General features: G+C 43.7%; 2 protein-coding genes across 6 annotated transcripts; one reads left to right on the forward strand and one right to left on the reverse strand.

Annotated features, from left to right (window-relative positions):
• The first annotated feature begins 1,655 nt into the window (after nt 1-1,655).
• vg (transcription factor vestigial) lies at nt 1,656-37,262 on the forward strand. 5 transcript variants are annotated; one of them, XR_011236758.1, is made up of 7 exons: nt 1,656-2,035; nt 11,462-11,642; nt 15,050-15,389; nt 16,539-16,659; nt 17,227-17,438; nt 34,415-34,646; nt 34,728-37,262. XR_011236758.1 is itself a non-coding variant. In XM_069498604.1 (6 exons), the coding sequence occupies exons 2-6, from the start codon at nt 11,559-11,561 to the stop codon at nt 34,462-34,464; spliced, it is 807 nt and encodes a 268-aa protein (XP_069354705.1). In that variant the 5' UTR covers nt 1,656-2,039; nt 11,462-11,558; the 3' UTR covers nt 34,465-37,262. The 5 variants fall into 5 exon arrangements, 4 of the variants coding, with proteins under 4 accessions (XP_069354705.1, XP_069354704.1, XP_069354706.1 ...); XM_069498604.1 differs by having other exon boundaries at nt 1,656-2,039; nt 34,415-37,262; XM_069498603.1 differs by having other exon boundaries at nt 34,415-37,262.
• Nucleotides 37,263-53,993: 16,731 nt separating this feature from the next.
• LOC138402379 (uncharacterized) lies at nt 53,994-57,535 on the reverse strand. Its single transcript, XM_069498665.1, has 4 exons — nt 56,654-57,535; nt 55,416-56,488; nt 54,619-54,746; nt 53,994-54,002 (listed from the first exon to the last, which is right to left on the reverse strand). Exons 2-4 carry the CDS (start codon nt 56,482-56,484, stop codon nt 53,994-53,996), a joined length of 1,206 nt encoding a protein of 401 aa, XP_069354766.1. The 5' UTR covers nt 56,485-56,488; nt 56,654-57,535.
• Between the last annotated feature and the right edge of the window lie 14,554 nt (nt 57,536-72,089).

Genomic DNA, 72,089 nt, shown 5'->3' on the forward strand with positions numbered 1-72,089 from the left:
TATCACTCTCACAATCCACTACGGTTACATTACTAAAAAGAGACTTACGCCACATGATAGTTAAACCTCCATAGGGACGTCCACGCAATATCCCAGCTGAGGAGTCCACGGATGACTTCGAGAATGATGCGAAATTATCATCTATCTGATGTACAAAGTTGAGGTCGTGCTGGAGAAGCCACGTCTCCTGAAGAGCGATAATATCAGCGGTTTTACAAATTTTTCTCACAGCATCTATGGAACGCTTAATGCTTTTACAATTAAACGAAACCATACGGATTAAGTTAGTTTGTAGGTTATTAGACTGTACTGACATTAACGATCGTAATTAGTGGCGGTCTTCGTATATCGCTCTTTGTACCGTCTATACACCAACCCAGCAGGCCAAAACTTCCCATCCAAAAATATTTCAAGTTTTCGGGTAGGTATCGTGACTTTAAAAGAATTAAAGGATGTTTCGTTTCTCTAATTATTTACTGTAAATAAATTTAGCTGCATCTATCTGGTCATTTAAATAAAAGTTCCTTAATTTATTTTTTATCGTAATTTCGCTTGTAGGATTATTCCATTCACGGAGAGGAGGTGGGAGATCGTTCCAAACCTTTGCTGCAGCAAAACGAAAACAGCCCCTGAACCCTGCCTTTTTATGAGCAGGTACAGCAAGTTTTCTTTTATGTTGCACTCGAGTTGTGCCTCTGCGTAGTCTTTCATATACCTAAATTCGGCGGTCGCTTATTAAATATTACTCTGTGAATCATCATTGCCAAGTGTAAGTTCCTACGTGATTTCATACGGAGGATTTTATGACTGTTGATTACAGGTGTAATATGGTTTCTTCTCGGAACGTCAAAACAGAATCTAGTGCACGCATTTTGTATGCGTTACACAGCTTTTTCAGTTTTTTTGAGCAGTCTAGGTCCATAAATAGCATCGCAGTAGTTAAAGGCAGACAAAATAAGTGACTCCACGAGTATCCGACGAACTCCCTCCGTCAAAAAACGTCTCACACCGTATAGTACTTTTAGCTTATAGAAAGCATTTCTTATCTTAATGTTAAGATGTTCAATAAATCTTAGGTCTTCATCCATGTATAGCCCTAAGTTTTTGCGATAGCCACATTCTCAATGGGTTCGCCATTCAATGGTAGAAGTAGATATGGTAGGGTAGGTACACGCACGGCGACTGTCAGGCGACTCTCAGAACGCTCGTGGAGAGTGGAGTGGAGACACACGGGGAAAGGAACCAAACCGAATCAACGGCTCTGCGTCTCGCAGGTTTCGATTTACGGCGGCTCACCCGGCGGTGGGCAGATATCGAGAGGCGAAGTACGCAATAATTACAGAGGGTGTCCACTGTCCACCGAGACCTCCACCACCACCACCTCTGACTCCGTGTAGCCCTTTACCATAAGTTAGCCATCGACCTACTCCGTGGTGTTGGCCGATATACCTACCATACCCGAAAGCATACATACCTGTAGGTAGGAGTCGCCAGTTCGTGGTACTATAGTACGCGGACATTATTCCGTAGCGTGGAGGCGGTGTGCGGGGTGCGGGGCGCGGGCGGCGGGCGGCGGTGGGCGGGGCGGCCAATGGCGCGCGCGGCGCGCGGCGGCGGCGCGGCAGTCTCGCTCGGCGCGCCGCCTCGGACGCATGCCGCGCGTGCCGCGACTCGCGAGTGACCCGTGCTGTGCGTAGTGCCCTCTGTGGAATACTCGATACTGTTTATAATTAACAGGTACCTGCGCAGTGAACTAACTCGGATCCCGACTACTTGAAGTAGGGACCTAAACTACCTAATTGATGATAGAACACTTAAGTACGTAAATACCATTTAAAGTTTCCCTTACCTACATAGATAATATCATCGTGGGTTCGAAAATTGATACCGATGAGCTGATACCTAGGCACTAGGCACTAGGCAGTGGGCAAGTGAAGTGTAGGTCCGCGAGTGAGCGACGCGACGGTCGTGCGTCAGGCTAGGCCAGGGCCAGGGCTAGGCCTAGGGCGGACGCGGACGGTCCACTTACCTAAAGGTAGGTACATATCTGGATTATACTCTGACACTGAAGTGTGCAAACTATCGGACGTGACCTAACCTTGGGACAGACTGGATTCTGGCTGAATGAACTAGGTGAACTATATAATACATTGTGTACAGCAGGCGGGGGTAGCGTGACGCGACGGCAGCCAGCGGTAGGTCGCGCAGCTGGGTAGGTACCTACTTAAGTACCTAGGTAGGTACCTAGTTACCTCCTTTGTTCGTAAATGACGACTCAAGTCACCCCTACATGGCTGCCGGCTCCGATATCAGAGCTCGATGGCTCTCGATCACTGTGGCCTTATTTATTATTTATACAGAAGGGGGAAATCCTCTTGGACACCCACCGGACTTTTACCGGCTAAACCCCCTTCTGTCTCCCTGTGTGCCGCGTGCCGTGTGCCGTGTGCTGCGTGCCGCGTGCCTCGATTGATCTCGTTTTGTCTTCGTGTTTCCTCGTCCTCCGTCGTCTGTAGTAGAGATTATTTTGTCCAAAAAGCTTGCAACGAGCATCCATTTCCACACGTGGTCCTGCTCTATCGTATTGTGCACTAAACCACTCATATTGACAACTTGACTGTCTGTCGGCAGTTGTGCATTATCGATTTGGTCGTAATCTCCTGAGAAGCATTGCGTCACACGGCAGCGGGCAGGCGGCAGGCGGCAGGCGGCAGGCGGCAGGCGGCAGGCGGCAGGCGGCAGGTCGCGCGGCACCACAGATATACCAGATATGCAACTGGCGTGGCCCCCTCAGTCCCTCTCGCTCAAGCAGAGGTACTTACTTGTGAAATGTTATTAGTTACGTTCGTCGCTTCGGCTATTGTAGGTATACTGTACCGGGTGTTAAAAAAAATTTAATTATATGATAGAAATGAAACGGCGAAAATAGCACACGGTAGGATTTTAATAATATAAAAATGTTGGTACAGAAAACTACCGCGGCTTAGCTCATAGGTCGGCACACAACATTTGTAGGGTCGTGGTGTTACGTTGACTTCGGCCTTTGCCCTAGCGGCAGTGATGTGTACTCCCCTCGTGTTGTCGGCCTCGTAGTTGGTGTGAGGCCGGCAGTTCGGCGTCAGCGGATGTTGCCGTGGGCACCCGACGGTGCAGACCACGCTTTCAAATCCAAACGTAGCTCCTGGAATTGATAACCAATGTGGGTTATTCTCTGGTCATATGAATTTCCGTTCTGAAATCGAACCCGGGCCCGTGTCGAGCACAGAAGGTAGGTACTTGACATGGTAGAATTGCCGGTGTGGCGATATCAAAATAATGAATTGGCAAATACACTAAGTAAATTGTTAATACAACGGTTCAAATTAACTACTAGGGCTATGATTGTTAAAATAAAATAATTAGAATTAAAATTAACTAAGTAGGAAACTGGCGGTTGCAAAGAATGTATCGAAAGTTATTACGTTATTAGTTTATCTACTTGTTTTAGGTACCATTCAAAACTTACCCTTTTACGGGAGCACTTTTAGATTAATTACGTTTTATTTATAAAGAAAAATCAATTTTATTTTAAATTACGGAACAATGTAAATAGACAAAAACTTCGGCTCGCCACCAGAGCGAGCTCTCAACCGAGAAAAAGTCCAAAGGCCTCTTTCAAGGGCTTCTTTTGACAGCTAGCGTTTGGAAATGGGTATTGCCATTTCGCAACACCTAGGTACTTTTAATAAGAATGCAAATTAATAAAAAAAATATACTTAATTACGTTTAAAAATAAGATTTATAATAAAAGATAGGATAAAATAATAATATACCTAAGTAATAAATTCATGTAACGCTTCGTTACAATACTGCGACCCACCATTGCACAATAGGTAACTTCAAAAACAAAAAACAACAAAACGAATCAATTATTTACAAAAAGTGGCGTATTGCAGGGACGTTTAGCGTTCGGGATGTGGGCTATGGGCTATTACATACTCGTGCTTGTTTTTACCTTTCCCCAAGCCTTTCCCGAACTCGTGCGTTCTCTTTCCCAACTGTCAAAATAATGTCTATTAAAAAGAAAAACCAACCATGAAGTTTTTACTAAAAAAAATCATAGAAGGTTTTATGATTCATGCAAATATGGCGTCATTCTTATGGCGTCCCGCTAGGTAGCATACTTGGCCCGACTCTCTTTCTTGTCTTTATCAACGACCTCTGCAACCTTCAAATTCCAAATGCCTCCTTCGCCGATGACACAGCAGCACTGGACTGGACTCGAAGGAGCCGCTCAACTTGGTTTCGACTCTGTCCACGACTGGCTACTTTCTCATTCTTTAACTCTCAACATTACCAAAACCAAATTCATGACCTACTCAATACGTACTAATACTCAGCCTACAACTCCTTTAACCATCAAAGTTCACTCCAATGTTTGCTCCAATAGGCTAAATACCAACTGTCATTGGGGCCGATTCTCTTGTACACAATCTCTAAACTAAACTAAATTAACAGGTCTAAATTTAGTGCCATCCTTTTTCACAAGCAACATTATGAAAGGGATAGCAATAGATTTAGACGAGCCATTTTAGTTTAGTTTAGAGATTGTGTACAATGGAATTAGCCACATTGTGACTCCATAGCTTCTACTGATAAAATTAAATATCTTGGTATTGTGCTGGATCAAAATTTAAAGTTTAAAGACCATGTCGATTTACTCACTAGCAGGGTGCGAAAATTAATTTTTATTTTCAAAAATCTACGAAGCATTGCAAATTCTACTGTGATCCGTAGTGTGTACCTATTATGCTCGATGCCAATCAATAATTCTATAGGTACCTACCTACTGCATCACATGTTGGGGTGGTACTGCTAAAACTACTTTAAAGCCCCTTGAAATTGCTCAGCGGGCTATACTCGTACTAAAGGTGGCAACTATCCTCTTTCCTACTACCTCACTGTTCCTAATGAAATATACTATTACAATACTTGAGTCAACATAACCTCACTTCACGTTGTTTGCCAAAATCTCACGTACAAATACATTTTGGCAAACAAAAAAAAGTGGCCACGGTGATAAGGACAAAACATAATCATTTTGTCACGTTGTACGGTCGTACCTAATAAGAGCTTAAATGCATTTAACTATCTCGCTCTAACAGTAAGTGTCGCAATAGGGCTAAGTACTTCTAGGTATTTATTCTGAGCTCGGCTGAGCTCGGCTGAGCTGACACACACTGTCTCGTGGTCCACTGTTGCAGGTTGGCGATGAGCTGGTACATCCATCGGCCTTTAGTCCATTTGTTCCATTCCCGTTGCCGTCGCGCGAGCGTTAGCTCCTCAGACGTTGCCGTCGCGCGAGCGTTTAGCTCCTCAGACGTTGCCGTCGCGCGAGCGTTAGCTCCTCAGACGTTGCCGTCGCGCGAGCGTTTAGCTCCTCAGACGTTGCCGTCGCGCGAGCGTTTAGCTCCTCAGACGTTGCCGTCGCGCGAGCGTTAGCTCCTCAGACGTTGCCGTCGCGCGAGCGTTTAGCTCCTCAGACGTTGCCGTCGCGCGAGCGTTAGCTCCTCAGACGTTGCCGTCGCGCGAGCGTTAGCTCCTCAGACGTTGCCGTCGCGCGAGCGTTTAGCTCCTCAGACGTTGCCGTCGCGCGAGCGTTAGCTCCTCAGACGTTGCCGTCGCGCGAGCGTTTAGCTCCTCAGACGTTGCCGTCGCGCGAGCGTTAGCTCCTCAGACGTTGCCGTCGCGCGAGCGTTTAGCTCCTCAGACGTTGCCGTCGCGCGAGCGTTTAGCTCCTCAGACGTTGCCGTCGTGCGAGCGTTAGCTCCTCAGACGTTGCCGTCGCGCGAGCGTTAGCTCCTCAGACGTTGCCGTCGCGCGAGCGTTTAGCTCCTCAGACGTTGCCGTCGCGCGAGCGTTAGCTCCTCAGACGTTGCCGTCGCGCGAGCGTTTAGCTCCTCAGACGTTACCGTCGTGCGAGCGTTAGCTCCTCAGACGTTGCCGTCGCGCGAGCGTTAGCTCCTCAGACGTTGCCGTCGCGCGAGCGTTTAGCTCCTCAGACGTTGCCGTCGTGCGAGCGTTAGCTCCTCAGACGTTGCCGTCGCGCGAGCGTTAGCTCCTCAGACGTTGCCGTCGCGCGAGCGTTTAGCTCCTCAGACGTTGCCGTCGCGCGAGCGTTAGCTCCTCAGACGTTGCCGTCGCGCGAGCGTTAGCTCCTCAGACGTTGCCGTCGCGCGAGCGTTTAGCTCCTCAGACGTTACCGTCGTGCGAGCGTTAGCTCCTCAGACGTTGCCGTCGCGCGAGCGTTAGCTCCTCAGACGTTGCCGTCGCGCGAGCGTTAGCTCCTCAGACGTTGCCGTCGCGCGAGCGTTAGCGCCTCAGACATTTCCGTCGCGCGAGCGTTAGCTCCTCAGACGTTGCCGTCGCGCGAGCGTTAGCTCCTCAGACGTTGCCGTCGCGCGAGCGTTAGCTCCTCAGACGTTGCCGTCGCGCGAGCGTTAGCTCCTCAGACGTTGCCGTCGCGCGAGCGTTAGCGCCTCAGACATTTCCGTCGCGCGAGCGTTAGCTCCTCAGACGTTGCCGTCGCGCGAGCGTTAGCGCCTCAGACATTTCCGTCGCGCGAGCGTTAGCTCCTCAGACGTTGCCGTCGCGCGAGCGTTAGCTCCTCAGACGTTGCCGTCGCGCGAGCGTTAGCTCCTCAGACGTTGCCGTCGCGCGAGCGTTAGCTCCTCAGACGTTGCCGTCGCGCGAGCGTTCGCTCCTCAGACGTTGCCGTCGCGCGAGCGTTAGCTCCTCAGACGTTGCCGTCGCGCGAGCGTTAGCTCCTCAGACGTTGCCGTCGCGCGAGCGTTAGCTCCTCAGACGTTGCCGTCGCGCGAGCGTTAGCTCCTCAGACGTTGCCGTCGCGCGAGCGTTAGCTCCTCAGACGTTGCCGTCGCGCGAGCGTTAGCTCCTCAGACGTTGCCGTCGCGCGAGCGTTAGCTCCTCAGACGTTGCCGTCGCGCGAGCGTTAGCTCCTCAGACGTTGCCGTCGCGCGAGCGTTAGCTCCTCAGACGTTGCCGTCGCGCGAGCGTTAGCTCCTCAGACGTTGCCGTCGCGCGAGCGTTAGCTCCTCAGACGTTGTCGTCGCGCGAGCGTTAGCTCCTCAGACGTTGCCGTCGCGCGAGCGTTAGCTCCTCAGACGTTGCCGTCGCGCGAGCGTTAGCTCCTCAGACGTTGCCGTCGCGCGAGCGTTAGCTCCTCAGACGTTGCCGTCGCGCGAGCGTTAGCTCCTCAGACGTTGCCGTCGCGCGACCGTTAGCTCCTCAGACGTTGTCGTCGCGCGAGCGTTAGCTCCTCAGACGTTGCCGTCGCGCGAGCGTTAGCTCCTCAGACGTTGCCGTCGCGCGAGCGTTAGCTCCTCTACCTACCTACCTACTGTAACAATCATGGACTCCCATACTAATGGTCTCCCATACTAATAAAGCAATAGGAAAATTTGTTGTAAAGAGTACAAAAATATTAGGTTAAAGTTTATAAAAATCAGTTTAGTAGATTATAATAATGCTGTACTAACACATAAAAACATAAAATGACTATTTTAGAAGGTCAAATTTACAAAACGTTATAAACACTCGTATAACGAGGAAAACTGCAGTTGGGAAGGTAGTACATGGGAACGACCCAGCGGTCGATGCCTAAATGCCAAATGAGTTGTCGCGGGTGTTGACGGACCACCGGCGCGGCGGTGCTTGCATACATTGAGTGCTAAGTGCAAGGGAACGTGCACAGAGGGAACACGTTCTTATCTGTAGGGCCACGCATGTGTCTGAAACTAGAATTGAATTGACTAGAGACACAGATAGGTCTGTTGATCTCTATGTTAAACAGATATTGCTTAAGTGCAAGGGAACGTGCACAGAGGGAACACGTTCTTATCTGTAGGGCTACGCATGTGTCTGAAACTAGAATTGAATTGACTAGAGACACAGATAGGTCTGTTGATCTCTATGTAAAACTAATATTGCTTGGAGTTCTGCACTCTTCTGATGGCTTTTATAAATACAAATACATAAACCAACTTTAGCGTTTGAAGACACTCATGCGAGAGAGGGTCGGAGCGCTCTGGTGTTTGTACATCCTGCCTAAAGGAAATCCTAGCGCCTCAGTGCTCTGAGAATCTTTGCTAAAGTGATTTCGAACGTGAAATATTTTATTGCTTACATGTATAATACAAATACATCTACAAACTAAAATTGTGTTAGAATAGTTATATATCCTTCTGAATGGCAATAATATATTAATACAAATGCATACACGACAAACTCGAAGGATTGGGGTCTGGCCTGCGAATTTAGCTCGTTTCGGAGATACCGTAGTGCTGCCGCTCATCCTTGCGATCTTCTAAAGATCAACTGTGGGAATGCACCACGATAAAAATGCAACTCATGTTCATATTCATGATCATTATCATTATCGTAATCGTCTATTCTCGATCGAACATAAGCGGGACGCACCGCTTTAAATAGTATGCTTGCATACGTTGCGCTATACAAAAAATGATGACGTGTTGTGGGGGGGGAACTACTGTTCGTTGGTATTTCATGAGATAAATTGCTCTCTCAATAACTTGAGAAATCAAGAACAAACGATGGGATACTAAGGGAAGGTAGAAGTTCACCGTTGATGGCGTGGCGGAGCGATCAACCATCATTTATCTTTTAATCTTTTCACCCATAAGGTAAATGATGCCAATACACAAAGCTCTTCTCCTGCTTCACCGGAGAACAGCTTGCACACGTCTAATAAATTCGGGTTTTAACTAATGTGTTCATCTCGTTGATTGCGGCATGATTCTATCTTGTTGTCCATACAAACTAAAGGAAGAATTATTTATTTAGATTCATGCTTAATAAGACTCAATACGTGAACCAACGAATTATTGATTAGACAAATCCAATACACGAACGCACGTTTCAAAATAATATGCTAGTTTTCAATGTGCAAACACATACTTTCAAAGCCCGAACGCGGTAGACAGTTGAATTTCAATACGCGAACAACCGGATGATTGATTAGACAAATCCAATACACGAACGCACGTTTCAAAATAATGTGTTAGTTTTCAATATGTGAACACCCATTTCCTTTGCTCAAACCCCGTAAAGTCATTTGTCTGATGAACTCATTACTTCTGATACTCTAAAAGTTCTTGGTTTATTATGGGCACAACACTGCCAAAAGATCCTTCTGCTAGATGATGCACGTGCCACTTTAAAAATAAATTAGGAGTAACATTTCTAGGTAGTTCAGTAAGTGAGGTAGGGCAGGGCTTTCTTAGGTAGGACCACAGGTTAGTTACACTACCTACCGGCGGATGGGCGTTAAGTTTGCCAAAACCAGCGCTGCATCCGTGGATATGGTTGTATATGCAGAGCAAACCCATAACGCCAACACATTTGAGGACTTGTTCTTTAGGGTTCCGTACCTATCTCAAAAGGAAAAACGGAACCCTTATAGGATCACTTCATTGTCTGTCTGTCTGTCAAGAAATTGAGAGGGTATAGTTTATTAGGTAGGTATTACTTCCCGTTGACCTAGAATCATGAAATTTGGCAGGTAGATACCTAGGTCTTATAGGTAACACACGTAGGTACCTCCACGGTACTGGCGCCTCTTGTATCGAACATCTAGAATAGAATAGAATAGAAGTCCATTTATTGGTTGATCCAACACACGATAAACACAAACACAAATATTTACAAAAAAAAAACATTCCTTAAAATCTAATTCAAACAAATAGGTACCTACCTAGTGTCTAGGATGTGTCGTGCCAAGGAGAAGGCCCGAACTCGGCTGAACGTTGCGGTTACACAACGCTGGTTCTCTGTTCGAGCCCATACGAGGGACTAGTGTCTAGGATGTGTCGTGCCAAGGAGAAGGCCCGAACTCGGCTGAACGTTGCGGTTACACAACGCTGGTTCTCTGTTCGAGCCCATACGAGGGACTAGTGTCTAGGATGTGTCGTGCCAAGGAGAAGGCCCGAACTCGGCTGAACGTTGCGGTTACACAACGCTGGTTCTCTGTTCGAGCCCATACGAGGGACTAGTGTCTAGGATGTGTCGTGCCAAGGAGAAGGCCCGAACTCGGCTGAACGTTGCGGTTACACAACGCTGGTTCTCTGTTCGAGCCCATACGAGGGACTAGTGTCTAGGATGTGTCGTGCCAAGGAGCGCGCGTTCAAATAATCCCCACGTTTTACCGAAAAGGCAAGGACCGTTAACTGTTATACAGTAATTTCATTTCGACAATATTAGTGTGTCACAAAGCTTAATTCTAAGGTCAAACACTTTTAAGTCTATAGAAACAGTTCCGAGCAAGCTCAGCTGCGTGGTTTTCGAAGCGAAGGTTTTCATCCATGCGTAGGCCAAGATTTTGAGTTTCATTGACATGTTCTATATCTACTCCGTCAATGCATAATTTTGGCTGGTGGGCAAGAATTGTACTAACTTGCTTCTTTGTACCTACCCATCTAGCGTTTTCCTCGCTTTAGTGAGATGAAAAGTTGTGTGTTTCGCACGGGTGCAAATTTATTTGCGCTCGAGTCTTTGAATTCCTCGCTACGCTCAGGATTCTATCTTTGAACCACTCGTTTCGCTCGTGGCTCTTCAACCTTAGAATCCTTCGCTGGCTCGGAATTCAATACAAACTCTCGGGACAAAATAACATCTTTGCACCCTTGCATAACAAATAACTATTGTTGGAGAAGCTGTTTTTAGTTTTACTATGGTTGTGTGACTCATTTTAGAATGGTGTTCAAAAGATTATAATTAAAACATTTTAATTTTACATATTTTACTTATTTAATACCATGGGGCATCTATCTTCCTTGGCATTTTCATGGCGGTGCGGGGCATCTATCCCTTCAAGAAGGCTTCTAAGGCCCAAAAAATGCGTGTGCAAAAACTCACTTTCTGCAAAAGCAGTAATAATTAGGTATCTACTACATAGCTCTTACTGATAGGAATTATTCTAATTAAATTCATATTTTTTAAATTAGAACGCTATTTTAAAAAGTGGGGTATCTATCCGTACTTCACCCTATAGTGCTCGACAGGTCGAGATGGCAATCGGGATATGAAAGGGAGGGGGGGGGGCACTGATTGCCAAGTACTTAAGTAGGTACTTAATAGATTTTATTGTTAGAATTGTTAGTTACTGTTTCTGTTACCTTATTTTTGTAGTTCTCGTGAATTCACAACTTATCCCTTTTATTGCCAGATTTAAAGGACTTAAATCGTTTTTGGGGGGCGGGATGTTTAATCGTCTTTTGCAATTTTGTAGTAGGTACGTTTAGTTATCGCTACAGATCCTAGATGGCGCTGCCTGCATTTGACTTACGATATCTCACCATGTGTATCTATACAATACGTAATACAAACTTACTTGGTATCGAAATCCGATACAGTTCAGTAATGTGGTCGTGTTTTATTTTTACAGTAACTGAGTGTACTGCTGGGCGGGCGCGGCGGCGGCGGCGCGGCGCCATGGGGCGCGCGCGGCGGCGGGCGGCGCGGCGGTGAGCTGCCCCGAGGTGATGTACGGCGCCTACTACCCCTACCTCTACGGCCGCGGCGCCGCGCGCTCCTTCCACCACGCGCCGCACTTCCAGTACGACCGAGTGAGTACCACACACTGAGTGTACTGCGGGGCGGCGCGGCGCCATGGGGCGGTGAGCTGCCCCGAGGTGATGTACGGCACCTACTACCCCTACCTGTACGGCCGCTCCTTCCACCACGCGCCGCACTTCCAGTACGACCGAGTGAGTACCACACACTGAGTGTACTGCGGGGCGGCGCGGCGCCATGGGGCGGTGAGCTGCCCCGAGGTGATGTACGGCGCCTACTACCCCTACCTGTACGGCCGCTCCTTCCACCACGCGCCGCACTTCCAGTACGACCGAGTGAGTACCACACACTGAGTGTACTGCGGGGCGGCGCGGCGCCATGGGGCGGTGAGCTGCCCCGAGGTGATGTACGGCGCCTACTACCCCTACCTGTACGGCCGCTCCTTCCACCACGCGCCGCACTTCCAGTACGACCGAGTGAGTACCACACACGGCCTACTTAGTTCTCGCACTAATCCTAGAGATTACTTCCTACAAACAAACTTACAAACTTAACCTCTTTATAATATTATAGTATAGACTAGTTGATGCCCGCGACTTCGTCCGCGTGGATTTAGGTTTTAAAAATCCCGCGGAAAGTGAAGTTTTTTTTTTTTTTTTTTTTATTGGTTTGCCAACAGATAGTACACATATTATAAAATAACAATAACAATTCACAGAGAAAAAATTTAGAGTGTACACCCAATTACTGGCAAACCGGCATGCATTTTAAAAGCTTGCAAGTGCGGGATTACCAGTTAACTTAAAGCTAAAAATACAAATATGAAAAAATAAAAAATAAAAACACTGCAATTTACAATAGTACTAAATATTAAATACTAAATATTACATAAAACAAGAAAAATAAGAAAAATTACGAAGAAGCATATGAGTTTATAATGCTGCATCAATAATACTGATGCAGCATTTTTTGTACTGCTGCAAGGAGAGTAAATGAGGATCTATTATCATATTTTTCGCAGTTTTAAAAAGATTATTATGTTCGCGACATATTTTAATCAAGACATTGTTTTCTCCTAAGTTTGTTCTGCATCCCCTTATAATATAAGGCTTGTACGTAGAAAATCGCGAATTTTTACGGGGCACAGAAAAAAATTATTTTGCGTAAAATGTTTGGGCAGTCAATATCACAATTTAAAATTTTGAACAGAAGTACCTGATCGGACCCAGCGTCGGTTTTCAAGTGACATTATTTTAAAATAGCTCAGTCTTTGTTTGTAAGATGTTAATTCTGCTTTTTTATTCTGATGTACCGTTAACAGAAAAAGGAATCGTTTTTGAACCCTTTCTATTCTTAATATGGGGTCTTAATAGGATGGATTCCAAATGCTGGAGCCATATTCTAGTAAGCTGCGAATTAAGGCAGTTTCCGGATAAAAGTAGCCTAAGTACTAGTATGTCACTCCCCAGGTCTTTAGCTAAAAGATGGAAACAATCAACAATCAACAATGATTGAAGGACAAACTAACAAACCAATAAACCCACAAACTTTCGCATTTATAATACGGGTACCTACTGATTCTGTTTCATTACCTACATAACGAAATTAAAAAGTTAAACAATAACAACAACTCTATTTCAGTTTAGGACACAGCTACGAACCTGTAGCTTCACTAAGTAGTTTCTAAATCCCTAAATCGGTCTTATCGGCCACGAGTGCCATGAGTGCCATGACAGACAGAGGGCCATCGAGAATCGACATTAGGTCTGTCTTTGTTCGAGTACATACGGTTGAAATGCATGGAAAGCCGTACGTATTAGTTAAGTATTTGTGATCTTTTTGTCTTCATGCTCTGTTTTTTGTTGTGTTTTTTTTTTTGTTTTGTTTATGTACGTTTGTCTGGTGTTGTTCTGTTTTGTACTGTGCGCTATGGTCCCAAATAAAAGGTTATTTATTTATTTTTTTATTTATACGGAACACTAAAATGTTAATAATAAAAATAAATCCCAAGAATTAGATTTTTGCCGCCCGGCCGTCAGCTGACCGCTGGCAGTGTCAAGTGACGCCGGTACTCGGCAGTCGGCAGTCGGCCGTCGGCAGCGGCACCGGTGTCGGATTGCGCAACTGGCACTGTCGGCCGTCAGCTGACCGCTGGCAGTGTCAAGTGACGCCGGTACTCGGCAGTCGGCTGCGGCACCGGTGTCGGATTGCGCAACTGGCACTGTCGGCCGTCAGCTGACCGCTGGCAGTGTCAAGTGACGCCGGTACTCGGCAGTCGGCAGTCGGCCGTCGGCAGCGGCACCGGTGTCGGATTGCGCAACTGGCACTGTCGGCCGTCAGCTGACCGCTGGCAGTGTCAAGTGACGCCGGTACTCGGCAGTCGGCTGCGGCACCGGTGTCGGATTGCGCAACTGGCACTGTCGGCCGTCAGCTGACCGCTGGCAGTGTCAAGTGACGCCGGTACTCGGCAGTCGGCAGTCGGCCGTCGGCAGCGGCACCGGTGTCGGATTGCGCAACTGGCACTGTCGGCCGTCAGCTGACCGCTGGCAGTGTCAAGTGACGCCGGTACTCGGCAGTCGGCAGTCGGCCGTCGGCAGCGGCACCGGTGTCGGATTGCGCAACTGGCACTGTCGGCCGTCAGCTGACCGCTGGCAGTGTCAAGTGACGCCGGTACTCGGCAGTCGGCTGCGGCACCGGTGTCGGATTGCGCAACTGGCACTGTCGGCCGTCAGCTGACCGCTGGCAGTGTCAAGTGACGCCGGTACTCGGCAGTCGGCAGTCGGCCGTCGGCAGCGGCACCGGTGTCGGATTGCGCAACTGGCACTGTCGGCCGTCAGCTGACCGCTGGCAGTGTCAAGTGACGCCGGTACTCGGCAGTCGGCTGCGGCACCGGTGTCGGATTGCGCAACTGGCACTGTCGGCCGTCAGCTGACCGCTGGCAGAGTCAAGTGACGCCGGTACTCGGCAGTCGGCAGTCGGCCGTCGGCAGCGGCACCGGTGTCGGATTGCGCAACTGGCACTGTCGGCCGTCAGCTGACCGCTGGCAGTGTCAAGTGACGCCGGTACTCGGCAGTCGGCAGTCGGCCGTCGGCAGCGGCACCGGTGTCGGATTGCGCAACTGGCACTGTCGGCCGTCAGCTGACCGCTGGCAGTGTCAAGTGACGCCGGTACTCGGCAGTCGGCTGCGGCACCGGTGTCGGATTGCGCAACTGGCACTGGCTGACGGCAGTTCGATGGACGCGGGTGACCCAGCAGCCCGCACCCGTCTCGTTCCTATGACTACATACAAGTAGTTGTGGGTTGCGAGAGGTGTGCGGCGAGCGTGGACGCCGCCTGTCCTTCCCCGGGATGCGAGCTATCTCCGTACCTACAAACGGATGGACCGTGGAAAGCTAGCATAGGTACAGACAGACAGACACAGTGTGGATGGTATAGGTATACAGCGTGGAATGTGTTGCAGCTGAACGTGCAGAGCTCCGGCAATGCGGGCGCCGAGTACGCGCTGTCGGGCGCGTCGGGCTCCGCGTCGTCGGGCGCGCAGTCGCCGGGCTCGCCGCCGCACGCACACGCGCACCACGCGCACGCGCACCACGCGCACCACGCCGCGCCGCGCTTGCGCGCCAAGCGCGAGGACGGGCGCGCCAGCGCCGACGCCTCCTCCGAGTCGGAGGGCGAGTGCGGCGGCGCGCGCGCGCAGTACGTCAGCGCCAACTGCGTGGTGTTCACGCACTACGCGGGCGACGTGGCCGCCGTCGTGGACGAGCACTTCGCGCGTGCGCTGCAGCTCGACAAGCCCAAAGGTACGTCGTAGCGGAGCCCTGGTACCATATCCGCTGTTCAGTGCTCAGCGCGAGGACGGCGCGGACGGCGAGTGCGCCGGCGCGCGCGCGCAGTACGTCAGCGCCAACTGCGTGGTGTTCACGCACTACGCGCGCGACGTGGCCGCCGTCGTGGACGAGCACTTCGCGCGCGCGCTGCAGCTCGACAAGCCCAAAGGTACACACAGCAAAACCATTCGGTTACCAGAGCATACTAATGCGCGTGTCATATCAGGATAAAAATATATCCAAAATTATTATGCTAAAATTGACCCAATCATAAACTTGGAGTCTACAATAAATATTTGTAGTAATAATTTAAACAGAATCAAGATATATTTCATGCATCGATATAAATGACATCGAGATATGCCCAAGCGAACAAAAATTTTCACGGTTTTGGAACCAAATAAATCAGCGCCACCTCTTTAGATATCTACTAATTTTGAATCCAGACGTAACTGAGGTTGCATCAATGCTAAATAAACATTTTAGGACCAATGAGTCGGTGTCATTTTGCTTGTTCAATGGCCCTGTCCTTACGAAGTAAGTCAATGCTTTAATGCTTTAAATGTTATTCGCTCGATATGTGGACGAAAATTCAAACCGAGTCTACAATAACACCAAGGTCTCTCATACTATAAACTTAACTTATTTATTTTATAGACACAGTCTAACGGATTTTGTTCTGGTGAATTAATGTGGACACACTTTTCAATATTTAAGGACATACCATTTGTACTGAACTTTAAATGGAGAGAGATTATACCTACCTTGAAACATAATATTAATATCTATGCTACTTTTTATCCTTTAAAAATCCATGGTTCCCTCGTGATTTTTTAAACATACCTAGGTATACCTATCCACGCGGATAAAGTTGCGGGCATCATCTAGTTCATGATTTATTTATTTATTTAAACATCTTTATTGCTGAATACTATAAAAAAGAATAAAAGTACAGGAAAGACTTAAAACAAAGGTTGACCTTATCACTACAGCGATCTCTTCCAGGCAAGGCTACTTGAGAGCTTATAGAACTGTAATGTAATCGGTCATCGATCGTGTGTCTGTTTATGCGCGAGGTTGGTTCTGCAGCAACGAGGCTGTAGTGAGCCGGTGTTGTTGCAGAGGGCGTGCCGATGTCGTCGCGCAACCTGCCCGCGTCGTTCTTCAACGCGGCGGCGGCGGGCCCCTCGTGCGCCGGCCTCGACCTCTACGACTACGACCCCTGGCACCAGCACTACGCGGGGTGAGTGATCCCATGCGATGCGACCCATCACCCATGCGGTGAACTCCATTCACAAAAACAAAGTTTCATTCTACAAACAACGTTTCGCTAAATTAGGACTCATTTAATCATCGTTATAAAACTTCTGGTTTTACAAATAATACCCGTGACGAAACAAGGGGATGGCAGAGTCGGTAAGACAGCGCCATCCCCTTCGTGGCTATATCTTTTTAAAGCACCCAGAAAAAAGTTCCCCGCTGTTTGTTAATTGCATATTTGTCAAATGATCTTTTGTAAAATGATATGTTTTCGGAATACGATGTTTGTGATCTGATTCGTTTTGAAACTTTTTTGATGAAATGATCATTTGTTATTGTAGTCACGGCTAAAGGAAACGTGTCAAACATTGTGAGTTGACATAAAAATGATAAAGGAGAACAATCTGCAAAAACTAATTTGTCTATACCAATGTTACCCGCTTCCACTGTACAGACTATAAACATTTCGGCGCAGTGTCTCAGCTGCTCGAGTGTGGGGCATTCGTGCGAGTAGTGTCGGGCGTGTGTAATGTTGTGTGTGGTACGGCAGGTACGGGCACGCGGCGCACCGGCACGCGGCGGAGTACCACGCGGCGGCTGCGCACCACAACATGGCGGCGGCGGGCTACGGCGGGCTGCTGCTGGGCCGCGGCTCGCTGCACGCGCAGTACAAGCCCGTGGAGTGGCCCGCGCACGCGCACGCGCACGCCTCGCACCTCGACCCCGCCGCCTGCTCGCCCTACTCCTACCCGGCGCCGCCAGGTCAGTGCCGTCGGCTGTCTACCGGCCTAGCGAATTGATTACCTCTCATATACATACGTAGGTACGTAAGTATTAGGATTAAAGTTATTGTTCGCGACAGGTCGATATGGCAAAGTCCTAGTAAGTAGTACCTAGTAGTTAAATTTATCAGGATACATTTAACTTTAATAAACGGTACCTTTCCAAAAAGCATTAATTAACCCCTACACAAAAAAGGCCTGAAAAACAATAGACCCAACAATAGACCAAAGACCCATTGCCCTTTTACCAACCTTTGCAAAAACATACGAAAAAGTGATACATTATAGAATATTATCCTTCTTAAATTTTAACAATATATACTGTTAGCTTATCGAAGTTATTTCAATTAATTAGACAATATTTGACTCATCTGATCTGTGGCAGGGGAGACATCTTGAATCGATTTGTATAAATACGGGTGTTTGAAGGTTTTTAAGCCAGTCTCGTTCCGACTGGAGACTCGACGACTATTAAATACTTTTTGTGTTTAGGTCGCTATTTTGATTATGTGGTTGCAATAGCAATTGTGCCCTAATCAAGTTAATATTTGTGCCTTTTGGGGTGGGTTCGTGGGGCGAGGATGCTAGATCCCTTTTAAGGACCTGTCATCCCGTCTCGCGGAATCCACGGGGGACCGGGGGGCTGGCAATTACCTCGGTCAGCATATTAGTCTGGCCATTCAACGAGGTAACACTGCCAGCGTTCTGGGCACCCTGCCTCGTTGCGGTGGTTTAGATGATATTTTCGATGTGTAATTTTTACGTTCAATTGTTTAGATTCTTTTTATTAATTATTATTAATTCAATCATTTAATCTACGATAAAGTCTTACAAAACCAAAAGTTAATATTGCAGTTAGGTTATTATAAATATTAAAACTCTCGATAAGCCTCTACGCGTTGTGATCTATAGTGCAAGTTTTAAATGAGGGAACATTTTTATAACTTACAAAATTAGTTCAATTTAACCTTCTTTTCTGACTTACGCTTAAAATACTAAATGAAAATCAGTATAGTTATGGAAAAAACAAAAATACAATTTTGGCAGTTTTTAAAATATAAAAAATGGTGTGGGATAATCTTAATAATAAAAAGCTTTTGACTGTGTTGTTCATAAAATTTTACTGACACAATTAGAGCAATAATATGGTGTAAAACGATCTGCCCAAAAATTTATGCAATCATACTTAGAAAATAGTGAACAGGCAACTTTAATTGATATTATGTACGATACAAAACAAAACCATCGTAAAAAATACGTTAAATATACTAGTACAATGGCTATCATCGATCAATTTAAAAGTCAATTTAGAGAAAACAAACATGATTAAATTTTTAAAATATAAACAAACTCCTTTGAATGTAGAAGTTACGCACGGCGTTAGTAAGATAGGACGCTTACTATATATTATGTATACCCTCTCTTAACATACGGACATAGATTAATATTGGTCTCGCTCCGTTCATACGGAGTTATATTCTGGGGGAACTCGGTAAATGTACAGCCCACCTTTATAGTTTCTACCTACTACAGAAAAAATGTTTAAGAATTATATGTAACATAAAATATGATCAATCTGTTAAAAATGCATTTATAGAAAAAAAGTATCTCACCTTGTAGGTATTTATATTTTGGAACTATGCATATTTATTAGAAACAACACTGAGTATTTTGTTGGAAATTACACAAAAAGAGACCATTTGCGTATAAAGTATAAATACAACATAATTGTACCGCAAAATAAAAGCTACACTTTCTCAAAAAGCGCATTTGCATTTGGTGTAAAAAAAATCATTTACTACTCAATATTAAAAAATCAGAAGGCACTAAGTATGGTTAAAAATAAATTAAGAAATTGGTTAATTAGTACCTAAGGCATTTTATAATGTTAAAGAGTATTTTTGTGAAAATTATTGATGTAAGTATAGTATGCGATTAGATAGTGTTTTTAGTTTAGTAAGCAAAATATTTAAACATTGTAATATATATAAATATTTTGTAGTATTGCACCGCGCACGCCACAAAGTGGCAAACTGTTAGAACATGTAGGTACCTACACAGTTAATGCAATAAAATTAATTTTATTCTATTCTATAGCGAGGTGATATCACATACCGGGTAATCGATATTCGATATATAATTTTTTGGTCCGCAACAAAATGAGAGTAGGTACCTTCTTAAAATTATGACCACCATTTAAAGTAGACCTGATATTTTATTCGTCACAAGTCACAATAGAAATCAAAATGAACCTATACTAACATCGCCATATACCTAACTAGTACCTACCAACATTTGTGAAAGTGATTAGTTGGGGTCAGGGGTGCCGTTGTGGAGTTCCAAAAAATATTAGGTATAGGTACCTACCTATTCGGTAATACATACTTACCTAAATTACATTATTTTTAATTTTTAGTGTACAAACATAGTTAGGTATTGAAGTCGGTTTAGGTATATTTTTATATATGTCGGGGAACAAGAGGATGGCCGATAGTTATTATTGATCTTTGCCGACATCAGAAGGTAGTAATTAATAAGTACGTACTTTAATCCATGTTCTGTACAAATAGTTCTCAGTACTGCAAACAACTTATCGGATCAGTCAGGATACTTTCCCTAAATTAATCAGGCCACTTGTATCTGAACTAACTATATTCTTTTGTTATCAAATGACATGAGTGTAGTACCTTCAATTACAATCATTGTAATACTCACTTATCACACGTGAAAACCACTAGCGTAATGTAACGTAGGTAAACCTAACCTAACCCTACCTAGGTCGCCTCCCATCACCCCTCACCTCACTCTAACCTAATCTCAATATCATCATCATCATCATCAACGCATCATCATCATCATCGTCATCGTCATCATCGCATCATCATCATCGCATTACCATCGCATCATGTGATTAGGGCACAATTGCTATTGCAACCTCTCAATCAAATCACTAGCCATTTTTTTATCTGAAAATCTAAAGACAGTCTACTACTGGTTCGGAATGCCACAGCCTACTACTGCGAGAAGAGCCAGCAAGAAACTCGCGTGACGACTAACTCAATCACTAATCTCAACATAATGAACACTCTTTAAAGAATCATCACTCTTGATCTAAATCTGATCATATTATTACCCAAGGTCAGTCACTAAACACAATCTGATAACTCAGTCATCATTTTAACTCATGAATTACTCTATTATTAAACAGTAATCGATACTCCATATTCGTTAAACACTTATCACGAGAATATTATTAATAGTGCTTTGCAGACAAAGTCACCGGATGGCACTAGATGTTACGATTTAACACAATGTACATAAGCATCGAACAATTACTGTTCTAACTATATCACAATCACCGAATTAAATATCACGATTAAGAAACTACCTACCTATCTCAAATAATAATAATTAGCTAAGCTATAATCTGATACTTAATTAATTTAACACGAGAGAGAATTGTGCACAACAACAAAATGCGTGCGTGTCAAAATCCAACTCTGACAACTAAAATAAAGATGGCTAGCTTCCGTAGAGTAAAGCTTCCTTCATACGTTTCTTTTCACGGAGTCTACAGACAGTAAGAACTCTTTCAATATCGACCCTCCAATATATATTTCTTTTAAATATCTGAAACCCTTTTGTTCTTCGTAGCATAGCACCCGACGCGGCGGCTATTGAGCATCGCGTACGTCGTCAGATCTCAAAAACATGATAGTTTGTTTTTGTTTCGGAAGGGCTCCTAAATAGTGTAGATGGAAATACGGCGATAGTGCGACAAAAACGAGCGTAGTAAAGGTAGGTAGGTAGGTAGGTAGGTAGGTAGGTAGGTAGGTAGGTAGGTAGGTAGGTAGGTGGCGGTCGTTTAGCGTTGTTTTATGGCTGTGCTCATTGTTTGTATTGCCATTGACTGATCACATTCTTCCGCGGCCGCCGCCTCAAAGCGCTGCAGCTCCGCGCGATCAAACGCCGCACTAAATATACGGGGGCAGGGTTCATCTCTAGCACATTCCTGCGCGGCGCGGATACTTGAGGCGACTATGCTGCAGAGTGCAGACTAAACAACGCTCGGCCGTGCTGCAGCTGCGCGCGATCAGGCGCAGGGGTCACCTGTAGCGCGGCAGACGGAGGGGTGCGGGGGTGAGGCGGATGGAGGGGTGCGGGGGTGAGGCGGACGCGACGCGCACGATTGACGGTCACTGTTTACAATAATTAGCGGCGGCGCCTTTGACGATCACGCTCTCTATCTGCGAACAAAACAACGTCTCGTGATCGCGCGTCGCCCCCCTCCCCCTCCCTGCACGCCAGGGGTCGAGGGACTGTCCGCACCAAACCGACACACTGCATGATGCAGATGTGACAAAGGTTGGTTTTGATTTGGACGACACTGTGTGGGACTGCACCACACCGCACACTGCACTCTGCAGTCGCAGCGGCTCGGCGCTCGCAGTTTCCACCAGCCGCGGTATAGTCCGTTCTTCCTGACATACCTGAGACAATCCGTAAGTAGGTAGGTATGTCAACTCACGAGTTTGACTTGTCTGCGAAATATCATTTATATATTTTTATATATATATTTTATATTTTTATTTAGACAAAAAAAAAGCGAATAATTCACACCAACTTCCAGACCAAAGCACTAGACAAAAAGCCGCGACTGGTGTTGGCAGTTTGCAGCCCAAATAGACCGTAGTCTGTGCTAGGGCTGACAAAGTTCATCGACCTCATTCATACTAATATTATATTATATTATATACTATACTATATTTATACTATACTATATATATATTCATACATTACTAAAACTATACTTTATTTGGTGCAACAGTGTTAATGCATACGGAGTTTAGATATATAATTTAAATAGATAGGATAAGTTGTAATAAGTTAAAGCATTCGTTTCAACAGATCTTGTCATAAAGACGTTTAAAATTTTCAAAAGAGGTTTCTAGGAGAAATTTCTTTATATAGAATTTAAGTTTTTTCTTTAAGGATGGGCGCTGGGCACATAAAATCAGATTAGATACCTCCAGCGGAAGGTTATTGAATAGTTTTGGTGCCGCAGCTGTAAAATGTCTACTCGAGAATCCAGACGTTCGTCGGGGAACTGAACATCTTAGTTGCCTTTGCCTACGGTGACTGGGAGTTTGCTCGATTGTGAAGTTGTCTATATATTTTGCCATATACATTGTTATTTGCCAAATGAATATTTTTCTTGGGGTTAGTACTTTACTTAGCTTAAATAATTCTTCCGTAGGAAATCGTCGGTTCTTTTTTAAGATAATTTTGAGATTAAGTTTTTGAGCCTTATTTAGTTTGTCTAGTAAAGTTGATCCACATGAGCCCCAGGCTATAATGCCATATAATATTAACGACTGAGTTAAACAGCAGTAAACTCTTAACAGTAGGTTAACACTCATAATGTTTCTTAAATTATTGTATATATAGCTCAAGCTTCGGACTTTTTTAGTCAGCATGTCTACGTGCTTATCCCACCTCAGATGTTGATCAACAATAATACCGAGATAAGTTGTGCTATTAGTACATGATAATATTTTGCAGTTTGCACAGTCAGACTTATTCAAACAAGAGTGCACTCTAATCTTCGGAGTCTCGGTCGGAAGACCGGCACTGGTGGGAGAGAAACACATACATAAAGTTTTATCATCATTTAAGGTTAGCAGATTATTGTCATACCACCCCTTAGCTAGACGAAGGCCATGTTCGGCTTTTTGGATGGTACTTTCCCACGTCGAGGCTGAAAATAACAAAACAGTGTCATCTGCAAAACATAGAGATTTTGAGTCTGTCTGATTGTCTGTCAATAGCGAACAAAAGTCATTAAGATAGATATTGAACAAGATAGGGCCTAATACGCTCCCCTGAGGGACACCAAATATTATTTCTGAATTGTTTTCAGCGCTAACTTTATTATCAACTCGTACAAATTGTTTCCGATTTTTAAGATAACTACTGAACCAGTTTAGTGCATTTCCAGTGAATCCGTACCTCTCTAATTTTGTTAGCAGTAACTGATGTGAAATGGTATCAAAAGCTTTGGCAAGATCTATGAACACAGCAATTGTTTTATTTTTATTTTCATGGTTCAGTACAATTTGCTTTGTTAATTCAGCTATTGCATCACCGGTTCCCATGTTATCTCTAAACCCATATTGATTATTATATAAAATATCAGTAGTATATGCAATAATCCTGGTTTTCATTATTTTTTCAATAATTTTTGCAGTAGTTGGCAAAAGAGAAATGGGACGATAGTTTGACATTATGTTAGTTGGCCCTTTCTTATGTAGTGGCATAATTATAGCCGTTTTTAAGGTCTGTGGGAATATTCCTGCTTTAAAGCTTAAATTAATAATACATGATAGTGGAGCAGCAATTTCGCGATTCAGTAATTTTAATATTTTAGCGGTAATGCCATCGTGTCCACAAGAATCCGTGTTTTTTAGAGTCCCTATGAATTTACTCACCTCAGCTTGATTTGTAGGCTTTAAGTAAAATACTTTATCTACAAGGGAGAAATTAATTTTGTTGCATAGGGTTTCCTCTGTGACGCCTACAGTATTCAGATGCTTTTGGGCAAGGTCATGTCCTACTGAGCAGAAAAAATTATTAAAAGTATTAGTTATCTTGTTTGGTTCTGATGAAAAATTTAGAATTTGATTATTTATTAACATTTCTCTAATAGACAACTTCTGTTCAGTTTTTCTATTAGAGGCTTCATTTAGAATTTCCCATATCTTTTTAGAGTCCCCTGAGTGTTTAATAATTTTCTTTCTGAAATATTTTTCTCTTGTTTCTTTTATTATTCGATTACATATATTTCTATATTTTAAGTAATTGGCTTTATTGACAGATTGGTTAGGAATTTTTTTAAATAGATTATAAAGTTTGTTTCTTTTTTTTATACACGTAAGAAGTCCATCCGTAATCCAAGGTTTCAATTTAACTCTAGAGTGAGGTATTTTTTTAAATGTAGTGTTATTCTTAATATGTGTACTAAGAATGTCATGAAATAATAGGAAGGCTTTGTCAACATCTGTTGCTTTACAAACTTCATTCCACGATTGTCCACTTATGTCTTTGAGGAGTTGCTCATAGTCGACACATCGTTTTTGAAAAGAATTTTTCTTCTGTTCAGGGTAAGAACATTTTTGTTCAGAGCTTACACTGCAAAGAGTAAGATAATGATCGGTGATATCAGTTTTTAATACAGCAAATTTAGCAGTTTTGTTTTTTAGTCTTACCATGCAGTGATCAAGACAGCTATTCTCTCTGGTCGGTACGTTGATTCCAACTTCTATATTATGAAGGGCTAACAGTGCTAAATAATCATTTGCTTGTGGGTGTACATTGTCAATAATATTAATATTAGTGTCACCCATTAGTATTATATTTCTTGAACGACTTATCTGTTTAAGTTTATGATCTAGGGAATCTAAAAAAATTTCGATGTTATTGCAAGAAGGCGATCTGTAAAGGGCAATCAAAGTGAGCTCGTCATTTAAGTTGAGTTGTAAACAATTGGCGCCAAAAACTTCAAGTTCTGTACAACTATAGGCAATTGTATCTCTAATAAAAACAACAACACCATCATTTTGTACCGGATTTATCTTAGTGGACACAGATTGAAACCCAGGTAAGTTGTGATCATACCATACGTCATGTACTTATTCTTCTTGTTGCGAGTAAACTCGTCCTAATAAGTAGAGCCTGTGATGTAATTTCTGCGTCAGTGAGAAATGAGACATCAAACTGAGTGCACGCACCGCACCTTACACAACTCTCGCCCTTTGCATCGACGATCAAAATTGAGCCTTATCGCTTCCGCCATAGCGTCCTTCGAACCGGATCTTTACAAGTGAAAACCGGTCGATCGCACAGGGCCTGTTACCACACGAGTAGATTCTGTGCACACTGCCTAGTGCTGTGACGTCGCGCTGATGGTTGATGCGCACTCCGCAGTTCCCAGCGAGTCTACGTAGGTACTACCGTGTACTGGACTCTGAGTTGTCAGCACAGAGAGCACACAAGCCAACAGATGTGCTGTGACTCTAGCGCCTAGCACGTGTCGTGGCGCGCGGCATCAGGCGCCGCACAAAAACGGCGGCGAGTTAAAAGCGGGAGGACGGCTCCTCCTCGAGCCTCTAATGACTGCGATTAAAATTAATTTGCGCGCCGAGGCAGGGGCGGCCGCCAAATTAAATCCCCCCCCCCCCCTGTTGCCGGGCGCGGCCGCCGCTCTACGGCGCAGCTATTTATCTCTTCCTGGATCTGAAGGGGAGCGAGATGTTGAATATAAAACCGGCCATGTGCGAGTCGGACTCGCGCACCGAGGGTTCCGTGCTCGGGTATTTTTTTCCGAAATTTTATACCTACCTACGATAAATCAAAAACGATTATGTATAAAAATAAACAAAAAATTGTTTTAAAATGCACAGGTGAAGCTCTTTCATATGATACTCCACTTGATATAGTTATCTTCAATGATATTAGAAGAATTGGTTATCTTACTTCGATAATAATTATCACTTGAAAATACTAATTAGCTATTAGCTCATGACCACAATTTAATTGTTTTACTAATAATTAATAATTTATACTTGTCGGAGAACAAGGAAGATGGCCGATAGTTATTATTGATCTTTAGCCGACATCAGAAGGTAGTAATTAATAAGTAGGTACTTTAATCCATGTTCTTTACAAATAGTTCTCAGCACTCTAAACCACCTATAGGATAAGTCAGGATTTACTTACTCAGAAATGAACCAGGCCGCATATGTGAACTAACGATATTCTTGTGTTATCAAATTACATTAACTATCCTCAATTACAATCATTGCGACTCACACGTATCGCACACGGAAACCATCAACGTCACACAACCAGATCACCCTAACCTAACCCTACCTATGGTCGCCTCCAACCACCCCTCGCAGCGACCCCTCACCTCACTCTAACCTAATCTCAATATCATCATCATCATCGCATCATCATCATCATCATCATCGTCATCGTCATCATCGCATCTTCATCGCATCATGAGATTAGGGCACAATTGCTATTGCAACCTCTCAATCAAATCATGACCTATTCCGTTATCTAATCATCTCACGGTAATCAATCACAACTTCATGAACGCTCTTAAAAGGATCATTGCATTGACTCTCTTACGATCTAAACCAGATCTTGTAATTGACTTCTCATTACTAATTCAGAATATCGCAATAGCTCTACCTTCTCCACTCTGTGCACATCTGCATACAGAACACCATAGCATCGTGCGCCACACGCGCCACGACTACTATCCACCCAAATAAGCGATCACAACAGAAACCAGGTAGAATGTAAGCTATTCGATCTCATGGGCAACTCATTGTCTAATCCATTTCAACATTACACGAGAGTCATCAATGATTCTTTACCAACCGGGTTATACGATTCTAAAGCGGGTACCTACTATCAAAGTTAACTTCAAGTTACTATCACTTCAAACTAATCATTATCTCAACTGCCGGTATATCTCCAATTACACTCTAAATCACTAGCGTTTGCAGAAATAACCTTAACGGATGTCCTTATAATAATCTATCCACTGAGCCAAACGTTAACTCACGAATTACTCTAATATTCACCAATAATTAGTATTCCATATTCGTCAAACAACTACGCGAACATTATTAATAGTGCTTTGCAGACAAAGTCACCGGATGGCACTAGATGTTACGATTTAACACAATGTACATTAGCATCGAACAATTACTGTTCTAACTATATCACAATCACCGAATTAAATATCACGATTAAGAAACTACCTAAGTACCTATCTCAAATAATAACAACAAAATGCGTGCGTGTCAAAGTCCAACTCTGACAACTAAAATAAAGATGGCTACCTTCCGTAGAGTAAAGCTTCCTTCATACGTTTCTTTTCACGGAGTCTACAGACAGTGAGTACTCTTTCAATATCGACCCTCCAATATACTTATCTAAAATAGGGTATTAGAAAGGACCGCTGCAGGCTGTTAGCGGTGAAGGCGGTGAAGGCCTCCTGCAACCTTTCTATGATATCGCATTTGACGGATGATAGAGCATATTATCTAGTTCTGTTATCCTTATTTCGTTTGCTTAAGATCTTAGTATAATTTGTTTTTACGTTTTGGAGGGTTGTGGTCTACTGCCCCCGTGGGGAGTGGGGAGTGGGGACCAGCCAAATTGGGGGAGGTTGATTTGTGCTATGTTTTGTCCTTTTTAATTTGGTAGAGTCTATGTTTGAGGTGTGGCGCTCGCATGAGTGAATTTCATTGACTGCTATTCTTCAATGCCACTGTTTGAGGAGATCGGGCGCGATGTTTAGGTAGTAGGTAGGTACCAGCGGCGAAGAGTCAATATAACACGATTCCTATCGGCTTCCCTTTAAGAATTGGCATACCTATAGCGTACGTACCTACTGCTTCACATAAATGTAGGCCAAAGGTTCGATTCCCACGCATGCTACATTTGCTTTTGTTATTATATTTAAGTTAAAAGCATATCAGCTAATGTACGTAGGTAGTGGGTAGCAGGTAGCAGGTAGCAGGTACCATACACCGTACAACCCGCAAGATATCGGCTTTCCCAGATAGATTTTTGCTTAGTATCTATCTTTCATTTCCCTACCGAAAGCGAAAGGAGCGAACTAGGTCTGTCTCGCTTTACGGGTGACCAACAAAGAGCCACCAATTTAATCTGGCCCAGTAGCGAATACGAATTTGCAACTCTGACAGGTCAGACAAATTTGACGCAAATAACTCGGTTGGATCCGAGTTACCATATAATACCTCCAAATTAAAAATTATATTAATATTATTGTTTTAACAGGTAAGTAGGTACATGCTACTATTTTGAGTATTTTGTATTTTGAAGCGTGATGAAGCGGCCATGCTTGTTGGTGTTTAAAGTTGTTAGTGGTGTTTTATTTTGATATAGGGTAAGTCAGGGAGAGACGCCTATAGTTTTGAAAAAACATCATTACTAATTGTTCAAGTAAGATACTGAATGAAATACACATTGTTTATTATTGAATCACTGTTTATTAATGCCAGTCAGGATAAAATTGGAAAGATTGTGTAACATTTGCCATATTAAAAATATTTTTTTAAAATAAATACGCAATAGGCATCTCACCCAGGCATGTGGGTGAGATGCCTATAGATATCAGGGATAGATGCCTACAGGTTTATTAGCACATAATTTAGACGTTACACGTTAGGCATTTCGCTGAAGCTTCACTACAATCTTCATGAAACCACATGTGGTGTTGCACGCACTGTAACCAGTCGCATAACTTTTTAGTGGCGTTATAATACAGCTCCCCACGCACTATACAAATATCTCCAAGAATTTCGTATTCTATGTCCATTTCTGATGAACTACCTATCATGGAGAGAAATATGATCGCTCTCAATGCTTGAATCATGGGGTTCCGTACCTCAAAAGGAAAAACGAAACCCTTACAGGATCTCTTTGTTGTCTGTCTGTCGGTCTGTCAAGAAACCTACAGGGTACTTCCCGTTGACCTAGAATCATGAAATTTTGCAGATAGATCTTATAGCTGATATTCGGGGAAAAATCTGAAAACCGTGAATTTGTGGTTACATCACACACAAAAAAAAAATTATGGTCATGAAATAATAATTAGTATTTTCAATTTTCTAAGTAAGATAACTATATCATGTGGGGTATCATATGAAAGGTCTTCACTTGTGCATTCTAAAACACATTTTTATTTATTTTTATGTATCATAGTTTTTGAATTATCATGCTCAATGTCTAAAAAATACGACTGTAGTACGAAACCCTCATTGCGCGAGCCTGACTCGCACTTGGCCGGGTTTTCTTGTTTAATCTTGCATAATTTCTATTCGACGGTAGTCTTTTCTTTGGTTTTTCCCCAAATAGTTTTTTCCCCCTTGGTTTTTTCTTGTCTGATTCTTTATTAGAACGGCTTTTTAAATCTTTTATTTTAGTTTTATTCCTAATTTTGTTCAAATTTTCCGGTGTCAACACCTCAGCGTGCTGTTTTCTTTTACTCAAAACCGTACAGTACGTACAGTAGGGTTTCTTCTGTATTCATTCGGCATATAAAAAGATATCAGATCATTAATATTTACTGGGCATCTAACACTGAAACATTATTGGGCATCTCTCCCGATCATAGGGGAGAGATGCCTATCGACTCTGGACGCATCCGAAAGCATTTCTAATCCAAAATGGCGGATCGTCAACAAAACAAGATCACAATGTTGGGTTATGAAAAAAATTTAAACTATTGAAGTGAAGAATTCAGGGCAAAAAATTACTACAAACTATCCCAAAGATTGTATTCTAACGTATTAAGTAATTAACTACACTTACCTTATTTTATGAATAAACATCAAAATATTAATTAAAACTCCATAAATTTGCGCGCAAAAGTTTCACACTGACCGCCAAGATTGAACTGATGTAATAAAGATGCGTTCCAGTTCACACAATTTTATTTTTTTAAGTTTTAAATTTAGTAGGCATCTATACCGTATAGGCATCTCTCCCGGACTTACCCTAATAAATTGGGGATAGTGATTAATAACTAATTGTAAGTTCACGGTAATTTTGATTCAGTTTGGTACCTACTACCTACTACCTACTACCTACTACCTACTACCTACTACCTACTACCTACTAGGTACCTAAGTCAAAATCAGAAATGGCCTTAATTCACATAGATTGTTGTTTAACAGATTTCTTGTTACGTAACGATAGGTAGTAATTTTTCTAAATTAAGTTTTGAAAACAAAAATCGATGGGGAACAGCTGATATTCACCCTTCGCCACTGGTAGGTAGGTAGGTAGGTAGGTAGGTAGGTAGGTAGGTAGGTAGGTAGGTAGGTAGGTAGGTAGGTAGGTAGGTAGGTAGGTAGGTTCTGGTTACACCCTGTACCTACCTATTATATCTACCTAGATAAAGGTAGTTGGGCGAGCTAATATAATTATTATTCCCTTACTTGTCTTCTCCTAATGCCTAGATACTTACTTGGGATAGATGTCGGTTAGTTAGATAGGTGCGAGTGGGGTAGTTATGTAGGTACTAGGTAGGTAGGGGTAGATAGGGTATACTTGCGGCGGGCGGGCAGGGCAAAGAATGCGAACGCGGACATGTTGGGGAGGCTCGCCGGTGACATGTGAGGGGGCCCCCACGCCGCCCGGGGGCCCCGCCACGTCATACCATACCAACCACCACAATTATAGTCGGCCATTCAAATAATCTATACCTACTTCTATACCTACCTATCTACTAATAAATAAAATTGAAGTGTCTGTCTGTAATTTCGAAATAACTAGGTAGGGGAACCCGGGGCAGCCCGGGCCCCTTAAAGGTACGACATGATAATTTTGGGATTCAAGTGAAAAATCAGACATAATATTTAGTATCTATTAATTTAATAGACTGTTTAATAAACTTCAATTGTGTAAAAGAATAATCAACTCACACTTCTCAATAAGTTAACATAACCCAAAAATGGGACTCTGCTCATAATGCCCCGTACCCGGGGTAATATGGGTATACCCGGGGCATTATGGGCACTACGTTAACTTACATCTAAAATCTAGAACAAAATGAGCAAATGTGACGGGATTCTTTGTTGTATCATCTTCACCTGCGCATGAACAATGAGCCCATCGGTACCAGCTGTGATGCCAGGTCCTACAGCACGCCCAGCTCACGGAGGCCAGCTCATTGAGACTGAGAGTAGGCACCATTCACCGCACTAAATACATTCAATATCTTCCTCTTCTTGCATATTCTTTATCTTTCTTATTTTTTGTTTTATATTTGGATATTATATTTACATTTTATATTATTTATAAGTTTTCTTTGAAGACTGTGGTACTATATGCACTATATGTACTATATGTAGTTACTTTATATGTTTTGACGCTTGTTTAAAGTTTTATTTACTAAATAATTTTGCTTTTTAAAATTTATAATTTTAACAATTTTTGTAAGTATGTTTATGTTAGTTAGTACTCGTAGTTTAATTAGTGTAATTGGGCTTTATGGCCGTTCTAATTAAATAATAAATAAATAAATAATAATAAAAATAAAATAAAAAATAATAGGCCATTCACAGCTAAATCCATTTTAACATTTTATTTCTGGATATCCCCAGTCACCCTAATTTCTTTTTCTTTTATAATGTTTAACTATTTTTCGATGCTACAAAAAAATTATTAAATTGGTTAGTTCTCTAGTTACACACACCGGGGCAGTATGGGCATACTGCCCATATTACCCCGCCCGTATTGCCCCAATGTCACTATTTAAACAAATAAACCGACAAAAATTTAGTAAGTATCCATTTTATCGCAATGTTTATTATCGTAATGTAATGTAATATATAGTAACTAAGCTAATCAATACATTGAGAAAAGTTCTTAAGTCTCATATATCGCTATTGATTACGCATCAGGTAGGCGAGGTGCTTATGTTGCCCCGGGTCCCCTACCTCACATTAAGCTCATAGGTATCTACGGTTGTTTGAACTGTACCATAACTGACACAATCGTTTTAAAAAAAATATTGTCTGTCTGTCTGTCTGTCTGTTTGAACGGGCTAATCTTTGGAACGGCTGAACCTATTTTGACGGGACTTTCACAGACAAGTAGAGGATTAACCAGGGAGTAACATAGGCTACTTTATTAACCGCGACTTTCAAAAAAGGAGGAGTTTTGTTTTCTACCTATAGGTAGATATATAGGTACCTACCTACATCGAAATGTCCGCGATTACGGAACCGATTTGCGTAGTTTCTTTTTTTGAATCGATAAAGACACTTTGCGATATTGTTCCAGTGTGACCAATTGAGTTTTTTAACAAAATGTCAGAATATGCGTGGATCTAATAAATCTATAGAACGTAAAAATAAAATCCCGCACACTAGGTAGATACCTACTCTAAGAAGACACATTATGACAGAATCTTCAAAAAAGTAGCTTGGGAGATAAATAAAGCCGTTTTTACTCCACAGTAAGAAGAAGAACTTTTGGAGTAGGTGATATAGGCAGTGGCGTGCACAGGGTTTGAAGCCAGGGTAGGCACTGGTTAAATAGGAGCCTGTTCACTGGCGGGTCATAATGAAAAATATGCATTGAGCTATTACAACTGGGGTAAGCAGTGCATTTATGCCTCTATGACCTGCACGCCACTGGATATAGGTACCTAGGTACCTAGGTACGTATTTCATAATTTAGGTATAAAGTCGATACCATGTTTTTTGTATAATCATAATGTTCTTTTATATTTTTGGGTATTTCTACTTATTCAGGCATATTAAAACAGAAAACAAAAATAAATAAACAGTAATTTTGAGGCTGAGACCACCTTGCCCTATCCTCGGTCCTCGACACTCGGGCAAAGCAGTTTTTTTACAAGTTACAGTAATTTAGACATTTATACCTACCTAGGTAGGTATGCTTATACCTACTTATTTAAATTTGCAAGAATGAAAATTTCAAATATCATTAATTTAATAAACTCTCTTCCCAGCAATATAAAATTCTTTTGGAAAATCAATCGTTTGATTGGTTTTTTTAACTCAAAGTTAAGGTGTCAACTTTGGGCATACCTCCCCTACGTTTGCCAATCCAGTGTTCTAAGTTCAAAAACTTAAGTAGTCTCATTGGGGGAGCAGGCAAAGGCGCCCTTTTTGAGCTGGTGAGGTGAGCAGGACTCGAGATTCGAGTCCGGCGGGCGGGGGCGGGCGGGGCGCAGGGCGGGCTCGGGGCGTGTCCGCGAGGCCAATGGCGGCGCGCTGACCGCTGGGGGCGCGGGGGGCGCGGGGGGCGCTCCGTCACGCGCGCTGTCAATTACCGGCCGTCGGCGGTGCGCCTAATGAATGCCTCTATTGTGCAGTGTGTACCGCGCTGGCGCCTGGCGCCTGCAGTCTGCACTAGCCGCGGCTGTCCGTAATGTAGGTAGGCCTACCTACCTACCTACCTCATTCAACACTACTTGTACCTAGGTAGGTAGGTAGGTAGGTAGGTAGGTACGCAAGGTTAGATCCGTCAATAAAGTAAAGTAAAGAGTTAGTGGGTCAGCACTAAAACTGTGGTCAGGACAATCGAATAAACATCATTTAGCAAAGCCTAAAGTCAACCAAATCGACGACTTACGAAAAACTTACGATATCACTCAACAAAATTAATGCTCGAAAATTTATACCTACCTACTTCACCGTTAAAACTGTAAAAAAAACTGTTCCTTTACTTGTTAGGTAGATACTTATATTCTTAGGTATATATTGTAAGAAAGAAAAAGTTTAAATGCATAAGTACTTAGTTGCGTATTAATACTTAGTAACCGGGCTGCTAGATACTCAGATGACACTCCATATAACACATATTGACCTAGGTACCTACTTACCTAGGCACCTAACAGCTTGCAGTGAGAGCGGGTGTGCAATGTGCATGTCGTCGGAACTGGTGCTCAAGTGTAACCGGGCTGCTAGATACTCAGATGACACTCCATATAACACATATTGACCTAGGTACCTACTTACCTAGGCACCTAACAGCTTGCAGTGAGAGCGGGTGTGCAATGTGCATGTCGTCGGAACTGGTGCTCAAGTGTAACCGGGCTGCTAGATACTCAGATGACACTCCATATAACACATATTGACCTAGGTACCTACTTACCTAGGCACCTAACAGCTTGCAGTGAGAGCGGGTGTGCAATGTGCATGTCGTCGGAACTGGTGCTCAAGTGTAACCGGGCTGCTAGATACTCAGATGACACTCCATATAACACATATTGACCTAGGTACCTACTTACCTAGGCACCTAACAGCTTGCAGTGAGAGCGGGTGTGCAATGTGCATGTCGTCGGAACTGGTGCTCAAGTGTTGTGTTTGTCGGCAGGTCTGGAGGCGCAGGTGCAGGACACGTCGAAGGATCTCTACTGGTTCTGAGCGGCACCCCCCCCCCCAGTCGGCGACCCAGTGTTGACATTACCTGTGATATTTCTACTTCATGCCTCGTCTTCTCGTCTCTACATGCTCGTCGACGCGGCGTGGCGCGGTGCGGTGCGGTGCGGTGCGGTGCGGTGCGGTGCGGTGCGGTGCGGCGCGGCGCGGTGCGGTGCGGCGGTGTAGTTTGTAGACGTTGCTCAGCGGTGAGCATCGTTAAACTTAATTTTATCAAAAAAGCAAAATAGAATGAATGTAGTCAATAGGTAGATATAGTTAGGCCGCGGCCGTACCTACTTACCGCGGCGCGCGAGCGATGTGACGGAAAGGCTATTTCACTCACTATTGCGATTTCACGCACACTATAAGTACCTACTATATCTACTATACCTATTGGGACCATTTCACTCACACATTTACAGTAAAGTAAGTAAGTGAAAACTTATCTTAGGGCATGTTGGGCAATTTTGGAATACACACCTAGATAAAAACTTCAGGGTTGCGCACGGCTTGCGTCACCGACATGCTCAGAGTGCCGATGAATGTACCTAAAAACTAAACTAACGATAAGGCTTTGGTTTTTATTTACAACTGGCTGATGCCCGCGACTTCGTCCGCGTGGATTTACGTTTTTCAAAATCCTGCGGGAACTCTTTGGTTTTACTTTGGATAAAAAGTAGCCTATGTGTTAATCCAGGGTACCTATAATCTATCTTCATTCCAAATTTCAGCCAAATCCGTCCAGTAGTTTTTGCGTGAAGGAGTAACAAACATACACACACACACACACACACATAATATACAAACTTTCGCCTTTATAAAGGAACTCCTCAACGGATAAGAGTAAATTTCTCGCGATCAGTGTAATAGCTTAGTAAACAGTAGATTTTTAACCAGTCATAGCATAATTCCATGGGGCCACTAAAAATTGTGAAATAAATTTTTTTTACAAAAAAAAATAAAAACCGACTTCGTTACACAAACACTAAAAATTGAAAAATAATTAAATTTATTACCGAATATATTATATATACAAGAGTTAATATAGTTTCATAATAATATTTTTTGGGGTCGGTGCCAATGAGGTGCCATTGTGGAGTCCCATAAAAATATGCAGTCTAGACGATTCGCGCAGCTAAAGCTAATTGGCACCGGCACCAAAAAGTATTATTATGGAACTATATTAACTCTTGTATATATAATATATTCGGTAATAAATTAAATTATTTTTCAATTTTTAGTGTTTGTGTAACGAAGTCGGTTTTTATTTTTTTTGTAAAAATTTTTTTAGTGTTGTAAGATTGCTGTTGCATAATCGTTTGTCTAAAACTCTTAACCTACCGTGGCGCGTGGCGTTGTACCTATGTACCTATGTACCTATGTACCTATGTACCTATGTACCTATGTACCTATGGCACTTAGTAACTACCTGCCCACTTACCTTAAGTTGCATGCCTATTATAATATTTTATTGGTCCTGTTTAAATTGAACAAGTATAAAGATATGTATTTTCAGTGTTCACTTATCGTGACAGCGCGATATCTCACTTTAACGACTGGTTTACGACGCGAAGTTATAAAGCTAAAGTTATAACATATAACATATAACATATTAGAACGTATAACTGAACATAAGTAAATGTTTATAGCGAAGTGAGCCGTCCGCCCTCACTGTAATGAGGACGCGCTACACACGGAACGTTCCCACTTGCCAGTTACCATCTAGCTGCCAAACTGAAAACTGAACATAAGTAAATGTTTATAGCGAAGTGAGCCGTCCGCCCTCACTGTAATGAGGACGCGCTACACACGGAACGTTCCCACTTGCCAGTTACCATCTAGCTGCCAAACTGAAAACTGAACATAAGTAAATGTTTATAGCGAAGTGAGCCGTCCGCCCTCACTGTAATGAGGACGCGCTACACACGGAACGTTCCCACTTGCCAGTTACCATCTAGCTGCCAAACTGAAAACTGAACATAAGTAAATGTTTATAGCGAAGTGAGCCGTCCGCCCTCACTGTAATGAGGACGCGCTACACACGGAACGTTCCCACTTGCCAGTTACCATCTAGCTGCCAAACTGAAAACTGAACATAAGTAAATGTTTATAGCGAAGTGAGCCGTCCGCCCTCACTGTAATGAGGACGCGCTACACACGGAACGTTCCGACTTGCCAGTTACCATCTAGCTGCCAAACTGAAAACTGAACATAAGTAAATGTTTATAGCGAAGTGAGCCGTCCGCCCTCACTGTAATGAGGACGCGCTACACACGGAACGTTCCCACTTGCCAGTTACCATCTAGCTGCCAAACTGAAAACTGAACATAAGTAAATGTTTATAGCGAAGTGAGCCGTCCGCCCTCACTGTAATGAGGACGCGCTACACACGGAACGTTCCCACTTGCCAGTTACCATCTAGCTGCCAAACTGAAAACTGAACATAAGTAAATGTTTATAGCGAAGTGAGCCGTCCGCCCTCACTGTAATGAGGACGCGCTACACACGGAACGTTCCCACTTGCCAGTTACCATCTAGCTGCCAAACTGAAAACTGAACATAAGTAAATGTTTATAGCGAAGTGAGCCGTCCGCCCTCACTGTAATGAGGACGCGCTACACACGGAACGTTCCCACTTGCCAGTTACCATCTAGCTGCCAAACTGAAAACTCAACTTCCCTGTCGAGTGTCGAGGCCGCCTCCAACTACCTACGAGTATATAAGAAAGGGCTCGCCATACTGTCATGTCAAAAGTACGGTTTACCTTGAATGTGGACTAAAGTAGTACGTATACGTTTGGACGTGACAATAGAATAGAATAGAATAGAATGTTTTTTTATACATGTAAACTTTTTAAAAGTGCTTATGAATAGTCAGGTTTAATTTACCACTCGTCGTGACGTGTTGACGTCGACAGATGCCAAAAACACATGGGCTGTTTACCTATAAGTTTTACGATACTTTTCAGTATTTGGGCTTAATGGTAGGTAGGTACCTACGCCAAAAAGCTACGAGATTCCACTGATATCGGTCCCTGTGTTGGTATCGCGCCAGGTTTGCAGATCAGCCTTCAAGTTGCACATCCAACATTCCGCGGGGCCTCGAACGGCCGACAAAACAATCATTGTGGACCTACTAACTGGCTAGAGGGATCAACATATGAAAAATATCTTTTGATTTAAAATTCCTCAGTGCTTGGAGATTAAAGTCTTCGAAAAAAGCTCAGTTTCACTCAGCGGGAGAGAGCCATGCTTGGAGTTTCTCTATACATAATCAAATCAGAAATGAGGAGATCCGTAGGAGAACCAGAGTAACCGACAACGCTCAACGGGTTGCGAAGCTGCAGTGGCGATGGACAGGACACGTAGTTTGTGGGGTCCTACGGTGCTGGAATGGCGACCTCGTACCGGAATGCGCAGCGTTGGAAGACTAGGTAGACGAACTATGGCAAGCGAGTCGCAAACACCGCGGGATGGCGGCGGTCGGCGCCGTGTGTAGCGGCGGCGGTCGGCGCCGTGTGTAGCGGCGACGGTATCACGGCCCGCGGCGCTAACAAAGGAGCTGATAACTTACTTGACATGTGAGTGTAAGTGGGGAAAGTCACGCACGGCGCAAGTGCTATCGCAGTCGTCAGCCGCGGGGCGCTCGTCCGCAGCCGCTATTAGGGTTGCCGCGTTCCCAGAACCCGCCGCCGCCGCCGCCGCCGTGGGAGCCGTCTGTTCCTACCAGAGACACAAAGTAGGCATATTACATACAGAGGTTCGACCACGCCGCGCGCCGTCTAGACAAAGTAATGTGCGGTGAGTGTGAGCGTCACTTGGCACGAGATCAGAGACGTCGGACTACTGGGGCTCTGTTTACACTGTGCCAGAGACGTGCGAATGAGCGATAATGTGGAAATGGAGATCTGTTGGAGAGCTGAGCTAGCGGTGAGCTTCACATGCTTCCTCGCACACGTCTGTTGGAGAGCTGAGCTAGCAGTGAGCTTCACATACGTCTGTCGGAGGCAGGCTACGGTCGGAACCTGGATAGCGTTGAACCCAAGTTTAGTGAAACTGAAATGCTCGTCTTCAAAGCGGGCAAGGGTCCGGAGACCGTTCTGCCGGTATATCTGAATGGGTCGTCGGTTCAGGTTGTTAAGAGCTTTAAATATTTGGGCCATATTTTATCAGAAGACATAAAAGATGACAGAGATATGGAGAGGGAGCGCAGGGCTCTCTCGGTACGGGCTAACATGATAGCGCGCAGATTCGCTCGTTGCTCTGATGATGTGAAGGTAACGTTATTTAAAGCTTTTTGTTAATGTTTCTACACACGTCAGCTGTGGACAAAGTTGACCAAGCGCAGCTATAATGCACTTAGGGTACAATGTAACAACGCCTTCCGCATCCTAATGAAGCACCCGCGTTTCTGCAGTGCTAAAGCTATGTTTGCTGCTGCGAGAGTCCCTGACTTCTTCGCCATACTCCGGGCAATATAGCAAGGACGGCATCCTTCTGGAAAAGACTGACACACAGTACAAACGCTATCTTGTGCGCTGTTGTAGAGGATCTCAGTAAACCTTTTACAAAACATTGGTCCAACCTGCATCGGTGCGACAATAACACCTTTACTTAGATTAGTTTTTTAAATTGTTAGCTCCATTTTTTTACATTTATATTCTATTCTATTCAATTCTAATATTAATTTAATCCGCTTCATACTGTGTATATTGTTATGGGTTGTATTTTCATTGCCTGAAATAAAAATTATTTATTTATTAGTAACAAAGCAAACAGATGTTCCCAATTGGGCAGAAACTGCATGACGTATATTTAAGCCTATTTGAATCTCATAATATGAGTCTATGCGTAAGGTGCTGTTTCCACTGCAAATAAAGCTAAGCTCAACTATTTCTAACGACTAAGCTAGTAATAAGTTATTTGCTTGACATCGATGAATTATTTTTCAAAGTTAGATAATTCCACTGCGCTAGTGTTAACTGTGAGGGTGGGAAGTGGGAACTGCGCGCATTTTTGTTGTAGGTATTACGTTTTCATCATCATCATCATATGGAGAATGGCAAGTTCATGTATTTTGTTGCTGGTCAGTGGTCATGGCACGTCTGCGCTAGGTGCAGATCGGAGGCGCAGGGGTCCGGTATAGTTTGTGTAGAAATCGTCTGTGATAATTCTGTGCGAGTCGTTCGGTCGCGCGCCGCGTCGGGTCGCGTCGGGTCGCGTCGGGTCGCGTCGGGTCGCGTCGGTCGTGCACGTGGGTACCTAGTTAGCGTAAGAGTTAGTAGCTAGACATGAATATACAGAATATAGCACGTATGTAAATACATACCGTATATCGTATTGTATAATAGTGATAGTAGGTATGTCTCCCTGTGTGTACCTACTAGGCATGGAGGTGTAGATGTAACATTGTAAATAGACTAGAGAATGTAATAAGTAGATAGGTCGGCGGGCACGGGTGGGCAGTGGGCACTCGCACTCCCACCGGTGGGGCCGGGCTCTCATACTTCTTACAAATTGAATTAAAGTCTACTTAAATTATAAGTATTGTAATTTTTTCTTACCTTATGAGCTCGTAGATAAAGAAATGTAACATGTAAATATATACCTATACTTATAACAGAAAATGAATTAGAACATTTAACTACGTATATTTTCCTGAAGTATTATTATTTAATTGTATCGTACACCTCGAGGTAACTCTGCCTCTCGTCGTAGGCGCGGAGGTAACTCTGCCTCTCGTCGTAGGCGCGGAGGTAACTCTGCCTCTCGTCGTAGGCGCGGAGGTAACTCTGCCTCTCATCGTAGGCGCAGAGGTAACTCTGCCTCTCGTCGTAGGCGCGGAGGTAACTCTGCCTCTCGTCGTAGGCGCGGAGGTAACTCTGCCTCTCGTCGTAGGCGCGGAGGTAACTCTGCCTCTCGTCGTAGGCGCAGAGGTAACTCTGCCTCTCGTCGTAGGCGCGGAGGTAACTCTGCCTCTCGTCGTAGGCGCGGAGGTAACTCTGCCTCTCGTCGTAGGCGCAGAGGTAACTCTGCCTCTCGTCGTAGGCGCGGAGGTAACTCTGCCTCTCGTCGTAGGCGCGGAGGTAACTCTGCCTGTTCAATAAAAGTATTATTATCATTTTAACGAGAGGTGAAGTAGGCTGCGGTATAGTCCGTACAGAATGAGTTCTCACGCGCCGTTTTAACTCTTATGTGTCAACTATCATGTCAAAAGTAGGATTCACCCTTAAAATAAGAAATAAAACCGTACATTTGACATGACTGTTGACGCACAAAGTTAAAATGCCGCGTGAGAACTCATTTTGTACGCATTATAAACACGCCTTGATTGTAAATTCTAGGAATCAAATTATTGTTGTGTAGATAGATTTGTAGCTACCCATTGCTGTGAGCGTTTGTTCCGCACAGACCGCAACGATTCCGCACTTGTGGGGCCGGGTACCGGCGACAGCTGTGCGGGAGACGCGCCATGCGGGAGACGCGCCATGCGGGAGACGCGCCACGCCGTGTGTGCCTGCACTCTGCAGTGCTCTAGCACTTGTATGGCATCAGTGTGTATCTAAATGTGCAATATATTGTATCGAAATAATAACATGTGTATACAGCCCGCTGCCCGGCAGTCCAAGCACAAGCAGGCGACATGTCTCCGCGTCGACAGAGCAGCGAAACGACGCGCGACGGCGCGCTGATTGTGTTCATGCTGATGTTTAGCTACTTGTGCAACACGCCAATACTTTAAGGCACATCCTGCACGATTTGGGTGTTAAAGCTTCAAGCAGAACAACCGCGAGATAGTTTAGTGCGTTCGATTCTCGATGTCGTACGACGTATACCCGAATGTGACGCTCACCTGTCACACCGACAAATCAGACGCGCCCTAACAAAATATGTGACGACTTTGTAGATATTCAATAATTTGTCTATTGTATTATTTACTTGCACCCTGAGCACAATTCATGTTTCATAGGTGTATCTACTAAAAGTCACAAAGAGATGTTTTGCAACGCTCTGTCGATGAAAAGTCCGCGAGAAAGCGTTGTCAGTTGTCACAATGATTGTGCTCGGCCAGCGTACGGTCGATGGAGTCCGCGAGGCAGCGTCGTCAGTTGTCGCAATGATTGTGCTCGGCCAGCTGCTACGGCAGCTCGCGCAGGGAGCTAGTTCCTAGATCATTTCAATTCCAACCCTGCGATGTAACATAATTACAATGACATGTATTGCGATAACACGAGCTGATGAATTCCGATATCATGTGAGACTAGCATTCTGTTGTTATTATCGCTAGGATGTGTTGAAGCCTTGAGCTGATCCCGGATCTAACGGAGGCTTTAGTGTGACTTTTCAAAAATATGGATGGATTTGTGCAGTCAAAAAATGTTTAAAAAGAAAACTTTATTTCCATGCCTTAGGCTATGTAGTAGGTACCTACATATCTATTAGGTTTTACATATTTTAACTCAATGAAATATTTAGGTAAATATTTAGGTGCATTATAACTAGATACTACTAGTAGATGGTATAGATGATGAATAATCAATAAATAACTTTTGGAAATATAATTTTTTATGTAAACAAGAAAAATACCGACGTCTTTTGACCATTCATATGAATTGGCGCCACTCTAGGTGCGTCTTTATTTAAAATCTTACACTAAAGCGCTCAAACAGTTTGTATAAAAACGCCACGAAGCTTGCGCGTGTATCGCTCGCTATAGCGGCGCGCCGCACGTGGAGCACAGCCCTTACATTGTAACGCCACGAAGCTTGCGCGTGTATCGCTCGCTATAGCGGCGCGCCGCACCTGGAGCACAGCCCTTACATTGTAACGCCACGAAGCTTGCGCGTGTATCGCTCGTTATAGCGGCGCGCCGCACGTGGAGCACAGCCCTTACATTGTAACGCCACGAAGCTTGCGCGTGTATCGCTCGCTATAGCGGCGCGCCGCACGTGGAGCACAGCCCTTACATTGTAACGCCACGAAGCTTGCGCGTGTATCGCTCGCTATAGCGGCGCGCCGCACCTGGAGCACAGCCCTTACATTGTAACGCCACGAAGCTTGCGCGTGTATCGCTCGCTATAGCGGCGCGCCGCACGTGGAGCACAGCCCTTACATTGTAACGCCACGAAGCTTGCGCGTGTATCGCTCGCTATAGCGGCGCGCCGCACGTGGAGCACAGCCCTTACATTGTAACGCCACGAAGCTTGCGCGTGTATCGCTCGCTATAGCGGCGCGCCGCACGTGGAGCACAACCCTTACATTGTAACGCCACGAAGCTTGCGCGTGTATCGCTCGCTATAGCGGCGCGCCGCACGTGGAGCACAGCCCTTACATTGTAACGCCACGAAGCTTGCGCGTGTATCGCTCGCTATAGCGGCGCGCCGCACGTGGAGCACAGCCCTTACATTGTAACGCCACGAAGCTTGCGCGTGTATCGCTCGCTATAGCGGCGCGCCGCACGTGGAGCACAACCCTTACATTGTAACGCCACGAAGCTTGCGCGTGTATCGCTCGCTATAGCGGCGCGCCGCACGTGGAGCACAGCCCTTACATTGTAACGCCACGAAGCTTGCGCGTGTATCGCTCGCTATAGCGGCGCGCCGCACGTGGAGCACAGCCCTTACATTGTAACGCCACGAAGCTTGCGCGTGTATCGCTCGCTATAGCGGCGCGCCGCACGTGGAGCACAACCCTTACATTGTAACGCCACGAAGCTTGCGCGTGTATCGCTCGCTATAGCGGCGCGCCGCACGTGGAGCACAGCCCTTACATTGTAACGCCACGAAGCTTGCGCGTGTATCGCTCGCTATAGCGGCGCGCCGCACGTGGAGCACAGCCCTTACATTGTAACGCCACGAAGCTTGCGCGTGTATCGCTCGCTATAGCGGCGCGCCGCACGTGGAGCACAACCCTTACATTGTAACGCCACGAAGCTTGCGCGTGTATCGCTCGCTATAGCGGCGCGCCGCACGTGGAGCACAGCCCTTACATTGTAACGCCACGAAGCTTGCGCGTGTATCGCTCGCTATAGCGGCGCGCCGCACGTGGAGCACAGCCCTTACATTGTAACGCCACGAAGCTTGCGCGTGTATCGCTCGTTATAGCGGCGCGCCGCACGTGGAGCACAGCCCTTACATTGTAACGCCACGAAGCTTGCGCGTGTATCGCTCGCTATAGCGGCGCGCCGCACGTGGAGCACAGCCCTTACATTGTAACGCCACGAAGCTTGCGCGTGTATCGCTCGCTATAGCGGCGCGCCGCACGTGGAGCACAACCCTTACATTGTAACGCCACGAAGCTTGCGCGTGTATCGCTCGCTATAGCGGCGCGCCGCACGTGGAGCACAGCCCTTATATTGTATGTACAGATGTAACAATAATTAATATTGTAAATAGCTTCAAGAGCGGGCTCAATAAATATTACATTTAAATTTACATTCGTTTCATTTATCTTTAGCACCTAAGTATATTATACCTATCTTTATATCTACAGCTTCCTGAGTGCAGCATCTCTAACACTTGCTAAGTAATAAGTGCCTACTTAATTATTATTAGGATTACTAAAAGGCAGTAAAAAGTTGCCTCGAATATAATTATTATGCTTACGTTTAGACTTTACCTAGATAGATAGGTAGTTATCGCTGCAGACTGCTGTCAGCTACCTAGGCTGCAGGGCTGCAGGGCTGCAGGGCTGCGGGGCTGCGGGGCTGCGGGGCTGCGGCAGTGGGGTACCTAACTATAACTACCTACCTAAGTACAACACGACAGGAACACGTAGGTATTTGAATTGTCAAATGCATCTACCAATGGTTCGCCTTTCCTATCGAGATGAACCAGCAAGAAACTCGGCGGTTGCTCTTTTCAAAGATTATTATTTTCAAGTAAGTACAATATGCCGTGTACAAAAGTGGGTAGGTAGGTAGGTAGGTAGGTAGGTATACTTGCAGTCCCGCGCTGTATCTACCTAGGTACTTATCTAGTTGCTCAAATCCACGCTTTTTAGGGTTCCGTAGTAAACAAGGAACCCTTATAGTTTCGCCATGTCCGTCCGTCTGTCTGTCTGTCCGTCCGTCCGTCCGTCCGTCCTCGGTTAATCTGGGAGATTAAACCGTTTGTAAAATATGATGTTTTAAAGTGCTAATTTTTATTAGAGACAAGTGTGTCGTCGTCGTCCCCCCCCCCCTGTCAGCCAAATGGCTGCAAATATAGAACGTGAAAAAATTCACAGCAGTAGTAGGTACTTATATATACCTAATCAATTTTAAAGAAAAACTATCATGGCTAAAAATCAGCTCACACAGAAGTTAGATTGTTTTCATGAATCACACGATGGTGGGGAACGATTGTGTTGGGGATTGTGCTCTCCCATCGTTGTGCACAACTATGGTGGGCCAGCATCGTTGTGCACAACTATGGTGGGCCAGCATCGTTGTGCACAACTATGGTGGGCCAGCATCGTTGTGCACAACTATGGTGGGCCAGCATCGTTGTGCACAACTATGGTGGGCCAGCATCGTTGTGCACAACTATGGTGGGCCAGCATCGTTGTGCACAACTATGGTGGGCCAGCATCGTTGTGCACAACTATGGTGGGCCAGCATCGTTGTGCACAACTATGGTGGGCCAGCATCGTTGTGCACAACTATGGTGGGCCAGCATCGTTGTGCACAACTATGGTGGGCGCGAGGCGGAAGTGGCACGTTTCCGCCTGCAGGTTAATGGACGACTGTTAGTGGAAGAAGCCGTGACCGAAGCGAGAGCGGATGAGGCACGATTCATGCGGATTGCTGAAGAGCTGATCTTCGAAGTCCGTCCCCCATTATACTTACCTATCTACCAATGTTCAATGTTCCTTGGCGCAAGCGACTGATCACCTGCTTTTGTTCTCCGATACACAAACCTACCGTGGCAGAGGAATATGTATGTATGTACCTACCTACCTACTATACACCTATAACCTATAATTACAACAGTTGTTTTGAGTTGACAGACATTTGAAGTCTGTGGCAGACAAGATTTAGGCACCACGCATTGACTGTACCTAAGTACCGACTAGCAATTCGACGATTCCCGCTGGCTGATGTCAACGTACACCTACACGACGCGCGACGCACGCAAATGGCACCATTGAGATATGTTGTGGCCGTATGGTAATAATTAAATGCGGCAACGGTGAAAGATGTTTATTGAGAGCCGGCTTATGATCTACTCTCGCTTATGGACTAACAATACCAATAAAGAAATCTTACATACTTACTATTGTCTTAGTCGTATTGCTTAACTACTTAACCTACATAATTTAGCATCACCTCTCTTTCAACCCGATGTGCAGGCAACCTACTTCGATATATTGAGGAGTTGCATTTTTATGTTACAGCCAATATGAACATGCTACGTTTAAACTGACAATTCGTACATATTACACCATTAGCTATTAGACGACTAAGTATATTGTTGTGATCTCGCACCGCACCGCACCGCACCGCACCGCACCGCACCGCATCTCAACACCACTTCCCGCGTTTTGGGACACATTCCGGGTTCCCCGCGAGAAATAAATAACTCGTAAAACAAACAACGTCGCGGCGCGCGGCGTGAATTAGTCGCCACTTATTTATGCTAATGGATCCGAGCCACTTCGCTGCTCTATCTCTCCACCTACGTATGTAGTTAGTGCGGCCGAGTGAGAGTCAATTAGCGTCTGATGGAGTTGTCGTCACGTCTGCTGCAGGCTGCAGCGCGGATCGCGTCACGTGATATTGGCTCGTGTGTCATCACACGACACAGATGCAATGGACGACACGGCAGAGTCGGTAAACCGCTAAATAAGTCTACTTGGAATTTATGACGAGAAAGTGAAGTAGGTACTCAGCAATTATATTTCTCTACAGTTTATTGTTTAGGATGTTGATTGTTGATATACTTAGGTACCTACTTATGTCACGCGTTGATAGGTAAGTAATTTATTAATTAGTAACCTTTTCTTAGCCTTTTCGTTGGCACGACACATTTATATTAGTTAGATTTTAAGGGGCGTTTTTTTTGTAAATGTTTGGTTGTGTTTATTATGTGTTGGTTCGGCAAATAGGTAAATCTATTCTATTCCATTTTATTCTAATATTATTCTGATTGTTATTTTTGAGCAATAAAATATCACTTGCTTAAACGGTGGAGGAAAACGTCGTGAGAATAGCTGTAGGTAGGTAGGTATGCTTCGTCATAAGTGTGCGAAGTCTGCCAAGCCGCTCTGGTCCTGCGTGGTTCACTAGGTATCCGTGCTCCATGGCCTCCATGGTGCATGGTGATGGTAAAACACAAAAGAAGCTCTTGACATGGACCCAACGGAGAATTCAGTCTCATTATTATTGCCTAGAAGTTCTGAGCAGAGTATAGTCATTCGGGGCAAAAGCACGCACTTTTGCCTTTCATGCTAAGTATATTTAGCAAAAACTACTGATGTTTAATGATGATATATGTACATTTAATGTCTATTTGTAGCACGTTTATTAGGCTTCCTAATTATGAAGAGTTCAATAAGATAACTATAAAGATTTTTTGTTTATCAAGCAAAAGGATGAACCGGTCAGACTGCGTACTTTTGCCTAGACTTAGGGGTAACAATACGCAACTGTAAGGGTAAAAGTAGGTACGCAGTTTGTTTACCAATTATAAAATTAAAGTTTTACTAATCAAATAAAGCATAAAAATTCTATATTAAAAATAGGTAATTAAAACAAACTAAAAATAACTCGGATAATAGTTGAAACAAAAAACCGGCCAATTGCGAGTTAGACTCGTGCATCGAGGGTTCCGTACTACAGAAGTAAAACGGTTAAAATCACTTTTTTGTTAACAAAAGTGAACCGCAAAACTAACTTTATATAAAAATATATAAAAAAACTACGCTTTAGAGCATTTATTTTATTTTCCTGTAAAAAATATACTTATAAATTTCTATTGACCACGTGCGTACTGTTACCCCCGTACTTTTACCCCCGTACTGTTACCCCCGTACTGTTACCCCCGTACTTTTACCCCGTTGGGCTAGTAAATAATAAAAACAAACGGCCCTTAGTACTTACATAATGTTAGGTTAGCATGCTATTTTGGAATAAATTGTTAAATAACTAAATAAAATCAAGAATACAAACTTTCCTTGATAACAATATAAACCAGAATGTCACAAACTTTTCCATAAAGCGTACAACGCTAAACTAACGAATTTAACTTTAATTTGACATATTTACTCATAATTCATAAAACCCCACGCATCGCTTAAATAAATAAATAAATAAATTCTTTATTTATTTATTTAGATAGTTAGCTTAGATAGTTTTGACCCAAAATGGCGGTATATGCATGCATTCTCCCGTTGACCAAGCTCTTTCGCTCGCACACCCTTCACTGAGAAATCAGCACCGCGTACTTTTACCCACTGCGTCCTCTTACCCCGAATGACTCTACGTATTAAGTGTCTTATGATGAGCTTATTTACTTACCTTTAGTATTAATAAAAATTATCTCAACTTATAGAAACTGACTTTATTCCATTTAGACAATGCTTAATAAACTTCAATCTTAGTTTTAAACTATTAACTTCTTCAAGACATAATTATAAATTCTAATTTTCCCTGCTTCAAATCAATAGCTCCGGTTTTCCTGCCCGCCATTTTCATCTCCCCCGTAATTCTTTTTTTAAATTCAACTGTAGGCAAAGCAATGTCGCTAACAATCGGCCATTCTGACTTCATGTCTGTCCTCAGACATTCGGGCTCAATTGAAAGAGATTCTCATTCAATCAAACTCATAGTTTTATCTTAATTTCATGATCACTAACTTTTCATTAATCAAACCACTTCTTTGGCTGAATTCGAAAAATTTCATCTTTTCTTGTCAGGGGTTCTTCTTTCATCAACTCATAGTTTTATATTAATTTCATAATCGCCATCTTTACTTAAACCAAACTATTTCTATGGTTCATTGTTGCATTCGAAGAATTTCATCTTTTCTTGACAAGGGTTCTCATTTCATCCATCTCATAGTTTTATTTTAATCTCATAATCACCATCTTTGCTTAAACCAAACCACTTCTTTGGTTGATTGTTGCATTCGAAGAATTTCGTCTTTCTTGACAGGGGTTCTCATTTCATCAATCTCATAGTTTTATCTTAATTTCATAATCACCATCTTTGCTTAAACCAAACCACTTCTTTGGTTGATTGTTGCATTTGAACAATTATTTCGTTTCGGCCATCCTTTTCTTAGAATGTCCTCATTCGCACATCAGATAGACACAAACATCAGTTCAATATTCATGATCATTATGTCAATGATGCTTATTATTACTTGTCATCTTTAACTAACTATATCATTCACGCCATGGCAGCCTGCTCACTAGCCTATGGTCGCAACTTAATAGTCTCATTCTCTTATCATCTTAATGAACTATATCATTTACGCCATGGTGACCCTCTCACCAACCTGATGGCCGCAAACTAATAGTCTCATTCTCTTATCATCTTAGTGAACTATATCATTTACGCCATGGTGGCCCTTCCACCAACCTGATGGCCGCAAACTAATAGTCTCATTCTCTTATTGTGATCGTCATCATATCCACAACGTCATGACATCAGTTAATATCCATGATCATTACGTCAATGATGCCTGTAAGGAACAAAATAAAAACAATTAAGCAGTATCTGAGTTCTTTAAATGTGTAAATGCAGTGTAACTTTAGAAATATACTCACTTATTATTACTTGTCATCTTTAACTAACTATATCATTCACGCCATGGCAGCCCGCTCACTAGCCTATGGTCGCGAACTTAATAGTCTCATTCTCTTATCATCTTAATGAACTATATCATTTACGCCATGGTGGCCCTTCCACCAACCTGATGGCCGCAAACTAATAGTCTCATTCTCTTATTGTGATCGTCATCATATCCACAACGTCATGACATCAGTTAATATCCATGATCATTACGTCAATGATGCCTGAAAGAAACAAAATAAAAAACAATTAAGCAGTATCTGAGTTCTTTAAATGTGTGATTGCAGTGTAACTTTAGAAATATACTCACTTTTATTACTTGTCATCTTTAACTAACTATATCATTCACGCCATGGCAGCCCGCTCACTAGCCTATGGTCGCGAACTTAATAGTCTCATTCTCTTATCATCTCAATGAACTATATCATTTACGCCATGGTGGCCCTTCCACCAACCTGATGGCCGCAAACTAATAGTCTCATTCTCTTATTGTGATCGTCATCATATCCACAACGTCATGACATCAGTTAATATCCATGATCATTACGTCAATGATGCCTGAAAGAAACAAAATAAAAACAATTAAGCAGTATCTGAGTTCTTTAAATGTGTGATTGCAGTGTAACTTTAGAAATATACTCACTTTTATTACTTGTCATCTTTAACTAACTATATCATTCACGCCATGGCAGCCCGCTCACTAGCCTATGGTCGCGAACTTAATAGTCTCATTCTCTTATTATCTTAATGAACTATATCATTTACGCCATGGTGGCCCTTCCACCAACCTGATGGCCGCAAACTAATAGTCTCATTCTCTTATTATCTTAATGAACTATATCATTTACGCCATGGTGGCCCTTCCACCAACCTGATGGCCGCAAACTAATAGTCTCATTCTCTTATATTTTAAATCTCATATGAACAACGTCATGGCAACATTCATATTTTGCTATAATATTATTATCTTCTAATCATTTCATTAACTCATTTGGTTCTTGTATGAACTATGATCTTAAATAATTTTCATTGTATCGTATTTATTTACACCTTCATCATCATTACAGATTCTTGCTGAAACAGAAAGAAAAAAAAAAAACAAAGCAGCAACAAAATCATGTCAATTACCTAATTTTGCTTTGCTTTTATTTCTACTAAAAATGTCAATTACTTTATGTATTAATACAAATAAAAGAACCTTTGTTTGTTTTATTTATTTATTAATTAATATCTACCCAAAATACCTACTAATGAAAACTTTAAGAATACATATTTAAATTTAAACTACATTTTTGTCAAAGATAAGAAAAATGGAAGCCTATGAATTTACATTTAGGAACACTTCAAGAACCAAACAATAACACAATAAGTTATTCGTTTGAATCTTGAGCTTGAACTAGACTCCTCACCAACTCTGTCACTGGTTGGAACCGAAAATGTTATCCAAGGCTTCATTTTTTCAGCTGCATATACATTTGTATATTTGTGTTTACTATGACCTTCTACACTGCTTACTTCATAACGGTCATGTCCTAGCACTTTTGTTACCCTACAAGGACCACTATATTTAGGAAGAAGTTTATTACTACCTCCCGGGTTATTTAATTGTTTTTGTATTAATACTAAGTCACCTTCTTGATAAATTTTTGGATCACATCTTTTCTTGTTAAATCTTTCAGTCATATTGGCCTGATTCTTTTTAATAGTTTGCATAACTTTTGCATGAATGTCAGAAACTCCTTCATCAGCAACTCCGCTATTTTCTTCTATCATGTCATGTAAGTGAGATTCTGATATATTTATTGTTGGCTTATGAAATATGACTTCTGCTGGTGTTTTCCCGATTCCCTTGTTCAAAGTATTATTGAGACTCCATTGTACTGTATTTAGGTGAGTGTCCCAGTTTCTATCATCGTCACCATTTGTTAAAGCAGAAAGAGCCGACAGAACCGATCTGTTATATCTCTCGATCTGACCGTTGGCCCTAGGCATGGCCACTGCATTTTTAATATGTTTAATTTCTGCTTCTCGTGCAAATCTTTCGAATTCTGCGGACGTAAAACTGGTTCCTCTATCAGAAATAAGTAATCTAGGTGTTCCAAAAATACCAAACACATCTTTTAATGCTTTAACAGTGTTTTTACTTTTTGTATCACGCACTGGCTTTAAGATTATGAATTTAGTGTAACCATCGATAATACCTAATATATATGAGTTCCCCAGTTTGCTCTTAATAAATGGTCCTAAATGATCCACGTGAATTGAATAGAAAGGGATTGGCCTTTTAGGTATAGGGAAAAGATAGCCTTCCTTACGTCCTGCGGGTTGTTTAGTATAAGCACAGGGAATACATGCTTTAACGTATTTCTTAACAAAATTGGCCATATGAGGAAACCAGTAAAATCGACGCATCTTATCTAAAGTTTTCTCTAGCGAGAAGTGGCCACATTCGTCATGTGACATATGGCAAACTTTCCATCGAGCATCGCGTGGAACTACCCATTTCAACGTGTCGCCTAGCTTTTTGTAAACTTTACCATCTTTTAAAACAAAATCATTTTTGATGGCTTTTGCTTCAGGACAAGTATTGCATAGTACGCTTTTTATATAGTTTAAAGTTGGATCCGTGGTTTGTATGGTTTCTAACCAATCTTGGGATCCTATCTTTAATACATTTATCACATTGGTTTCAGTGTCAATATTATGCTCAGCATTAGAAGGATTTCGGCTTAGTGCATCTGCATGTAACATTTGTTTTCCAGGTCTGTATTCAATACTAAAATTATATTCTTGTGCTTGTAACCACCACCTTGCAATTCTTGGCACCATGTCTCGCTTCGACCATGTCATTCTAACCGCATGACAATCTGTTATAATCTTGAACTCTATACCTTTTTTTTTTTTTTTTTTTTTTTTTTTTTTTCGAGGGGGAAATCTTCTTAAGATACCCAATCGGGTTATGTGGGATTTGTACCCACTAAAACCCCCTCGGTGGCCCTCCTCAGCGCGTTTTTGAGAGGCTCCGGGAACTCTAAAGAACGTACGCCGGTGCCTCTCTCGCGCGACGCCCGTTGGACACATCCTCGAGAAAGTGCAGCCACTCGCGACTTCGAAGTCCTAGCGCCAGGGACTAGTTATTTAACTGATCAGGACGTTGATCAACGCCGCCCTGATATCTCCGCCTTCGAGCAGGATCAGCGCGCTCACGAACCCGCTCGGCGGCCTCCTTCTTGAACATTACTGTTTCACAGAAGGAGACCACTGCCCGCCATGCTTCATTGTCTTCCAGCATTGCCGCTATGACGGCCGGTGGTGACAAGTCTCTCCCTATGCAGCCGACCAGTGTGCACCGCTCGGGCTCCCAGGCAGGGCACTCTTCAAGCGTGTGCTGTGCGGAGTCCCTGTCCTCTTCACAGTGATGACATCGCGGGGTCATCTCGCGACCGATCCGACACAGGTACTCACCGAAACAACCATGTCCGGTAAGTACCTGCGTCAGTCTGAAGGTTACGCTGCCATGTTTTCTCCCCAGCCAGGCTTCGAAGTTTGGTAGAATGGCACCGACAGTGCGTTGACGTGCGTTTCTCTCCTCGTCTAAACGCTTGCGCCAATTTACTAATGCTTGCCGGTGCGCTTGCCGTCGCAGAATTCCGGTATTCAACCCGTCTGCACTCCTCTCGCAAACTGCGCGGGTCTGGGTATACAGTCTCGCATCCATGTCCGCCAATATATCCAGAGGTGGAAAACGAGCCAGAATAGTGGCCGCCTCGAAGGATATGGTGCGGTATCCGCGTGCAACCCTTATGGCTATCTTGCGCTGTACGCTATTTAGCTTCCTCCTGAGACGCTGGACACCTGAAAGCCTTTGCGACCATACAGGCGCCCCGTAAAGAGCTATTGATCGTACTACCCCGGCGTAAAGTCGACGAACCCCTTCCCGTGCCCCCCCGAGATTAGGCAGCAGACCGTGCAGTGCACCAACTACTTTTTGGATTCTGGGGACAAGGCGCTCAAAATGTTCTTCAAATCCCCATCTGCCGTCCAAGGTAAGACCCAAATATTTTAGGTATTGTCCTACCTGGACATCTACGTCACCCACGCGAATCAACAAGCTGGGTGGTTCCAGACGCCTGGGTAGCCCGTGGAACCATAGTGCCTCTGTTTTATGAGGCGCTACTTTAAGTCCGAGTTCGTGGATTTTACCCACTACGCAGGCCACACCGGCCTCTGCAAGCCTTAATGCCCCCTCAAATGTGTCGCCTTCGGCTAGCACCATGGTACAACATGGTGTAACTCTATACCTAACAAATAAGTTCGGAATCTATTTAATGCCATAATTACAGCCAAAGTCTCCAACTCATATGAGTGAAAATGTTGTTCTTCAGCCGTTGTCTGCCGGCTGAAATATGCAACAGCGCGTAGTGGTAATTCTTTATTCGGCCTCTGCAACAATATGCCGCCTATACCTACTTGACTTGCGTCGGTATGCAACTCCGTCAAATAGGAAGGATTGTATATTGCTAATACTGGACGTGAAACCAAGATTCTCTTAATATTACTGAATGCTTCTTCTTGTGGTTCTCCCCAGATCCATTGTGCATTTGTTTTAGTCAAACAAGTTAACGGCTGTGCTAGTATTGCAAATCTTGGTACAAAGCGTCGGAAAAAACTGGCAAGACACACAAATTGCCGTATTTCATGCGGATTTTGTGGTCGTTTAAATGATTCGACAGCCTCAGTTTTTTTTAACCCAGGTCTTACGCCTTCTGATGAGATTTCGTAACCAAGATATTCTATTGTAGTCTTAAAGAAGTGACATTTGGCTAAATTGAGAGTAAGATTAGCTTCTTTAAGCATTTCTAATACTTGTTGCAGTTTATCAATGCCTTCTTTGACAGTTTTAGATGAAATAATAATGTCATCCATATAAGCTACAACTCCAGGTATCTTTTTACGGGACAGTACTTTGTTAATTAGCCGTTGAAAAACCGCTGGGGCATTGCAAAGACCAAACGGCATTCGATTGTACTCAAAGTGGCCATCCGGAGTTACAAATGCCGTAATGTGCTTACAATTTTCCGCAATCGGTATTTGATGGTACCCAGAAGCAAGATCTAATGTCGTGTAAAAACTTTGACCACTGAGACTATTAATTTGATCCTCAATTAATGGCATTGGGTATTTATCTTTATGAGTCTTTTTATTCAGTGCCCGGAAATCCACGCACAAACGTAATTCACCGTTTTTTTTAGGAACTACAATAATTGGACTCGAGTACTCCGATTCTGACTCTCGAATGATTCCATTTTTTTGAAGATCGTCAATCATATCTTTAACCTTTTGACGTTCAGTATAAGAAAGACGATATGGACGATAACATACCGGCACATCATCTTTTAATCGTATCTGCATCTCCGTTTCTTTTGTTTCACCAAGTTCGGCATTGGAGAAGGCAAAACATTGTTTATTTGAATTTAGCATTTCATACAACTGTTTTTTAATTTGAGGGTCTAAGTTAACATCAATGTTAATATCAGTATATTGGATACTTTCCGACTCGTGAATTGTTTCAGTAACAATACTATATACATTAATAGGAAGCTTTCTTTGTGGCTCAACTTTATCTTTATCAGAAAAATCTGTCATAAAAACATTAGGTATTTCTTTACCTCTAGCAACAACTCGGTTCCGCAATAATGTTATTTTTTCCGAAGTCAATGGTATAACAAATAAATTAATACAACCTTTGTCACAAAAATAGATCCCCGGTAATATAAGGTATTCTAAGCCTGGTTTTAAACAGGGTACCGTTGATATATAAATGTAACCTGTAAAAGATTTGGTTGTTGCTTTAACTGTTGTTACACCATTAATTTCAGCATTTTCTACAATACTTAATTTAAGTGGCTCAAGATTAGGTACATTATACAAACAAAGTTTTGTATCAGATTTGAAAACCCTAATTTGTGGGAGTTCTGTCAAATTTTGTCCTATCAAAATATTAACACCCGTTGGTAATAGTAATTGAGGTATAACATAAGCGTTTATAATTTCTTTTACAGAGTCAATTTCTATAGTAATTTGAATCCTAGCAGTAGGTCTTATAACTCCATTTGCAAATCCTTTTAACACTGGCAATTCATCAGTGTGAATTTTAGAAAATGCATTTAAGATCATACCCTGCAATTGATCACTGATCAATGTACATTCACTACCGAAATCAATAAATGCTTTTGTAGCAATTCCATTAACAGATACATCTTTATAGTACTTAGAACTTCCCGAGTTGTTAGTTTTAATTTGCATCACATTTTTGGTTATTTGTGAACTACCTTGGCCTTTATCATTTCTGAACCCTTTCGACCGAAAACATTGTTGATGTTCGTGGCCCACACGATTACATATGTTACATTTTACTAAGTCTTTTTTGCATGACGTCCAAAAGTGCCCTATTTCTTTGCAATTGTGGCATCGAGTTGTACTTCCCTTTTGTTTTATAGTATTATCCTTACTTTGCGCCGATGGATGCTCAATAGAAGGCAATAGCTTTCTAAAGTTCATGACGTTTCCATTCTTAGACGAAATCTTACGAAAATAATTAAGCACGTTTTCAGGATCTTTAAAACTTAACCCCTGCACATTCATTCTTATATGATTGTCATATATACCATGTGTTAGACAATCTACTGCTTTAGATCCAACTATGCTACATCTATTGATGAGACGAATTTTATCATAATAATATTCTTCTAGAGTTTCGTTACGTAGACTTTTCCTAACTAACATCTCAGTAAGAAGATCACCATAATTTTCCTCACAGGGAAAAGCTTTCAAAAGCTTCACCTGCCATTGTTTCCAATTATATTTAACAGTAGTAAGTCCGTCATACCAGCGCTTAGCCAAACCAACTAAACGAGGTAATGCATAAAAAGTTATTTGCTTTTCATTCCACCCATAAACAGACGCTGTTTCATTTATCTTCTTCAACCAATCCTTCATAGTTTGTGTTTTAGCTTGGGGATCAAATGTTGGTATCATATGCTGTGACCCGTGTCCCATTGGAACTTGCTGTTCTCTTTGAGTTAAGTTTTTTACCAATCGGTTTAGCAAAGACGATGCCGTCTTTTCTTTAGCACTAGAAGTCGACGAATTTGATGAACTTGATAACGAACGTAGTCGTTTGCGTTTCTTTGGTCGTTTTCTAAGCTTGACATTATCAAGTGGTGGTGTCAATGATTCTTCAGACATGGTCCTACAGAATAGAAAAAACATGGTTTTCATATTTGATGTAAAACTCGAACAAACTGCATTCATTCGTAGTAAAGCGAATTCACACAAGGAAGTATATTAATTAGTCACATTCAATAACTCATAAATCATAGGTAATAATTATTACTTAATAATAATTAATGCTTACCTTGCAAGTCAGGTCACGTAACAATAATATTAAGTTATTTTAATAGAAGGTAATTCCAATCCTCTCATAAAAGTAATGAATCAATATAAAAGTATGTAATTATTACTAATTATCACGTTTTATAAACTTTAACTTTCGGGAGTAAAAATATTAATATATTTCACGATTCCCGCACATCATTTTCCCGCGCATTTATTTTTTAATTATTATTTTTTTTTTTTTTTTTTTAATGTACAAACTCTATGGTGCATGTTATGGTGTCTCCACACTTGGACAGTAGCAGTTTCAAATACAGTTCAGTAAAATGTTTAGTAATAAAAGTGCATAGAGATAGATAAAAGTGTAGTAATAAGGGTCATCTACACTTAAGAACTCTTGGCCTATCTACAATCTACATGCATTCGTCTAGAAGTACCATTACATTTAAATCTTTAATCTAACCAATAAGGTATTCAAACTTTTTTTTTTTTTTTACTAAATTTATAAATAAATTCATAAAATATTGAAAAAAATATTAAGGTACCTAATTAAATATCGACTGTATTTTAGTCATTTGTAATAGAGACAAAATCAATTAAAGCTGAATTCATAACTCTCACAGTACCTACTTAGATGAATGAATATTATTACTCACAAAATTGTGGGCGTTGTGTAATCATCACTTCTGAACTAATAAAAATTATCTCAACTTATAGAAACTGACTTTATTCCATTTAGACAATGCTTAATAAACTTCAATCTTAGTTTTAAACTATTAACTTCTTCAAGACATAATTATAAATTCTAATTTTCCCTGCTTCAAATCAATAGCTCCGGTTTTCCTGCCCGCCATTTTCATCTCCCCCGTAATTCTTTTTTTAAATTCAACTGTAGGCAAAGCAATGTCGCTAACAGTATGTAGGTACCTTAATCCAAGTACGTACAAAATATGTAACTGTGTTGTTGTTTGGCTGTTGGCATTATTTGTCTAGGTATAGATTATCTACCTAGGTCCTAGCCTAGCCACGTGAGTTGGCCTTAGCTTCCTGTAACTTTAGCGGCGCCTTTAGGTACCAAGCGGGTAGGTACCTAAGTATAGTTTAGCAAGCGACTGCTAGGTGCTTAGTATAGGTATCTAGGTTACTAGGTAGTAGGTAGTAGGTAGTAGGTAGTAGGTAGTAGGTAGTAGGTAGTAGGTAGTAGGTAGTAGGTAGGTAACGAACTTACTATCTATTTTACTTTGCGGCTCGTCTGCTGTAGGTACCTACGACTGCTGCAGATTCGCATGAGCGATTTATTCGAGTATAGCAATACAATTATTCGAGTATAGCAATACAATTATTCGAGTATAGCAATACAATTATTCGATTCGATTGTTTTTGTGAAGACGAATAATAGGTACAGTAGGTACGCGGCAGAAAACAATGTACATCCACCTTTAGAATGAGCTTCGGCTTTATAGAGCGTTGTCTCTGTCGCCCATACTTATTCCTATGTGACGTTTCGTCGGTTTCAACGACAGAGACTATGCTCTACAAAGTTTATTTTCTGTCGCGTACTGTACTGTATTAGATAGGTATTAGAATTAGTTTTTTTGCGACGATCGCACTATAGGTACTGCAGCTGTGGCCTGTGGTGCTGTGGTGCTGTGGTGCTGTGGTGTTGTGCCCCGCCCGCCGCCCCCCGCCGCGCTAATAGTCCTCGCACCATCGACTTCATTAGCGGCGGCTGCGAACCCGACACCGCGCACCGCCGCCGCCGCCGACAACAAACAAACCGTTAGCGGCGACAGAGCGCGACGCGGCGTGCCGCCCCACGTGACACATGTCGCGGGGCGGGCGGGCGGGCGGGCGGCGCGACACACGTGCGCCGCAGCCGCGCCTTCCGCATCCGACGTCATTACGTGAGATCTCATTAAGGAGCAGCTATTTAATAAGACAGATCTGTTTCCCCGAGATAAATCACAGCATCACGGGCTGGTGTCTCGCGCCGCTTTATGTCAGCCCTCGGTAGGTAGGTAGGTATTTATGTAACATAGAGTTGTCTATTTGAAGCAACGTTCTCTGTGAGATGATTATGGAGACGTAGGTACCTAATCTAAGTAACGCTCAGCGCGCGAGTCTGACTCGCACGTTCCCAACTCCCGTATCTAAGTAACGCTCAGCGCGCGAGTCTGACTCGCACGTTCCCAGCTCCCGTATCTAAGTAACGCTCAGCGCGCGAGTCTGACTCGCACGTTCCCAGCTCCCGTATCTAAGTAACGCTCGGCGCGCGAGTCTGACTCGCACGTTCCCAGCTCCCGTATCTAAGTAACGCTCAGCGCGCGAGTCTGACTCGCACGTTCCCAGCTCCCGTATCTAAGTAACGCTCAGCGCGCGAGTCTGACTCGCACGTTCCCAACTCCCGTATCTAAGTAACGCTCAGCGCGCGAGTCTGACTCGCACGTTCCCAGCTCCCGTATCTAAGTAACGCTCAGCGCGCGAGTCTGACTCGCACGTTCCCAGCTCCCGTATCTAAGTAACGCTCAGCGCGCGAGTCTGACTCGCACGTTCCCAGCTCCCGTATCTAAGTAACGCTCAGCGCGCGAGTCTGACTCGCACGTTCCCAGCTCCCGTATCTAAGTAACGCTCGGCGCGCGAGTCTGACTCGCACGTTCCCAGCTCCCGTATCTAAGTAACGCTCAGCGCGCGAGTCTGACTCGCACGTTCCCAGCTCCCGTATCTAAGTAACGCTCAGCGCGCGAGTCTGACTCGCACGTTCCCAGCTCCCGTATCTAAGTACCGCTCAGCGCGCGAGTCTGACTCGCACGTTCCCAGCTCCCGTATCTAAGTAACGCTCAGCGCGCGAGTCTGACTCGCACGTTCCCAGCTCCCGTATCTAAGTAACGCTCAGCGCGCGAGTCTGACTCGCACGTTCCCAGCTCCCGTATCTAAGTAACGCTCAGCGCGCGAGTCTGACTCGCACGTTCCCAGCTCCCGTATCTAAGTAACGCTCAGCGCGCGAGTCTGACTCGCACGTTCCCAACTCCCGTATCTAAGTAACGCTCAGCGCGCGGGTCTGACTCGCACGTTCCCAGCTCCCGTATCTCGTATCCCGTATCAGCTGACCGCATTTAGTTTTTACCTAATTTCTGTAACAATTTTTTCTTGTTTAGGTACCTATTAGTCAATCTATTATTATTGAGTTATGTAGGATGCTCAACACGCTAGAGCTACGTTTACATACCAGTTTCCACTTACATAGTTACCGAGACCTAAGTCTCTACCACAGCGCCAGGATGCTGTTAGCTATTGTCTGCTGTCGACTAGTGGGTGCCTAATGCCTATGTTGTTCGTGTGTACACTGCTCGGCGCTCGCACTCGCAGCGGCCTGCAGAGTGCAGAGGCTGGCGCTCATGCAGTGTCGTTACGCTCCACCTTACGGCGTTCGCGACTTTACCTCCATAGCAATAGATGCTCGAGTCGCGTGACATAGAGCCGAAATGCCAATTATATAATTAGTTGGTAAGGCGGGCTGTTGCTTATGTAGCGCTACGCCTATGTACCTCGGCTCCTAATTACCGACGAGTGGAGCCATGTACCGACTTGCCTGTGTCTGTGTATCTGTAGCAAGAATTCTATGTACGCAACTACACCTGAGGCCTACTGTGTACCTACCTATGTTTACTGGAATGGCAGTTTTTTCCAGTCAAACGACACCTAAGTGCAACGAAGTCCTACTTAGTAGGTAACTACACACGTTCTACACCTTAGTGCAACTATGTGTAGTTACTATAGGTACGTAGTTGTGTACCTACGGTAGACAAGTAACTGAGTATCGCGTAGGTTAGTACCTACAGATTTCATACAGAAACTCATTTTCTTTTTTACAAAGGCACAAAATATTACGTTGACTTTATTACTATGACAAAATATGAAACTAATTTTAAAGCGGTTTTTTATTAATCCTGGATAGGTAATGATTTATGAATCCTGGATAGGTAATGATTTATTCTGGAAATAAGTATCAATTGAATGTATGGATTGAATCAATCAAAGCATGTCTCTTGAACGCATCCGTAGGACAACACGTAGAGATACACGCAAAGCATGTCTCTTGAACGCATCCGTAGGACAACACGTAGAGATACACGCAAATCGCAATGCCTAGCCAATGCTTTCTATGAATGATTATACCTATTGTCCGGATGTCCACGCTGTTGAACCACCAGTGGGCTGTGGGGGGCCGATAGACAACTGAACACACAGGTTAGTGCAACATTTCAGGGCACCATATTGTAGCTAAGTAAGTAGGTACTAACTGTGTGTAGAAGTTGTGCCCCGTGGAGTCCGCCACAACCGACATCAGCCAGCAGATCGTATCTTACAGATTCTCAACGGGAAAAAGACAAAGTGTATTAAATTCACTTTACCAAATGTTAAGCAGGTGAAAACCACTGTGCAACTTAATAATGAGGAATTGGATTTAGTTGATACCGCTACTTTCATTGGAATAACGTTAGATGCAAAACTTCAATGGGGCTCTCATATAAATAACTTATCGAACAGACTTAGTTCTGCCGCATATGCGGTAAAAAAGATTCGCCAGTTGACAGACATAGAAACTGCGAGACTAGTATATTTTAGTTACTTTCACAGCATTATGTCATATGGTATATTATTATGGGGTAGTGCTGCTGCTATAAATTCTATTCTTGTGCTGCAGAAAAGGGCTGTTCGAGCCATATACAGTATGGGGCCACGAGAGTCGCTGAGAACTAAATTTAGGGAAGTTAAAATTATGACAGTGCATAATCAATATATTTTTGAAAATTTACTGTACGTACATAAAAACATAAATAAATTAAAAAAAAAAAGTGACTGTCATAATGTAAATACTAGAAATAAAAATAAACTTGTAATTCCCGCCTCTAGGCTCAGTAAAGTTAGCAATTCATTTGCTCGTAATTCCATACGTTTCTATAATAAGCTTCCAGAAGACAATATATTGGAGATATCTCTCAACAAGTGCAAAGTGTTCATAAAACGTAAACTAATTGAAAAATCCTATTACAATGTAAAGGATTATTTAAATGATAAGCAAGCTTGGGAATGAGTTGCTTAACGACTTTGTGATAGTTCTAATAAGTTTCAATAATTTTGTAAAGTGGTGATAATAAAAAGAATACCCGGCTGAGTTTGTTGTGGGCTCTTCTCAGACCTGGGCGCGTTTGCAACCCTCGTAGCTTTAGTTTTAAGTTTGCGTTATAATTATCACCACTATATCTTACAAATCTAACACCATACCAGACCATCAATAAGCGTAAATTATTACCTATTTTGAATAAATCATTTGACTTTGACTTTGACTGAGATCGACAGATAAGTAGCACGAGAGTCGAACAGTTCGCCAGTACTGGTAGATATCTGAACATCGCGCGCCGTGTTCGGTATTTTAGTCATGAACGGAAAATTCCTCTTCTAGCTACATGACGAAAGTTATCTCTAGTAAATCCCTGGCATATTATAGTAGGCTGCGTATCTAGTGTATCTAGCTACCTAGAGTATGTACCTACTATGTAGATACGCAGACTGCTTAGGTAGGTCAGGTACCCAGCAGGCAGGTACCAGGTAGGTATGAATTAGGTACAGGACCTACCTTATTTTTTACCTATGTAAGTACCATGTGAATAACTATCGATCTACCTCACCCAGCAAGTCTGAAGATAACGTTCTTTTATTCAGTCCCGCTCCCAAGAGTCCCGCTCCAAGAGTCCCGCTTCAAGAGTCCCGCTCACAAATGTCCCGCTCCCAAGAGTCCTGCTCCCAAGTGTCCCGCGTCAGCACTAGCTAAATGGGAACTCAAAGGTAAGGACAGCTGATGGGTTTAGAGGATATTGTTTGTTTCTTTGGATATATATTGCACAAGTAAAACAAAAACAGAAAGAAAGTAAACCTAGTAAGAATGCAACAATAGCATGCGAAGGTGCTGTTATCGCTAGCGATCTCTCCTCTCGCACACACACACATGACACAACCTCTGGTGTCTGGTGCCGGCGGGAGCGACACAGACACACAGAATATATTGTCATAATATATCAGGATTATGTAGTAATGAGGAAGCTACATCGCCGACACAGCTGTTTGTACTGTGTACACTACAGTCTACAACACAAACTAATTGTCATAACATAACTCGTAACATTAACAGGAGGATAGGTACCTATTTCTTGAATAGGACCGATCAAAAACAATTTAGGGATTTTTTCCAAGCGTACCTACCTATAGTGAAACCTACAAATCTTTAATTTGGTAGCGTGGTACTTCGGTACTGCTTGAATATTGTCACTTGCTTGTCATTTAAATATTACTAGGCTGCGTGACTGCAGAGGAATAGGTAACCTGCTAGTACCTACCTCAGTTATACAGCCAGCTCACACCTACAGGTATCAACTTGCGTGAACTGTACATTATGCACGCTAAATGAACTAAATCACACGGTTCCATGTAGGTAGGCACTAGGCAGGTAGATATTTGACAAATACGTGAACGATTAATGGTAGTGAAACATATCTACTCGTGTGGTGAAACAGCGTAGTGTCGCGGTGCTGGAGGGGGGGGGGGGGAAGGCTTGTACCTACTTAGTACATAATATTTGAAATGGGTAGCTTAATAGCCTAGAGTAGATAGATATATGGTATTGCTAGTAGGTAATTGTGCTTCGGAATGTAATACTACTGTCGAGTGTCGGAGTCGGCAAGGTGCCGACTCCGACAGGGCGAGAGATTAGAACTGTAACACACCTTACTGAACGAGTAAAACATTTTTCGCCATTTATTACAGAATAAAAATAAAAATATGCCAAATACCAAATACCAAAAATAAAAACTGAACAAAATATCAATCGAACCCGCTCAAATATATAATATTATCTACTCAAACGCGAGCATAGATTGCGCGAAAGGGGTCATCATAATATTGCACTTTGTGTTTTGTCGTAGCACTCAGCCATTATTAATTATTATTAGAGTGCTACGAAAAAAATAATTTTACTTGAACTTGTGTTCCTGGCTACGACGCGACGTATTCGTAGACGATGTTCTACGAGCGATAAGTACTGCACTGAGCACCGTGCATATTATTGTGGATCAATTATTTCCACATGTACCTACACCTAATGCAGGTCAGCTCTAGCACAAATGCGCCATAAAAGGTAGATATTGCAGGTATGAGTTATGACTAGTTAACAGTTCACATAACAATTTAATATACCTATAGGTATAGCCAGAGCCCAGAAACCACTTAGCCATGGTCTTGTAGCCGCGGAAGTCACGCAGCGATGTGAAAATCAGCAATATACTTAGTAGTTATCTGTAACAATGTACCAACAGGTAACAAGCATAGTTAATGTGCCCCTCGATGTCACAACTTAGCACATGATATGTAATGGGCAGATTACACCTACCGAGTCCTGTGGCGACTGGCGAGTCAGTGTCCTCGGCCGAGTACTCGGCTGGTATAAACACTAATGGGCAGATTACACCTACCGAGTCCTGTGGCGACTGGCGAGTCAGTGTCCTCGGCCGAGTACTCGGCTGGTATAAACACTAATGGGCAGATTACACCTACCGAGTCCTGTGGCGACTGGCGAGTCAGTGTCCTCGGCCGAGTACTCGGCTGGTATAAACACTAATGGGCAGATTACACCTACCGAGTCCTGTGGCGACTGGCGAGTCAGTGTCCTCGGCCGAGTACTCGGCTGGTATAAACACTAATGGGCAGATTACACCTACCGAGTCCTGTGGCGACTGGCGAGTCAGTGTCCTCGGCCGAGTACTCGGCTGGTATAAACACTAATGGGCAGATTACACCTACCGAGTCCTGTGGCGACTGGCGAGTCAGTGTCCTCGGCCGAGTACTCGGCTGGTATAAACACTAATGGGCAGATTACACCTACCGAGTCCTGTGGCGACTGGCGAGTCAGTGTCCTCGGCCGAGTACTCGGCTGGTATAAACACTAATGGGCAGATTACACCTACCGAGTCCTGTGGCGACTGGCGAGTCAGTGTCCTCGGCCGAGTACTCGGCTGGTATAAACACTAATGGGCAGATTACACCTACCGAGTCCTGTGGCGACTGGCGAGTCAGTGTCCTCGGCCGAGTACTCGGCTGGTATAAACACTAATGGGCAGATTACACCTACCGAGTCCTGTGGCGACTGGCGAGTCAGTGTCCTCGGCCGAGTACTCGGCTGGTATAAACACTAATGGGCAGATTACACCTACCGAGTCCTGTGGCGACTGGCGAGTCAGTGTCCTCGGCCGAGTACTCGGCTGGTATAAACACTAATGGGCAGATTACACCTACCGAGTCCTGTGGCGACTGGCGAGTCAGTGTCCTCGGCCGAGTACTCGGCTGGTATAAACACTAATGGGCAGATTACACCTACCGAGTCCTGTGGCGACTGGCGAGTCAGTGTCCTCGGCCGAGTACTCGGCTGGTATAAACACTAATGGGCAGATTACACCTACCGAGTCCTGTGGCGACTGGCGAGTCAGTGTCCTCGGCCGAGTACTCGGCTGGTATAAACACTAATGGGCAGATTACACCTACCGAGTCCTGTGGCGACTGGCGAGTCAGTGTCCTCGGCCGAGTACTCGGCTGGTATAAACACTAATGGGCAGATTACACCTACCGAGTCCTGTGGCGACTGGCGAGTCAGTGTCCTCGGCCGAGTACTCGGCTGGTATAAACACTTTAACGAGTGCGATTTCTCCGAGTGACATTTTACTGTCTCGCTTCACTACTCGGTAAGTAGGTATACGTGTAATCTGCCCATAAGCAACTTGTAAACTAAATATTGTACCTAGAGTCCGTACAAAATAACTTCTCACGCGCCATGCTAACTATGGGCCAACTGTAATCTCGAAAGGACGGTTCACCTCAAATGTCAAAAGTATGATTTTAATCCTTACCTTAAGGTAAGGTAATTTTTACATGAAATTTGACACAAAGTTAAAATTTTGACCGCAATTTGACGTACTTTCTAAAATAGCGGACGTGGATTTTACGAATTTCGGAAGAACCTCTATACAAACCTAGCAATTTCTAAGAAATAATTTATTTTTCAATTCAATTCAATTCTCCTTATTGCGAATTTGGGTTAGTTTACAGATCTTAAAGGTATCTTAAAGGTGTAGTTACTTACGTCCAAATTCTACCTTTCGGCATGCAATGATATATTCATTTAAACTACATTAAAATACATACCTAGTTATTTTGTCCGAGTCATTTCTTATATCTTTTGTTATATATCTAGTATACTTAATCGTTGACAGAGTAATATTTTTTTCCATTAAGAATCCCATATGCCAATGACATAGGCATTAGGCGCCATCCCAATTAATCTGAGCCTACACATACCTACTTACTTATTATAAGTCTTAGTTAGGTAGGTACCTACTCCAAATAAGCTTGTAGTTCATACTAGCTTAGGCTCGCGACTTTGTCCGCGTGGACTACACAAATTTCAAACCTATATTTCACCCCCTTAGGGGTAGAATTTTCAAGAATCCTTTCATATCCATCATAATAGCTATCTGCATGCCAAATTTCAGCCCGATCCGTCCAGTAGTTTGAGCTGTGCGTTGATAGATCAGTCAGTCAATCAGTCAGTCAGTCAGTCATTCAGTCAGTCAGTCAGTCAGTCACCTTTTCCTTTTATATATTAAGATAATTATTGAATGCGGTGTTTCGTAGAGGGTTGAAAGTCAAGTGGTGTTTGGCAGACAGTCACGATGTTTGATCACAACACTCACTCGCTCGCGGTAATCCCGCGGCTCAGCGCGCGCGCACGTCCTCCCCCGCGCCGCACGTCCTCCCCCGCGCCGCACGTCCTCCCCCGCGCCGCACGTCCTCCCCCGCGCCGCACGCAGCGCGCAGCGACACGCGACAGGCAGGAGGAGCGGAACTCCAGCGCTGTTTTAAATACTAGACCTACTAAACTAATATAGCCAATACTAAAGTGAACTCGTAAAATAGGTACCCAAGTAAGTAGGGTACAGTACGCGACAGGTTGAGATAGCAATCGGGGGACGCCCCGGACACCCGCACCCTATAGAACTTACACACTCGTGCTGACGCGCTGGTGCGCTGGCGCCACGCGTTCCGTTTGCCGCAGCTTTAGCAGTGGGGTCGAGGGCGCGACATCTGCCGCTCCGTGTCGCGATTACCGGCTTAGGGCGGCTTAGGGCGGCTTAGGGCGGCTCCGCAGGGCAGCGGAATCCACTAAATAAACGCGCGCCAACAGCTCCTGTCACGAGCTGACGGAAATACACGAGCGACACTTCACTAATTGTCCCCCCACTGTAAACTGTTTATGGTGATCCAAGTCGTTATCTACTGGCATTAGGACTAAGTACTGCTCTTATTAACCAACCCCAAATACTTAGGTCCGCGCGGCAGTTTGTGCATGCAGTGTTAGTGCTAGATGGTAACCTATGATTGTGCGGTGTACCGTAACATCGCAGAATACGTAATAAGTACCTAGTAGCTAGGTACACTGTAAGTCAAATCGCTTGGCGGCACCGCTTTGTTGGTAGAGTGGTAAATAGCCACGGCCGAAGACATCCGCTAGACAAAAATTAAAATCTACATGATATTGTTTCAAAAGTTTACCTACAGTTAACTTAGGTGCCTACTTGAAAGAATGGACTAGGTACAAATATTATCACACTTGGTGATCAGTCGAATTTTGGTGTGAAAGAGGCTTTTTTACATAGATATCTATTATTCTAGCAGGCAAGTGTAGCGGGATCTCGTACAAACCTCAGTGATTAGTGTTCATTAAACTAATGTACAGATTGTACAGATCCATGTATCGTATGCACAGTTACTTATATTGTTAGGTGAGCCCGAAGATGAAAGGCGGTGCGGCGGCGCGCGGTGCGGCGGCGCGCGGTGCGGCGGCGCACGCAGGCGCAACGGAGCGACAAACTCACGATATGTATCTGCTAATTGCCAGTAATTGTTAACTACCTACTCTCCACTTTGTTTTAGCCGCCTGGTTTTTCACTAAGTATATCTACTTACACAAAACACAAGTTACTACGCAATTATAAATTGTAACGTAAAAAGTTTTTCGCTTCGGCTCTGTCGATACTCCGAGTTACGACGCTCCACAGTCCACAGCACACAGTCCACGCGTGGGCGGCCACGATGTCTCACCACGGCTTACAGTAAGCAGGGACAAAGTAGGTACAAATCACCTAATAAGTACATTATTGTAGGTAGGTACATGTTTTAATTTATATATTTAAATCACCGCTTACCTATAAACATTGTTATCCATACCTACTCCATATGTTATAAATATGTTATATATGCAAAAGTGCATCTGTAATGTCTGGCTGCTAGCTTTTCACGGTCCATCTGTTAAACCGATTTTTTCACACAACGAATTCAATAATTTGGAAAATGCGAGAGAATAAAGATACCTATTGTAATTTGTAACTTGCAGTCAATACCAGCGGACGGCGGACGGCGGGCGGCGGGCGGCAGTCGGCAGTCTGCAGTCGGCAGTCGGCAGTCGGCAGTCGGCAGTCGGCACGCGCCAAATATTTGACGATTGACGAGAACCAGTCGCCGCGCCTCATCGCCATTCCATACATATTTATTGCATTCATTTTGATATGTCACTCGACAAATATTCCAATTAACTTGATATCACCCGCTCGGGCAGTGAGCAGTGAGCAGTGAGCAGTGAGCAGTGAGCAGTGAGCAGTGAGCAGTGAGCAGTGAGCCCGGCCGCGTGTCGAGAGGAAGCTATCCCTCAGTCGCGCGACGAATGTAAATGTTTCGTAAGTGGACACTAAATAAACCGCTCTCCGCCATCTTACCGCTCCATTGCCGCGGGACACGGCCGCCGGCCGCAAACAAAAACAAAATGTTTTTGTTTGCGGCCGTGACAACAAAACAAAAACAAATTCTCACAGTAACTATTTTTAAATATTTTATTCTATTAACAGAGACTTCATCAGACCATGACAGCAATTATTTAATACTACTATACTTAGACCTTATTTTTATTTTGTACTAATCTTGCTTTATAATAAATTCTAGTCAACATTCTCATAATATAATAATATATAAGCATGCAAATGAATAATATGTAATATCTAGTAATGATAATTTTAATAATTTTAATCCTATTCTTATTGTATCTTTAATATTTACCATTTTATTGTACCTAAAATTGTATTTTATTGCAAATACAATTTTAGGTACAATAAAATAGTAAATATTGACAAAACCTGACAGGGTCTCATGTATTTAGCTTTTAGCTTTAAGCACCCACCATCAATTAATGTAAATGTACATGAAAGCAAATAAATAAATCTGAATCTGAAATGGCGAACAGCGTGCAAGCCGGGATGCATAAGGCGCTATGTCCGGCCGGGATCGGGCCACTTTCGCGTTTCAGGGAGAGGACATAAGGCTGCCGGGTTGAGTTTCGGCGCTCTGCCGCGGACGTGGTTGCGGGGTTGCGGGGTTGCGGCAGACGCGGCAGACGCGGCAGACGCGGCAGACGCGGCAGACGGAGCGGCGACGCGCGCTGTTTTTGCGAGTCGGCGGAGGATGCCGCGCATATGCAAGCATCCGCTCTTTGACATCGCGATGAATAAGCGACGATATCGATATACTTAATTTTATCGCTAATTTAGGGTAATATAATAGCCTAGTGGTTAAGACGCCGGAGCTCTATGCGGGAGGTTGCCGGATTCTATTCTGGGCACGCATCTCTATGACTTTTCGGAGTTAGCAATTAAATGTAACTCGATGTAACGGTGAAGGGACGGTACCGGTGACGGTGAACTTGCATGTCCATAATGGTTTCAAACATTAGTGAAGTCCGCCGATTGGCACATGTTAGCGGGGCGAATTGTAATGCCTAGGTGAGTACCTATAGCCTAAACCCTTTTCATTCTGAGAGGAGCGGCATGCTGAGTGGAGTAGGCTAGTGGACGATGATGGGTTAATCATAATAGGTAATTAGGTAATCAAGTAGGTACCTAAACAAAACGGGATGGATTCGGAAACGAAACAGTGGTGTCTGGTGGTCGTGACTCGTGACTCGTGACTCGTGACTCGTGACTCGTGTCGCGGCAGTCGTCAGTCGTCACTCCCCGAGGGATTAATGAGGGTGATTTAGGGCGCTTTTATTACTGGATAACGGCGGTTTTACAATAGCGGCGCGGCGCGGTGCGGGGCGGCGCGGGGCGGGAGGGGGGACGCATTAGTGCGGCACTAAAAATACGCGGCGACATTTACCTTTGTTTTAATCCGAACTAAATCGGTCGCGGCGGCACCGCGCCGTCAATAAATCCCGCGAGGAATGCCGCGCCGCTTCATCTCAGGAGAACAATTGGACAGATTTGGTTATCCCTTGTTGTGTTTTGGCCGGTGTCGTTGCCGCCATTCCTCTCGCGATAGACTTGTAGCTCACGTCCTGAACCTGCGCGTATTGCGTCCACATTAACTTCCGGCGTGCTGAACGTTTTGTCTGTTCACTAAGTATACGACGAAGTAACAAAGCTGTCGTCTACCTCCGTGACGGATGCAGGGTATAACACCAGGGATTACCTACTTATTTATAGAGATCTATCTACTGTCGTGGTCAAAACGTGCGCCGCATGCGGGAGGTCTGGGGTTCAAACTTCGATCCCGGACACGCATCTCGGAAGACGCTTTTCGGAGCTAAGTATTTTGCGAATGAAACAATTAAATACCTATCAGTTGCTTTGACGGTGAAGTAAAACATCGCGAGGAAACCTGGATGCCTAAGTGTTCTGCATGAGTAGGTATGTTCTGAAAGGTAAACAGTGAATTCTTTCAATCCGAACTCGTGGAAAGCCCTTCTTATTCTGAGAGGAAACCTGTGCTCGGTAGTGAGCTGGCGATGGCTTGAACATGATGATTCACTGACAGGTCATAATGACAAGTATGCATTGAGCTATTTTCACAGGGGTATACCTAAGTCGTTATTTGATGCCTGTAAGCAGCTCATAGAGGCATCCCCTGTAGATGCCTATATGATGCAGCTCCCCCTGTAGAGAGAAGTCATTAGGAAATAGAGTTGCTTTATCTTATTTCCAAACGCGCATCTCGAGCAGGAACAACCATTTCCAACATATTGTTATTAATTTAATTGCCAACACACAAACGCCACCAAGAATACCCACAGATTAAACAATACTTTGTCACTGTCCGACACACACGCACACACACGCACACACGCACACACGACACACGCACGCACGGCGAGGAAGAGCCGTGGAGCAGTTGACACGCATTAGCGCTTGTTTATTAATAAGCCGAGTGCTTACGGCGACACGGACACGACGCGCGCAGTCGCCGGTCGCCGGTCGCCGGTCGCCGGTCGCCGGTCGCCGGGCGCCGGTCGCCGGTCGCCGCGACGCGCGCTTTGATGTCGCGGTGTTGGCGCGACACCAACTGGAGTCTGTCTCGACGATTCACTGTTTCTAAAGTGGACTAATTCAATTACATAAGTAGATACCTACGCTAGGAAATACTTAGCTAACGTGAATCGTAAATACCTCTACACCCTAGCGGCTAGCTCTATTGTACGACCTGTCTACATACCTATACTACACCTACTAAGTACTTTGGTTCATTTGGCAGCATGTGGTGGTCCTTACCACCACGTCATTACGTAGGCAATAGGCATGCGCCAGGTCAGAGCTGGCAGAGGAATGTGCAGCTAGAGAGATCCACAATATTATCGATAATGAAGGCTCATCCTCAGTCATTAGGTATCTACATTTCTTTATCGATTTTAATTAATGAGTTTATGAGTTTAACTTTGAACACTACCTGTACCTAATACCTACCTACCCAATGAAAATACTGCACACCTACGTAATCTCATTACTGTAGGTACCTACTTACTACACTCTAATCGCACGTAGGTACCTCTAGTACGCGACAGGTCGAAATAGCAATCGGGGAGGACACGCCTCGCACACCCGCACAGCCCCCGCGCTAAGCCGGTGCGGGCGAGCGCGGGTGACGTGCGGGTGTGCGCTTTCTGTACCTGTCGCGGACTAAGTAGATACCTATAGGTAACCACGAGCCAATATCAGTGACGTGACGCGATCCGCGCTGCAGCAGTGACCCCCCCCCCCCCCCTGGCACCAAAGCTGGATCCGCCCTTGATGACACGCGAGGGAGACGGGCAAGAGTGACGGCCGTGAGTAATGACGACGATAAGCACACGCGCGCCGCGCTTTGTCACGATGAGCGAGATACGTTTACACATCCTACATGATCCATAGAATGTGCGAGACAAAGCAGCGACCCGAACTGGACCCATGCTGAAGGGTCATCGAGGTCGTCACTTAGCACGAGATCAGAGGCGTCGCACTCCTGTGGCTCTCTTTACATAGTTTGGTGGTAGTATC

This window comes from Maniola hyperantus, chromosome 5, assembly GCF_902806685.2.
Source record: "Maniola hyperantus chromosome 5, iAphHyp1.2, whole genome shotgun sequence".
Taxonomy (NCBI): Eukaryota; Metazoa; Arthropoda; class Insecta; order Lepidoptera; family Nymphalidae; genus Maniola; species Maniola hyperantus.

What these genes read in the sequence shown, in the direction of transcription:
- vg (XM_069498604.1), top strand. Translation starts at nt 11,559, where the DNA reads ATGTACGGCGCCTACTACCCCTACCTCTACGGCCGCGGCGCCGCGCGC. An exon ending in TGGCACCAGCACTACGCGGG is followed by an intron (nt 16,660 to 17,226) that starts GTGAGTGATCCC and finishes GTGGTACGGCAG; the next exon opens with GTACGGGCACGCGGCGCACC. An exon ending in CTCCTACCCGGCGCCGCCAG is followed by an intron (nt 17,439 to 34,414) that starts GTCAGTGCCGTC and finishes GTTTGTCGGCAG; the next exon opens with GTCTGGAGGCGCAGGTGCAG.
- LOC138402379 (XM_069498665.1), bottom strand. Translation starts at nt 56,484, where the DNA reads ATGTCTGAAGAATCATTGACACCACCACTTGATAATGTCAAGCTTAGA. An exon ending in GATCAGTGATCAATTGCAGG is followed by an intron (nt 54,747 to 55,415) that starts GTATGATCTTAA and finishes ATGTTAACTTAG; the next exon opens with ACCCTCAAATTAAAAAACAG.